This window comes from Notolepis coatsorum, assembly GCF_963971535.1.
Source record: "Notolepis coatsorum genome assembly, chromosome: 1".
NCBI lineage: Eukaryota > Metazoa > Chordata > Actinopteri > Aulopiformes > Paralepididae > Notolepis > Notolepis coatsorum.
The window spans coordinates 109,084,978-109,157,066 of record NC_140165.1 but is presented as its reverse complement, the minus strand read 5'-3'; the positions used below and the strand labels follow the sequence as shown (position 1 = coordinate 109,157,066).

General features: G+C 43.2%; 2 protein-coding genes across 2 annotated transcripts; both read left to right on the top strand.

Moving 5' to 3' along the window:
• Positions 1-5,363: 5,363 nt before the first annotated feature.
• Positions 5,364-8,030, top strand: LOC311243859 (parvalbumin alpha-like). Its single transcript, XM_084333232.1, has 4 exons — positions 5,364-5,431; positions 5,761-5,893; positions 6,733-6,842; positions 7,776-8,030. The coding sequence occupies exons 1-4, from the start codon at positions 5,371-5,373 to the stop codon at positions 7,799-7,801; spliced, it is 330 nt and encodes a 109-aa protein (XP_084189358.1). The 5' UTR covers positions 5,364-5,370; the 3' UTR covers positions 7,802-8,030.
• Positions 8,031-45,833: 37,803 nt separating this feature from the next.
• LOC311227518 (piggyBac transposable element-derived protein 4-like) lies at positions 45,834-55,576 on the top strand. Its single transcript, XM_084313214.1, has 4 exons — positions 45,834-46,036; positions 47,983-48,050; positions 53,336-53,426; positions 53,635-55,576. Exons 1-4 carry the CDS (start codon positions 45,858-45,860, stop codon positions 55,322-55,324), a joined length of 2,028 nt encoding a protein of 675 aa, XP_084169340.1. The 5' UTR covers positions 45,834-45,857; the 3' UTR covers positions 55,325-55,576.
• Positions 55,577-72,089: the final 16,513 nt, after the last annotated feature.

The window sequence follows — 72,089 nt, the reverse complement described above, 5'->3', positions numbered from 1 at the left end:
CGACAGAGTACAGCAACTTGCAATGGGCCTGGTCTACAAGATACACTACACGACCAAGGTACCCATGTACATGTCAAAATACTTCCCAAAGGTCAGTGAATACCACGATCACAACACCAGAGGGAGCTCCACAAATCATGTAAAACCCAGATTCGGCTCAAACAAGGGACTAAACACGTTTCGCAATTATGCCACAACAATGTGGAACGCCCTACCCAAAGCTGTAAAGGAATGTAAATCACTACCCACCTTCAAAAACACTCTCAAAGAACACCTACGGGAGACTGCAATTCAAAACTGGCCCCTACAAATGTCCTAACCCAGTTGTACAATAAAGACCAAGCATGGCTTTGTCAGTATTCCAATGTACAGCCACACCCAACCCCACCCCACCTACCCAACCTCCTCCAATGTACAGTTTCTATGTCAAATGTATGTCAGTATTCCAATGTACAGTGTCCCCCCCCCCCTACCCAACCCCCCCCCCCCCCACCTCCAATGTACAGCCCCACCCCACCTACCCAACCTCCCCCAATGCACAGTTTCTATGTCAAATGTATATACTCTTCTTCTGGATTTTTTTAGTATCACAAACAGTACTGTATTTGTAGATCTGGTATGTCATAAATGTATAGATGTACCAGTACTGTCTATCTGTATGTCATGTGTGTCATATGATGAATTGAAAATGGGGGACCCTGATGTAAACAAGACGAAATTCTTTCTCTGGTCTGCATCCCCTTAACAATTGTGTGTATTGAGCTGTACTGTACTGTACCCATTCTGCAATCTGTTAATAAACTTTTCAATCAATCAATCAAAAACCCACTGTCAATCTGGCTGGACATTGAATCCTCGCAGTCTAAGTCCCCCCTATGGAACCTACTATTTATCAAAGACTTTAAGTCTGTTAGGAAAATATGCTCCAACCCCATCACACTATGTTCCGTCAAGGCCTGGAAGACTGTCCGTAAGGTGGAGGGCCGAGCCAAGCTGACCTCTCCTCTTACCCCGATCGTAGGCAATCCTGACTTTAAGCCAGACCAAATTGGCGGCGGCTTCAAGGCCTGGCATAAGCAGGGCATAACTGATCTTGGCCACCTGTTTGATGGCCAGACCCTAATGTCCTTTACACAGCTACAGCAGCGGTATGGCCTATTGAAAGCGGAATTTTTTAGATACCTACAAATTAGGCAGTTTATCACCAAGAACTAACAGCTCCACCTCGCAGGTGGAGAAAGCCCTCTTCTTGCAGATCCCCAAAAAACAAATATCTATCTTCTATAGTACTCTAAACCTTAATTCATCTTTATCTTCCCTTGTTACTAAACAGTCCTGGGAAAAATACCTGGACATAGAGATCACAGATGTAGACTGGCAGGATGCATGGACCTACGCAAAAAAAATCTCTGTTTGCAACCGCACCACGGCTATTCAAGTTAGAATCTTGCACCGCATTCATATTACCCCTGCCCTTAATAATAACTTTATTTGTATAGCACTTTTCATACAGAGGTTGCAGTTCAAAGTGCTTCACAACAGTAAAAAATACAGGCATGAGCGAGCATAGCAAGGTATGGTAAATCAGTGTTTCACATTAGGATCTAGTATCCTAATAGGCTCTCTATGCAGTAATACAAGTAATAAAATAGTTTAAAATGATTAAGTTTAAAAATAGTCTAAAACTAATAAAATAGAACGGACATACAACAACAGTAAAAAATACAGGTATAAGCAAGCATAAAAATTTAAAATGTAAATAGCAAGGTTACAGTAAAAAGTGTGATAAGATTGTTCAATCAGATGAAAATGGCCCAGCTAGGAGAATCAACCTTGGCTAGGCGGTGAGGTTCACGATGTACCTAACTGGAATGGTAAACAACTTTGCAAGATTTAGGTCAAAAGTTTAGGTCAAAAAGTTAAGAGTAAAATGGATCCCAATACATCCCCACTTTGCTTTAAATGCAAGATAGAGACCACGTCCACTGCTTTTGGACCTGTGTAAAGCTTCAGAGCTATTGGTTCGACATCGTAGAGGAACTATCTGACATATTTCACACCCCCATCAAGCTGGATCCCCTCTGCCTTTTGCTAGGCCTCCCAGATATTCATATTGCCAATTTCAAACATAAGAGACTGTTTAATCTGCTGACATTTGCTGCTAGGGAGAACATTCTGTTGTTTTGGATCAAGGATGAGGTCCCATCAAAGAGGTCATGGCACAATATAATAATGGAATGCATTCCCTGTGAGTATATCACGTGCATGCTGCATTCCAAGTTGGACACTTTTTATGAAATATGGGACCCTTATCTGTCACATATTGGACCTGCGCTATCCACCACTGTACTCGCTGGATTTCCCCATTACCCATAACCTCCCAATAGACCAATGCTGCCTTGTTTTGTCTGATTGTGCTGGCATTGTTGCCAAGGGAACCGTAACTGATGCGAAGGTGCTTACATATACACGTACACATGCACACGCTCACACCACACATATACGCATGCACACACATAGAACACACGTCACTCACACACATGCAACATGCAAGCGTAAATTACACAGGCATACCAAACATTCACACATAAAACACGCACATAGGTAAGGCACACGCACACATGTGTAGGTAGAACACACATATATATAGCACACATAGATAATGCACACACATAAGAGCCACATTTATTTTTAATTTTATTTTTATTATTTTACTTTCTTGTTTGTCTGTCTTGTGCTGTTATTATTGTTGTCGTAGTTGTTGTTATTGTTACTATTATTATTATTGTTAATGTTATTGTATTGTGATGTCTTGTTCTATGTTGAAAAATTGAAAATAAAAACATTTATAAAAAAAGAAAAAATATTTGTTCTACGGTATTGTTTTTTACATTGTTCCTCATTGGTTGATAGGTGGGCTAATCGTTATTTCCGCCCCTGAAGTGAAGTAATGTGTTACCATCGTTTCACTTGTAAAATGTCTATTTCTTTTACAGTATATATATTGGAACATGCGTATATAAATATACAAACCGTTCTGAATACGTTTCTTTCCCAAACCGTGCCTTTCGCAGTCAACACTAGCTAGACGTCTTTTTTTTTTTTTTCATTGGAACTGATTGATTGATTGAAAATTGTATTAACAGATTGCAGAATGGGTACAATACAGTACAGCTCAATACACACAATTGTTAAGGGGATGCAGACCAGAGAAAGACTTTTGTCTTGTTTACATCAGGGTCCCCCATTTTCAATTCATAACATAATATGACATACATGACATACAGATAGACAGTACTGCTACATCTATACATTTATGACATACCAGATTTACAAATACAGTATGTTTGTGATACAAAAAGAGTCTAAAAAAGAGAGTACCGGTATATACATTTGACGTAGAAACTGTACATTGGAGGAGGTTGGGTAGGTGGGGTGGGGTGGGACTCGTGGGAGGGGAAGAAAATGTACATTGGGTGGGGTGGGGGGTGGGGGGGTTACTGTACATTGGATTATCGACAAAACCGCTCTTGGTCCAAGAAGAGGGTCTCTCGTGTATTACTGGGTTAGGACATTTACTGTACATTGGAGGGGGTTGGGTTAGGACATTTACAGGGTCCAGTTTCGAATTGCAGTCTCCCGTAGGTGCTCTTTGAGAGTGGTTTTGAAAGTGGGTTGTGATTTACATTCCTTTACAGCTTTGGGTAGGGCGTTCCACATTGATGTGGCATAATTGCTAAACGTGTTTAGTCCCTTGTTTGAGTCGAATCTGGGTTTAACATGATTTGTGGAGCTCCCTCTGGTGTTGTGGTCGTGGTATTCACTGACCATTGGGAAGTATTTTGACATGTACATGGGTACTCACTGCAGACATGTTATGCATGCCAATTACGCACAAGTTCATTCTCATTAAAGCTATACAGTTTACAGAGGTTTTATTATTATTATTATTATTATTATTATTATTATTATTATTATTATTATTATTATTATTATTATTATTATTATTATTATTATTATTATTATTATTATTATTATTATTATTATTATTATTATTATTATTATTATTATTATTATTATTATTATTATTATTATTATTATTATTATTATTATTATTATTATTATTATTATTATTATTATTATTATTATTATTATTATTATTATTATTATTATTATTATTATTATTATTATTATTATTATTATTATTATTATTATTATTATTATTATTATTATTATTATTATTATTAATTAATCATAGTTGTTACTGTCAAAATGGACTGGTTGCGCATATCAATCAAAATAATAACAATTGCCTTAACCCTTGTAAGCTGTCATGCACATCATCAGCTCACGGTAAAATAATGTGATCTCTAACACAACTCAATATTGTTTCCGATGATTTAATGAAACACAAAGCAAATGTTTACCTTAGTTTTCTATCCACGATCCTGTGCGCAACTTCACAGGGTCCGAAAGCCTGGCCTAAGAGTATTTCACCCAAATCAGCAGCGTATATAATTAGCCCGATGCAATCTCAAGCACTTTTGCATCTCCCTTGTAAGCATCTTCATTTATGTAGGTATAAATAGAACAGCACTGTCTACTGGACACATTTTCCAACCAGCTTTGCATGCGGTGTCTATTACATATGCCTCATTCGGGAGCGTAATCTAGGTATAAAAGGTGGAGAGAACTGGGCTCTTACTACAGTTTAATTTGAGCGAATCCACTATTGTCTTACAGAGATAACCATCAGGTGAGTTTATCAGCAGCAAATCAAACTGGGTCAGGTCTACAACTTGACTCAATGTGGTTCCACAGCCTCACTTCCACACACCGTGCCAATTGGAGCATAAAACGAGGGAAAAGTATAGCTGTAAAGGGTAAAATGCTAAAACAGAAAATCTAAAGTGTTGGTGTTGGACTAACGGAAGAAACTAAATGGAAGGACATCCCTACCAAATCTCAACCACAACTGCAAATGATATTTGTTCTTTTACCTTGGATGTTTGGATTTTGGAGATATGGCATATGGATTACCATTTCCCATCATTTGAACCCAGCCCGTTATGGCTAAATGGAGGGATCTGTACAGAGAAGGACTCTGCAATGCAGAGATATACATTACAATACAGAATAACTTTCTGAAAGTTATATATGAAGGTCTATATAACAACTACGGCATTACCGACTGCTAATAATGCATTTTGAACTACACTGGATTTGATTATGGTGGGAGTTTAATTTCCCTGCTCAGCTCAGAAGAAAGATAATAATGTGTCTTCATCAACAGTCTATTTATTGTAGCTTCTGTCTGATTCGTTGCAGCTGAAACTGACAGTGTTCTTTCTCCCCCGCCCTCAGCTAAAAATGGCATTCACCGGTGTGTTGAAAGATGCTGACATCACTGCAGCCCTTGCAGGCTGCCAAGGTAAATCCTTTACAGAGGGCACATTACACCGGGCACAGTACAACAATCACTCAAAGACCACACATACCAGTACCTGTAGACACTATCAAGCCGATAACACATTTAATTCAGCCTCAGTTGACTCACCTCCAGTTGACTAAACATGATTCAGGATTCAATATTATTGACCTATCTCAAGCTCCGCCCCCTCTCTTCTTGATCCTCCAAGCACACCTGTCAATCATTGGAGGATCAAGAAAAGAGGGCGGGTTTGAGATAGGTCTTTTGCAGAATCACAAACCCAGACCCATTCATGTAATGTAAATGTAAAAATGTAAATGTCATTACAGCCGCTGACTCTTTCAAGCACAAGGAGTTCTTTGCTAAGGTCGGCATGTCCGCCAAGACCACTGACGAGGTGAAGAAGGTCTTTGAGATAATTGACCAGGACAAGAGTGGATTCATTGAGGAGGATGAGCTGAAGTAAGCACTCTATCTTATACCACATTACATCCGACATCACTAGATATGAGAGGAGTAAATGGTGCATTTATATAGATATAGGCGTGTCTTTAGATGTCAGCCCAGGGTCGGGCCAGGGTCTACGAAAGGTGTGGTTATTGACTACCATGGGGAGATTAATCAGACTCGGCAGAATGGTAAATAAATGGTAAATGGTACATTTATATAGCAGCTTTTATCGAAATTTTTTTCTCACATTTTACCCATTCACTCACACATTCATGTCAACTATGCAAGGTGCCGACCTGTTCATCGGGAGCAGTTAGGGGGTTAAGTGTCTTGCTCAAGGACACTTCGAAACGCTGCGGAAATCGAACTGGGATTACCAGACGACTTCTCTGCCTCCCGAGTATCCCAAAGCCTCTGTGGCTTAGAGATCACCTCTTATCTATTGGCCTACAGATACGCTAGAATGGTGTCCATGCCTCAGGGCATCTGGGTCACGGCTCTGGGTGTTCTCCATTGGGAATAGGTCTACCTCGATGCCAGGTCTCTTCCCTGGTGTTTTATGCTACAGGCTGGATTAGAATAGAATAGAATAGAATAGAATAGAATAGAATAGAATAGCCAATTGTATGTCATCATAGGTAGCCGACCATATTTTTTCAGACACAAAATAAATGTATCTTCTGATAGATATATCCATATTGCTGAACATAAAATAATCACTTCATTCATTATCACACAAGATGAGGTGTGTGAGGGTAGGACTGACAAATGTAGTTGTTTGTATAAAAATGTGTCTACAGTGACCTCTTCTGTTATATTTAGTGGCATTTCTCATGATCCTTCGCCCTCAGGCTGTTCCTCCAGAACTTCTGTGCCGGCGCGAGAGCCCTGACCGAGGATGAGACCAAAGCGTTCCTCAAGGCCGGAGACTCTGACGGTGACGGCAAGATTGGAATTGACGGTGAGATGATTGGCATGTGATATTTCTTTTTTTTATCCACTTTTTCTCCTTATTTTCTATTTTTCTCCCATCCCAATTTCGCCTCGCCAATTCTCCCTTCAATTCTCCCCTCCCCTGTCTCGAACGTTGCTAGACTATGCCTCCCACTGGTCGGCTGCAGTGAGGACCAAGCCTTGCATCACGTGTCCCCTCCGGTACACGAGGAGGCAGCTGTCGCATCTTTTCACCTGAACAGCGTGATCTCTCAGTGGCGAGGAGTAACGCGTGGGAGGCTCACGCTGCCCCCGATACTTCCTGATTCTGCTGTACAGGCGCACCAACCGACCTGTAGGAGTCGCTGTCCACAACGTCCAATCCCCACCCACCGGCTTTCCCACCCTCTAATACTGCCAATTGTATTAGTATGAACGACCAGCCAAGCCGGTAGCAACGCAGAGAGCTGGGCTCGATACCAGCATCTCCTGTGTTAGTGGCGAGCGCCTTGCCCACTGCGCCACTTAGCCGCCGGCATGTGACATTTTGATTTTTTTCTTTTCTTTTTTCCTCCCTCAGATATTTTTTTCTCCTGCTCCTGCTTTTTTTCTTCTTACTGTCGAGATATAATAAGAAATCTAAAATGTTGCCAAAAATCATCGGCCACCTACTGATCCTTTAAGGACGTTTCATTATAGTTTTATCATTACAATACAACTTTGTGCAAAATAATTTTATTCTTTTCTCTCTCTCTCTCTCTCTCTCTCTCTCTCTCTCTCTCTCTCTCTCTCTCTCTCTCTCTCTCTCTCTCTCTCTCTCTCTCTCTCTCTCTCTCTCTCTCTCTCTCTCTCTCTCTCTCTCTCTCTCTCTCTCTCTCTCTCTCTCTCTCTCTCTCTCTCTCTCTCTCTCTCTCTCTCTCTCTCTCTCTCTCTCTCTCTCTCTCTCTCTCTCTCTTCACAGAGTTCGCAGCCATGGTCAAGGCATAGATTGTAAACTGACCAACAGCACTTTACTCTATGCAAGGAACCACTTGACTCGAGACATCCCCTCTTCCTCTCTCCTTCATCTTGTCCTCCCTCTCCCTATGACTTTTATACAATTGACCTTTTGACCCTGACTGTCGACAAGTCGCTCACTCTCTCCCTGTCCATATGATAATTATGCTGATGCTGAATGTACCTGACTTAAGTGTAGCGTGGCTGACTTGTGTCTCTCTCTCTCCTGTTATCCTTTTAACTGTGTGAGTTTTGCTTACTGTAAGAGCAACAATGATGATGCACCTTTAGAGGAAATGGACGGATGTGAAAAGAATAAACGTTCTTTTTAATTATTTAACTAATTTCTGTATTCCAAAGAGTTCTGTGATCAATAAGTGCTGTCTTACATTGGTCGTCATCACTGGATGGTTTCATTAATTTCTCCATTCCCAAAGAGTTCAATAATATTTTATATAATATATAATAGACCCTGCCACACGGCAGGTGTGGCTGCTTAAACCATCCATCCCCACACCATATATATATATATTATATCTATTCCTGAGTTGTAGCTGATCAGCCATTTCAAGTGTCATTTCATTAAAGGGAAATGCCACCGAAAAACAACATAAAGGAGCTAATATAACATTCAGCCACTAGATGTTGCATTAGAGCACCAGCATGTCATTTATCCAATCAGGTGCATTCCACGTGGGGAAAGGGGAAGTATGGAGGGGATACATGAGACTAAACTCCTAGGAGTAACATTAGACAGTAAATTGTCATGGTCACACCATATAAACAATATAGTAGTGAAAATGGGAAGAGGGATTTCTGTTGTTAAAAGATGTGCTCATTTGTTACCACTAAATTCTATCAAACAGGTCATTCAAGCTCTGGTTTTGTCAAATCTTGACTATTGTCCTGCAGTATGGTCGAATGTAACGACAAATAAACTGAAAAAAAATGCAAATGGTACAAAACAAAGCAGCGCGTATAGCGCTTCGCTGTGAGTACAGAACTAATGTTGCAGAGATCCACAGTTGTTTAACTTGGTTACTTGTCAAACATAAGTTACTCTGCTCACTCCTTGTATTCACTAGGAATATTCTTGTTACAAAGATCCCCTCATTTTATATAACAATTTATCTATAAATCTTGACAGACACAACCATTCCACCATGCTTCTGCACGAGGTTTTACACTTCCAAAAGGGAGGTTGAATGCAATGAAGCAAACTGTCATGTTCCGTGGTATGCAGGAATGGAACTCTTCCCAGACATGTTAAGCAGGAGAATAGTAAATGTTGTTTCAAAATCTTGGTAAAACAAAATTTTCAAAAGCCCCATCTGAGAGAAGAGAAAAGGCGATTCTTCTTTGACCTCCACCATCGTTGGTGCAGGCATTTTGTTCAAGTAACGCCGCAGGATGACGTAGGTCCTCTTCATCAAATGTTCTGCTCTCGCTGTCCCACCCATCCCTTCCTCTGTGTACAGACATACAAACCAAGTAACAACAATTAGATTTGATGTTGCCACATCTGGGAAATTGAGTGGCACATTTTTAATTGTATGCTCTCTCATCATTAATCATTTCGAATATTAAGGTGGCCTTTTTGCTTAATGTGGGATGTTTATTCAGGTGTCAATTCACCAAAAGTAAAGCAGATTGCATGCCTGAGTAGATGTTCCGCAGATCCCTTTTCAAAGCCGCCAAGGTTTCCTCTGTCTCCCCGTCCGGTAAGTCTGCTGGGCCCCACCTCACACACCTAGGGATAGGAAGGAATCATAGGTTAACTCAATACTATTGGGGGAAATTATTAGGGCTGACCCCTATTAGTCGATTAATCGGTCGAAACATAAAAAAACATAAAAAAAAAAAAAAATTATAATATATATATTTTTTTATCATTCTTTCCAAAAGAAAAGAGGCCTCTAACGCTAATGGCACGCATACCAGAGGCTAACTGCCTACGAAAACAGGCACAGAGGCACTGAAAGAGGATTTCACCCATCTAATGAACACACTAGACTAGACAAATATCAAGATGTATCCATCAGTGGACCAATTGCATGCTTTTGCAGAGGACAAGAAGCCTTCAGTCGACTCCTTCAGACATTAAGCACCCCCCACAGCCCAAATGGAATGATACAAAAAATATATATATTATTGTGCCACATGCCGTGTTGCTCTCATTTTGTCTTGTGTTGTAAATGCAGCACACCCTTCCTTCAGTGGTGTGCTCTGCCCCCCCCCCCCATTTTTGCCATAATTGAGCAGCCCTAGCTTGAACTTTGAAAGTGCATACTTTTCATCAACTTATCACATGTTTTGTATGATTTATCTTTGTAACAACACACACACGATTTCAGCTAAGGTGATTCAATCGGAAGCCTAACGATCTGCTCGCAAACCAGTTGCAGGCCAATCAGGAATACCAAACATGTTCTTCATCTTGTAGTGTGTGTGTGTGTGGGAACCGTAGAACAGAACCCAAGAGTTGAACAGTTGGCAGTCGTAGAAAGCCAGTTGTAACTGAGGGGTACAATTCCCTGACTGTATTGATAAGTATGGTATCATTAAACCACTACCGCTTTATGTACTTTAATTACTGGCCATACAGTACATGATATATAAATATAATGAACACTTCCCACAATGAACCGGTTCTACACAAAGTTGTCTTTAAGTATTTATTGCAGCAAAAGGTACATAATACTTCTCTATTATACTTTGAATGCACTTGTAAGGCAAAGGAATGTGCGTAGGCAAATCAACAATGAATGTCCATTCTCTGGTTACGCAGGAGGTAATTATACAACCTGAATCTTAGGGAATTATATCTATGGTACACTAGTAATATATATAGCGGGAGATACTGGAAGGGTCCCCCTGGTTGTAAGCCAGCAGGGGTAGAGGATCTGTCGGTAGTAGAGAGTCTGGTCAACGATGACTAAGGAGACTCCAAGTACAGGAGACGGTGCAATAGCCTCTTGATCCACAGACGAATACAGCTGTTCTCCGTAGACTGTAGCTCCACAGTGAAGAAAGCTAGCCGGCCTCAGGCTCTCTGAGGCGCGGACTCGACTTGGCTCCTCACGGGGTAAATCCAACACGTGCAGGCGTCGGCGATTCTCCGCTCCATAAATCACAGGACCAAAACAAATATAATCCAGCCGCAAAGGGCTATGTAGTCGTCGGGTAGATTAATCCAGTGTACATGTCCACACGGTTCTCGTCTAGGTCTCCTCGGGTGAAAACGCCATGAAAGCAGCCCAGCCTGGATAAGAACTCTAGCTGGTACGAGGAAGCGTTGGTGATGCTGGTCACTGTAGAACTTTAGCCGCACGATACACTATACACAAATAGACTATTACTGACTTAATAGAAATATGTCGCACTCGACGGTATAGCGCCAAACTCTGACAATTCAGTTATTAATTTGCACGCGGTCTCAATGCTCTATTCTGGGGCCAAACAGGCCATACTTCACCGCACGGAGTATCGTGGGTGAGGCTTCAACTTATTGGGTAACTCTTAGACTAAGCTAAGTGCTTCTGTATTCACCTGCGCCATATTTATATGCACAGTGAACAAACTAGTGCCAACGACATTTCTGTCTCGTATCCCTGGGCAAGGCCGGGCATGCACAGACATGTCTTGACGGTGACTTTGAACCTGACTCCGGAGGCATGGCTCTGGCGCCTGTGGACCGCTGTCCAATAGGAGAATGAAATATTATGGTCTGGGCTAAAGGGATATTCCGTGTATATGTACAAGGAATATACAAGGGATATCAAACGATATACAAATACTATGCAATATATATCAATCAATAAATATATATATTCGGTTTAATCTGATCCTTTGTAACAGCCGCCTCCTAATTAGTCCCACCTAATTAGCTAAGCAGAGACAGATTAACCGCACTGTCCACTACTCAATGTCTGTTGTGAGGGGTCGGTCAGTTCACAAAGTCATGGGGTCATGGTCATCATCGATAGTATCGGGGAGCCTTGGCAGTTCTATTAGCCTCGCCACGGGTCGGGTGTAGATCCGTCCTTGGACGAGCACTTCGGCTCCTCGGACCTTTCCGTCGGCACCGGTGATCACTTTGCTTACGCGGCCAGCCGGCCACATAGCTCGGGGTAGTGACTGGTCGATAATCATGACGACTGTTCCTTCTGTCAAATTGTCTCTCTCTTTCACCCATTTCTGGCGGGTCTGTAGAGACGGTAGATAGTGGAGTAGGAAGCTGTTCCAAAACTTGTCAGCCAATACTTGACTGTACCTCCACATTCTTCGGCCGTTCGCTTCTTCAGGCCTGTACATTGTCTGTGGTAGCGCGGGGTCCAGCCGCTCCATCAAGAGTGTGTTGGGGGTGACTGGGTCGACATCTGCTACATCACTTGAGACGTAACCGAGGGGCTTTGAGTTCAATACTCCCTCGATCTCCGTGAGGACTGTCATTAGGACTTCTTCCGCCACGGTCTGGGCCCCAAGCACGGCGTACAGGGCTGTCTTTATTGAACGTACTTCTCGTTCCCAAGTTCCACCGAAGTGAGGTGCGTTCGGGGGATTAAACTGGAAGTCAATCTGGGATGGAGCGAGGTGGGTCTTAAGTTCTGGGCCCATAGCTTGGAAGCTCTCTCTCAGCTCTCTTTCTCCGCCTTTGAAGTTTGTCCCGTGATCAGACAATAATATAGACGGTTTGCCTTTCCGCGATGTGAATCTTCGGAAGGCCATAAGGAATGAGTCTGTGCTCATGGTTGGAAGGAGTTCTATATGCATCGCTCGGGTGGTCATGCATTTGAATACAATACCCCACCGCTTCTCGGTTCCTCTTCCTTTCTTTATATACAGCGGGCCGAAACAGTCCATACCGGTGGAGTGAAAAGGCTTGTCGCCGAGTCGGAGGCGACAGGGAGGTAGGTCAGCCATCCGGGGTATACTGGGCTGCGCTCGCCACTTACGACAGTCTAGACAGGTTCGCTGGAAGCGCCGCACTGCTTCTCTCCCTTGCAGTATCCAATAACGACGTCTGATCTCCGCGAAGACTCTCTCTGCCCCGGCGTGATGCACATCCTCGTCGTATTTCTTTATGATCAGCTCTGTGACCTTGTGTCGGCTGTTTAAGACTATCGGGTACTTGACGTCATCTGGTAAGTCTGGAGCTCTCCGCAGACGACCACCCACTCTGATGAGACCATGGGCGTCTCTCTCGGGGGCTAGGTGGAGCAGTCTGCTGTCTGATGGGACGGGCTTTGCTCCCTGTAGACAGTCTAGCTCATCGGGGAACGGGTCTCTCTGGGCTCATTGTAGTAGAAGAAGTTCTGCTTCTTCGTAGTCAGCTGCTGTAATGTCAGTAGTGAGCTGAACCTCTGGGTGGTGCCACAGGAATGTCTTTAGCTGCGCACTCTCTAGGGTGAGGCAATCGTCTATGTCGGGGTCTGTGGAGACGAGTGTGTTCAATCCACAGAACATAGATTTCTTGTTTTCGGCCTCCTCTTTACTCGCTTCCCGTGGGGTGGGTGTAGGCCACTCTTCTTCCGGGAGCTTGAGGAACTCTGGCCCGTCACTGTATAGGTTGTGACGGGTGAGGTCATCCAGGGACATTCCCCGGGTGATGACGTCAGCTGGGTTGTGTTTTGTGTCCACATACCTCCAGCTTGCTACTTCTGTTAAATCTTGAATCTCTGTGACTCTGACTCCCACGAAGACCTTGTATCTGCACGAATCAGACCGGATCCAAGTACTGTCGTGGAGTCTGACCACAAGATTGTTCTTTGCACCGGAATGGTGAGTTCACGTTGGATTAACGTGGCGAGTTGCGCTCCTGCTAGGGCTGCGCAGAGCTCTAGACGCGGGATAGATTGTTGCTTTCGTGGGGCTATTCTTGAGCGAGCCAGGATGAAAGCAGTATGTATTTCTCCTCCCTCCTCTCGGGCACGCAAGTAGGCCACCGAACCGTAGGCTACTTCGGAGGCGTCGCTGAAGACGTGCAGGTCCATCTGGCACGTCTCCGGCCTCACTGTGGGTGGGAAGTAGCTGCGGCGTATGTTGACACCTGGGAGTGAGCTGAGTTCCGTCTCCCACTCTCTCCATGTGGATGCAAGGTGTTCGGGTATGGGGTCGTCCCAACCCTGGTCCTTGTCCCATAACGCTCTTACAATCATCTTTGCCCTGGTGGTGTAAGGTAGAATACATCCCAACGGGTCATATTGTCTGGCGAGTGTTCTGTATACACTCCGTCTGGTGGTCGGTAGTGCAGTCGACCTTCCCTGCTCCTTGGTCAGGGGTGTGTGTTTATAATGGAGCGAGTCTGTTTTGAAGCGCCAGACTAGTCCTAATGTCATTTCTTGGGCTTCTCCTGGGATGGTCGCCATCCAGGTCTCGCTGCTTGCTGCCTTGTCCTCGGGGGAGAGGCTGCGCAATACTTGCGGGTCGCTGCTGGCCCACTGCCTGAGATCAAAGCCGCCTTTGATCAGGGAGGCGCGGAGCTTGAGTAGAAGGGCCTCGGCTTCTTCTGGCGTCGAGACGCTTTGCAGACAGTTGTCCACGTAGAAACTATTTCCTACACTTTGTCGGACCTCTTCATCAGCTGCTGGGTCCTCTGCGACGTGTTTTTGCAGTGCAAACGTAGCACAGCATGGGCTGCATGTGGTTCCGAAAGGGAGGACTTCCCATTGATAGATGGCTGGTTGCTCATCCCCGATCCTCTCTCTCCATAGGAACCGCAGCAGGGGCTTGTCCTCCTCCACTAGTCTCACCTGCAGGAACATCCCTTTGATGTCGCCGCTGATGGCCACCTTGTCTTGGCGGAAACGTAGTAACACGCCTAGTAGAGAGGGGCCGAGTGTCGGGCCGGGCAAGAGCTCTTTATTCAGATTTTGTGATCCGATCTGGTAGCTGCAGTTGAACACAATACGATCCTTGCCGTTGTGGTGGACTTTGTGGTGCGGCACGTACCATGATTCGGGCTCTCTGAGGCGCGGACTCGACTTGGCTCCTCACAGGGTAAATCCAACACGTGCAGGCGTCGGCGATTCTCCGCTCCATAAATCACAGGACCAAAACAAATATAATCCAGCCGCAAAGGGCTATGTAGTCGTCGGGTAGATTAATCCAGTGTACATGTCCACACGGTTCTCGTCTAGGTCTCCTCGGGTGAAAACGCCATGAAAGCAGCCCAGCCTGGATAAGAACTCTAGCTGGTACGAGGAAGCGTTGGTGATGCTGGTCACTGTAGAACTTTAGCCGCACGATACACTATACACAAATAGACTATTACTGACTTAATAGAAATATGTCGCACTCGACGGTATAGCGCCAAACTCTGACAATTCAGTTATTAATTCGCACGCGGTCTCAATGCTCTATTCTGGGGCCAAACAGGCCATACTTCACCGCACGGAGTATCGTGGGTGAGGCTTCAACTTATTGGGTAACTCTTAGACTAAGCTAAGTGCTTCTGTATTCACCTGCGCCATATTTATATGCACGGTGAACAAACTAGTGCCAACGACATTTCTGTCTCGTATCCCTGGGCAAGGCCGGGCATGCACAGACATGTCTTGACGGTGACTTTGAACCTGACTCCGGAGGCATGGCTCTGGCGCCTGTGGACCGCTGTCCAATAGGAGAATGAAATATTATGGTCTGGGCTAAAGGGATATTCCGTGTATATGTACAAGGAATATACAAGGGATATCAAACGATATACAAATACTATGCAATATATATCAATCAATAAATATATATATTCGGTTTAATCTGATCCTTTGTAACACCAGTCATGGTGTTAAAATGCAGGGGAGACCTTGATGGTCATGGAGCACCCAGGGCGGCTGTCGTATATTCCTATATGAATATCCATTAATTACAGCACAGTAGTGAGGTTGCTAACTAGAGGAAGGGAAAGATCACAGTGTGATAGAAAACATGGTCCTCATCTGAGCTCCCAAATTTAGCCAGTAGAGAATAAGTGTGTACAGCCAGACAACCAGCAGCTATGGTCCAATATTCATTTAATTGCAGCGTGGGCCGAGTGGAATAATGCATTGGTTACATACAGGACACTTCAAACATAATACATGATTGTACAAAAGGATTTGATGCAGGTAAATCACAATAGCCCTCGTTGGCTTTTTACATCAAAAGACAGTATTGTACATAAATTTTAGTCATGTTATGTTAATGAAATAAGACCATAGTACTCTTTGTCACCACATGATAAAACCTGGGTCTAAGATAGGCATCTTACTCTAGTTATCACATTATTCCATATACAGTTTCTACTCACATAGGGACAAAGTAGACCATGGTCGTGGTGGTGGTGGAGACCAGACTCAGACCCCCTGGGTAACGGTGTGTGGCGGTGTCCTGAGCTGGCCTGCCTCTCTATTCTTACTGTTCCAATACTTATAGATTTCATGACCTCACTTTTCTTAACCTAGTTCCACCAATCACCAGTATCTAAACACAGGCAGTCCTCATTTGGTGTCTTCTTGGCCGTATGTGTGCCTGTAACAACCGGGTAGCCCCTCCTTTCCGAGGGACTGTGGCCTCCTTTGAATGAATCACTCATGTTAACATTCCTTCTATTTGGTTCTTCTGTAAGTTACTCTTCTAATAGGTTACTATCCTCTTGTTTTATTATTCCAACATTGTTTTTCATTTCTAAACTAATATAATGCAATTATGTTTCCTGTGACCTCTAATCTTGGTTAGCGCAGCTGTCTTTACTGCTGTAGTCACCGTTTTTCTGTGGTGTGTGACTGAGTAAACAATGTCGTCATTAGAGAGGTGTCGCCTGGTGGTGTTCAACTGATGAGGTCTGGTGACTTCTGCCTTAATAGTGCTTGTGTTGAAAACATTAACCCAGTATAGTCAGTGCTTCTTAGGATAATACTATTCAATTCACAAGAGCCATCCCAAAATCCCATCTACCAAACTGACACTTTGTATTATTCTATGAAAGGAACCAGCTTTGGCATTCCTAAAATCTATTATTGTCACATGTCTAGAAGGTGTTTGGTTCTTGGGGGGTTGGAATGGCTCTTGTACAACTGTGTAAACAACCCTATAGGCTTGGCCTGCAGGTTTTCTCCAAAATGTGCTCTGAGAGTCTATGTAATGCCTCACTACAGATATTTTCAGTTTTCAGGGTTAGTCTAACAATTTGATTATGAAATTATGAAGTCAAGGTTACCACAGCTCCTCCCTTTGACATTTTACTAATGTCATATTACAATTATCTTGACTTAATTTCTATACATACTAGCCATACAATTTAACATAATAACAAAAATCATAAAAATTTGAATTTTTCTCAATTTTTCTTCTCAATTTTTTCCATTCTTCTTTGGTCCATCTCATCAATTTTTGCCTTCTTGTCTTCTTCTTTTCTTTCCCACATTTCCCCTGACTATGGCCCCTCCCGGGAGTCCTGGTGACCCATTCATCCAGATCCCTATTTAACCTATTCTGCCTTAAATGAAACAGTGTTTACCACTGTTTCATCAGGTCTCGTTCTTCTGGGCACGTTGAATATGCTAAAAACAATTAAAACAATTTAATCTAAACATTATACATTTAAAGTCTAATCAATCACAATTTTTTTTTTAAATTACAGTATCCGTTTACATGATCTGGGGAGACAAGATCCATTAGTATCACAATTTTCCCTTTTTACATTCATTCTCTGAAATAATCCCTTCTTCCTGCTAATTTTTTCTTTAAGATAGTACAATCACGTCTGCATATTTAATTAATTGCTTCCCACCTATCCTCCCCCCTTTTATGACACATAACGGTCATAAACTTGTCACTTCTTGTTCCCTCAGCTCAGTTTTGGCAGAGGAAAGCAGAATTTCAACGAAAATTTTCTCTTACCCATTCTCCTCACCCTGGCCATATCCTTACTTATGTGAATGCATCTATATCTGACCCTGCGTTGTGTAATTTATCCGCCCTTTGCCTGCGCATTTTACCAAATCAATGTGCACAAGACAAAGCCCATCAGTACCTATCCAGTCTCGTCCCCGTCCCCGCAGCCCAACCACAACTCCCCAGAGAACCTTGTTTACACACTGTCAGCTCAGTCTTCAGACCGGCCCCGCCCCCCCCAGGCCAGGTCATCCCAGGTCCAGTCATTGATTTATCTCATGACAACCCGTCGTCAGATGATTATAGCATGGAAGTTCCTCCAAACCACATCTGTTCAGTTTTTACAACCTGGCCCCACCCGCATGGGGTTTGTACAGGCAGGGGTCTCTGTGTACAAGAATTCCCTCACCTTCATTGGACTGCAGAGTAACAGGGAAAAATGAAATCCTACGTCACTGCTTCTAATGAAATGTATTCATGTGTCCCCCATCGTCGATCTGCCTTCCCCCTCCCTTTTTCTGAGCTGTGGAAGACACAAGCACAGAGCAAACTTTTTACACAATATGTCAACATACTCAATAAGGGAAGCCATTAATTCCATATGCAAATCGTGGTGGCACTACTTAACTTGTCATCGATCGGATCCAATGCATCTCTTCTTCCAACAGTCCTCTCCCCAGATCATTAACAAAAAAAACATTTGGGAAGAAAAAGAGAAAAAAAAAATCAAACAATTAACCAAATATTCAAATATAACACATCCTCCGACCACATGCCTTGCAATTTCTACATGTGAGACTCTCAACCACATGCCTTGCAATCATTACATGTGAGACTATCATTCATTCTCAAAATAGCAAAACAATGAAATCAACACGCTCCAAACGTCTCATCAAAAGCTATCAGAATGAAAATAAACACCATGTTTTCCAAACCCATCTATCTACCTCCATCATCAATTCTCACACACACCCTCAATTGGAACAGCATCCTGTCCCTGAGACTCGACACCTCTTAAGTCAGCACAATCACCCCTACTGGTTCCTATTCAAACACCTTTCAGTCCACACAACTACAGATCAAAACACTTAGAAAATAAATTTAAAAATTTACATTCACGCTCACTCATACATACAAAAATCAAACCTAAAATAATATGACATAAAATAAACACTTTCATCCAATTCCTCATTGTCACAACCCATTCAATCCTGAACATCAGAGTTCTTAGAAAAGAAATAAAATCCAAAGCCAATCAAACCTCACAACTCAACATCATCCACACATCCTGAGCACAGGCTGTTACCTTAACCAAAACAAACTCTCATTTAAATGATATGAACTGAAATTAAAAAAATGCCATCGCTCACTCCTTCACTCCTGCATCAAAATCCCTTCTATACAAAATAATCTCTCAACCACACAAAATAACCAACATCCTCTCTCATTCTCAGCCACACAGATCATCTCCATCCTTCATATTATAAACATATACTTTCACGCTGCTCCCACACTTGCATACCACCTGGCACACAATCATCTACCGTTCACACTGATCATTTGAAACTAAACAAATTACTTCCAAAACTCTCTCTCATACAACTCATTAATCAATCACAGACCGACAATGGCTTAGTTTGTTCCTCCCTCTTCTGCTCTCCCATCAGGCTACACTCATTATCAGGCTAATACCATCTCTTCTTTATCTCTGCACTCAAAAAGGTCTAGCAGAACCTCTTTTTCAACCTGTAGACACCCCAGCCTGCTAGAACTGGTGATATCTCCAGGTTATTCCTTCAATCAAACAGGCCGCCCTAATCAAATGTAAATAACCTCATCTGATTTGGCTCCTATTCAACAGTCTCCTACCCTCTTCTTAAATTAGCCGCTCTCTGTCTCAACCTCTCCCCCGTCGTAAAAATAACTGTCATCACTTTACAACTGTCTTCTGCATCTTCACCTCTGACCTCTACTCCCCCTGCTTCTAACTGCCTAGCTCCATTCCGTCTCCCTGTTTGCAGCTGTACAACTGTACACTCCTATCTTCACCTCTGTGACCTCTCTCCTGTTGCGTCCAGTCTCACTCCCTGCTTGGCCCCCCTCGGGCCGTTTACTGCTTAGTAAAGATAGCCCGGGTCACTCTTTATGAGTTCCCGTGACCTTCCCTAAATTGCTTTACCACCCATCGACCCTCCTGAAATTCAACAAAAGGTTAGTCATTACACACACAAATCATTTATAATAACTGCTAAAACACAATCTTACATCAAAACAGCTACTAAACAAACCCCCTGTCACTATTATCCCACTGTGACCCAAGGATTCTGCAATCAATATAGATATAACATTCTAACAGCATTTCAACATAGCAATGCAACAAAATACATATATCAACAAGCCCACATCTAAAGATTTGCAGCAACATTATTCCAACAGTGTACCAAAATCTGACATCTTAACATCAATGTATATCCTATACAAGCATTTTCATTTTATCAAGCTATATTTTAAACTCCAGCAAACACAACATCATTATTCTAAGCTCACAATTGTACATGTCACACAGATTAAAACAATTACTTTTTTAACACAACATCATTTAAGTAATAAAATTACAACCTAACTACCCCCCTTGGTAAGGGCATACCCTCGTGTAAAACAACCTTGCTTCCCCCACAGACTTAATGTATATATTTTGTTCCCACTTTTAAATGATACATTTACCCAGAGTAGTTAAATTGTGTGTCTAACTTGGTCACAGGCAAACGAAATCATTCCCTTAATATAGACTCACTGCAATGTTTTGCAGTATAAACCCCAAATTGATTTCCTCCCCAATGACTATCTCCCATAATCTACAACATCACACATGTACACACTTGTTTTGTGCAGTGCACACAGTATTTCCCTTCTCAATAAATAGCCACTGATAAGTCACCTATCTCTACCCCTGCGTACACATAAATACAATGCACAATATACAAATATAACCATAATACATAATATAGAATATCCTCTCACCCGTTATTCCTGTCCCCTGAGCGAATTACGAATGCATTGATCCACGTTGTATCGCGCATGCGCAGTGGCCAACGTTGCTCCCCGGACGATGTATTCCGGCAAAGCATAACTGCACACTGCCACGACATTCACAACATGCCACGTTCTCTACCCCTCCCCAAACATCATTCTCAAAACTCGAAACGTAACATATGTCGCTCGCAAACGCCACACAACAACAGCACGCAAGCTAACTAGCTTAGCCAGCCTCCATGCGAGGTTCAAGGCCCTCACGGGAGCCGTGCCTTTCAAGATCCATTTATCCACGCAATTCGCTCAGTACCAATCAAAGCATAAACAACTCACACAAGCCTAAAATAACCAACTCTAAAAGAACAAACTAACGTAAAAGAATTTAAAAACATCCTCATATATCAACGCCGTTACACAGATCAACATTAATCATTCCTCCTACCCGTCTCTCCGCCTGGTCGCACGCGCCGTGAACGCTACACACTCCCCATCCAACCCCACGACGTCATCATCATGCGACTTCTTTCATTCACCATGACTAACCATGACGTCATCATCCTGCGACTTCTGTCATTCACGTTACTCTTGTACACAATTTCTACCGCATCATATACAACCACTAAAACGACACCAATCACCTCAACGAACGCCACGACTCGCTTCCCAACAACAACCGCTCACACAGCGTTTCGTAAATTTTTCCACATCGTCGCTCTAACATCTCTAGAATACCGCATCTCCTCCACCGAGCTAAACTAGTTAGCTCCAACCTCCAATACGATTCGCTCCAGACTAGTATTGATCCGATCCACGTCACAACGTAACAACCTTCGTCAAGCTTGCTACTGATCACATACAATTTACACAAATACACAAATACAAACAAACCGAGACATCGATTACACGGCGCAACGCTATCAACCCTGGATTCTTGTGTAAGCCGACATCTCATCTAAAAATTGATCCCTGAACATCCACTAGTGTCCTTTTCCTAAATACCCCATATTTTCCTTCTAATCTCCCGCGTCATACACAGTACCTCCGAGCGGCAAGCCCAGTCATATACTTAATAATACCAATTTTCGACCCACTAACAGGGTATAGAATTCCCACTATCACACCCTCACTATACTCCATTTCTCTAATTCTACACTACATCCTTTTCTGGCTTCCCCGCCTTAACCACCTAGCCTCCTCACAGTCTCCTTCCCGCATATCTGTGACTTTCCATTTTCTACCACCCGACTCCATCTCCCTTAAATATTTTACCTAAACTAAACCCTTGCTTCGTACACTGTCCCTTACTTAGGCCGCTCCCGCACGTCGCCTCCTAACTAGAGATTCCTCATCCAAAATGCGCCCCTAACCATCAGCCCTAGCCTGTCTACTTTCCCTCACTCAGGCCGCTCCTGCACGTCGCCTCCTAACTAAGGATTCCTCATCACTCTTTTCCAAAATGCGCCCCTAACCATCAGCCCTAGCTTGTCCCTAAAATATGACTAATAACTCTTCGTCGGCTGCCGCTCTTATATAATCAAAAAAGAAAAATCGCAAGTTTCATCCTCCTGCTCACAACGACATTGCACAAACACGCTGCTCGCATTCACTGTAATACAACTCAAAATAAGCAGGTTCCGTTTTGGACATCCTAATCTAACATCACCACCAGTCCTGTAAGCAAACAATACACATATCCACCCTGGGTCCTACTGTGGCTATACACGACCATCAATATTCCTATTCACCCCATGTCTCTCTCATCCTCCAGACAGCCTCTCACTCTGTACTGCAAATTTCCAACTTCCCGGTTCTTTTTCTGCATGCTCATTATGTGAACAAATCAGAACGGGTCTTAAAAACAGCACCAACTGTCGTATATTCCTATATGAATATCCATTAATTACAGCACAGTAGTGAGGTTGCTAACTAGAGGAAGGGAAAGATCACAGTGTGATAGAAAACATGGTCCTCATCTGAGCTCCCAAATTTAGCCAGTAGAGAATAAGTGTGTACAGCCAGACAACCAGCAGCTATGGTCCAATATTCATTTAATTGCAGCGTGGGCCGAGTGGAATAATGCATTGGTTACATACAGGACACTTCAAACATAATACATGATTGTACAAAAGGATTTGATGCAGGTAAATCACAATAGCCCTCGTTGGCTTTTTACATCAAAAGACAGTATTGTACATACATTTTAGTCATGTTATGTTAATGAAATAAGACCATAGTACTCTTTGTCACCACATGATAAAACCTGGGTCTAAGATAGGCATCTTACTCTAGTTATCACATTATTCCATATACAGTTTCTACTCACATAGGGACAAAGTAGACCATGGTCGTGGTGGTGGTGGAGACCAGACTCAGACCGCCTGGGTAACGGTGTGTGGCGGTGTCCTGAGCTGGCCTGCCTCTCTATTCTTACTGTTCCAATACTTATAGATTTCATGACCTCACTTTTCTTAACCTAGTTCCACCAATCACCAGTATCTAAACACAGGCAGTCCTCATTTGGTGTCTTCTTGGCCGTATGTGTGCCTGTAACAACCGGGTAGCCCCCTCCTTTCCGAGGGACTGTGGCCTCCTTTGAATGAATCACTCATGTTAACATTCCTTCTATTTGGTTCTTCTGTAAGTTACTCTTCTAATAGGTTACTATCCTCTTGTTTTATTATTCCAACATTGTTTTTCATTTCTAAACTAATATAATGCAATTATGTTTCCTGTGACCTCTAATCTTGGTTAGCGCAGCTGTCTTTACTGCTGTAGTCACCGTTTTTCTGTGGTGTGTGACTGAGTAAACAATGTCGTCATTAGAGAGGTGTCGCCTGGTGGTGTTCAACTGATGAGGTCTGGTGACTTCTGCCTTAATAGTGCTTGTGTTGAAAACATTAACCCAGTATAGTCAGTGCTTCTTAGGTTAATACTATTCAATTCACAAGAGCCATCCCAAAATCCCATCTACCAAACTGACACTTTGTATTATTCTATGAAAGGAACCAGCTTTGGCATTCCTAAAATCTATTATTGTCACATGTCTAGAAGGTGTTTGGTTCTTGGGGGGTTGGAATGGCTCTTGTACAACTGTGTAAACAACCCTATAGGCTTGGCCTGCAGGTTTTCTCCAAAATGTGCTCTGAGAGTCTATGTAATGCCTCACTACAGATATTTTCAGTTTTCAGGGTTAGTCTAACAATTTGATTATGAAATTATGAAGTCAAGGTTACCACACGGCTTTGCAACTCGCACGTGTCGCTGAGATTCAAGAGAAAAGCCGAAATTCTCAAATTTCTCAGTGGTACTGGCATCTACTATCAAAACTCATCCGTAGAATGAACTATCTTCCTGTGTTGTTTGGCTCCAACACAACAGCAGGTGGCACTGACCCAGAAGATGGCAGTTCTGGAGGGCCCAGCAGTAGGCGTAGAAACATTCTTCCAGCGCTCTGGGGAACGGGGCCTCTGGAGACAGGGAGTAGTCCACAGATAGGATTGGGGCGCTCAGAGCCTTGGACCAGTTCTTCAGATAGTTCTATGATGTGAGAGAGTAGATTAAAAGACGAGAGATGAGTGAATTGCAACAGATTCAAAGAAGAGAGAGTGTACCTAGTCCTAGAATACTATGAGGCGACAAAACGAAAAGGGCGGTTCTCAACAAAAGATCCTGGAGAGCAAAATACAGCAACAGCGACGGGGAAGGCAGGAATATGCAGGTGTAATTCAAAACGACCCAACATCGATAGTAAGGGGGTCTGAGCATATAAAGCCTTCAGGGGCGCTAATTACAAGCTGTGACAGCTGCGGGATGAGATTGATACTTGCTCCAAAGCGTGTGGCGGAGAAAGCACCAATCAAACACGGCACCTTAAAGGAACGGAGCGCGTGGCGGGGAATGCATTAATCACATAGTACCTTAAAGGAACGGAGCGTGTGGCAGGGAGCGGACCAAAACCTCACAGTACCCCCCCCTCCACGGGAGCCACCCGGCGACCAGCCCGACCCGGCTCGCCCGGATGGGCACGATGGAAGTCGGTGATCAGGCCGGGATCCACGATGAGCTGGCGGGAGACCCAGCTCCGTCCTTCCGGACCGTACCCCTCCCAGTCCACCAGGTACTGGAACCCCCGACCCCGCCGTCGAACGCCCATCAACCGGCGGACCTGGCACTGGGGGTGACCGTCCACCATCTCGGGAGGAGGTGGTTCCGGAGCAGGAGGCATCAGGGGACTGAGAGAGACAGGCTTAACCCGGGACACATGGAAAATGGGGTGAATGTGCATGGACGCAGGAAGCTTAAGACTCACCGCCGCCGGACTGAGTACCTTCAGAACCTCAAAAGGACCGACGAACCGGGGTTTAAGCTTCTTGGCCGAGGACCGAAGTGGAAGGTCCCTTGCGGAAAGCCACACCCTCTGCCCAGGGTGGTACGTCGGCGCAGGAACCCGGTGTCGGTCAGCCCCACGACTGCCGCGCTCCGATGACCGGAGCAGCGCGGTCCTGGTGATCTCCCAGACCCGACGGCACCGGTCGAGGTGGTCCTGTACGGAGGGAACTGTCACTTCCGACTCCTGTGCAGGGAAAAGAGGGGGTTGGTAGCCCAGGGATACCTCAAAAGGTGAGAGGCCGGTGGCGGAACTGACCATGGAGTTGATGGAGTACTCGACCCAGGGAAGGAAACGGCTCCAAGAAGCTGGTCTCTCGGCAGCCACACACCGAAGAGCAGACTCCACACTCTGGTTCATCCTCTCCGTTTGTCCGTTAGTCTGGGGATGATAACCAGAGGAAAGACTGACCGTTGCCCCCAATCCCTTGCAAAAAGCCCGCCATACCTGGGAAGTGAACTGGGGCCCCCGGTCCGAGACGACGTCCCGGGGAAAACCATGGAGGCGAAACACGGCCGCCGAGGGAAGCTTGGGAAGGGCCACGAGGTGAACCCCCTTGCTGAACCGATCCACCACGGTCAGTAGGCACGTGTTCCCCTGGGAAGAAGGAAGACCCGTGACGAAGTCCAGCGCCACATGTGACCAAGGACGGCTTGGAATGGGAAGCGGCTGCAATAGCCCGGACGGTGCCTGGTGGGAGGCCTTGCTGCGGGCGCAGACTGCGCAGGCCAGTACGAACTCCTTGACGTCGTTCCTCATGGTGGGCCACCAGAATCGACGAGCCAGGAAGGAGAACGTGCGATGAACGCCCGGGTGGCAGGCGAACCGGCTGGTATGGCCCCACTGGAGGACCCGGGACCGGACCGAGTCGGGGACGAAGAGACGATGAACCGGTACATTGCCTGGAGCGCGATGGAAGCGTAGGGCACGCCTTACCACCCCCTCGATACCCAAGGTGACTACTCCTACCACCCTGGCCTCAGGGAGGATAGGAGTCGGGTCCTCAGTGGTTGGAGCCCCCTTGGCGTGTAACCGGGACAGGGAGTCGGCCTTCGTGTTGCGGGAACCAGGGCGAAACGTCAGCGAGAAGTCGAACCGACTGAGGAAGCTGGCCCATCTTGCCTGCCGGCCATTGAGGCGCTTGGAAGCACGGATGTACGTCAGGTTCTTGTGGTCCGTCCAAATGGTAAATGGCTCCTCGGCCCCCTCTAGCCAATGACGCCACTCCTCCAAGGCAGCCACAACCGCCAGCAGCTCCCGATTGCCGATGTCATAGTTCCTCTCGGCAGGGAGGAAACGACGCGAGTAGAAGGCGCACGGATGTACCTTCTGGTCTGTTGCCGACTGCTGGGATAAGATAGCTCCCAGTCCAGTATCCGAGGCGTTCACCTCTACGATGAACTGTCTCTTGGGGTCTGGATGGAGCAAGATCGGGGCGGAAGTGAACCTCTTCTTGAGGGAGCGGAACGCAGCACACGCCGCTGGGGACCAGTCGAACGGCAGGGCGGGAGAGGTCAGCCTGGTAAGCGGTTCCGCCACTTGACTGTAGTTCCGGATGAACCTTCGGTAGAAGTTGGCGAACCCGAGGAAGCTCTGTAACTCCTTCCGAGAGGTGGGTTCCGACCACTCCTCCACGGCCCGGATCTTGCGAGGATCAGCTCGGGTCAAGCCTCTCTCCACGATGAAGCCCAGGTAATCGACGGAGTCGGAGTGGAATCGGCACTTCTCCGCCTTGACGAAGAGCCGATTGTGGAGGAGGCGCTCCAGCACACGGCGGACATGCTGGATGTGTTCCTCGAGGGTCTTGGAGAAGATGAGGATGTCGTCTAGGTATACTACCACAAACTCCTCCAGCATGTCACGAAGGACGTCGTTCATGAGCGCCTGGAATACCGCCGGAGCGTTGGTGAGGCCGAACGGCATAACCAGGTACTCGTAGTGGCCCCTGGGAGTCTTGAAGGCGGTCTTCCACTCATCGCCCTCTCGGATACGGACTAGATGGTAGGCACTCCGGAGGTCCAGCTTGGTAAAGACGGTAGCCTGGGTGAGAGGCTCGAAGGTGGAGTTCATGAGAGGAAGAGGGTACTTGTTCTTAATGGTGATCTCGTTGAGCTGGCGATAGTCGATGCAAGGTCGAAGGTCTCCGTCCTTCTTCCCAACAAAGAAGAAGCCGGCCGCCACAGGAGAGGAGGAATGCCGAATGAGTCCTGCTTCCAAGGACTCAGAGATGTATTGATCCATCGCTGCCTTCTCAGGGACGGTCAGACTGTAGAGGCGGCTGCCGGGAAGGGGAGCCCCTGAGCGGAGGTCGATGGCACAGTCGTAAGGCCGGTGAGGCGGAAGGGCCTGAGCCCTGGACTTACTGAAAACCTCCATGAGGTCGTGGTACTCGGGGGGTATGGTCGAGAGGTCCGGAGGCGGCTCACAAACGGATCTCCGGGGCGAGGGACAGGACGCCGCCTGAAGACACTGGGCATGACAGGAGGAGCTCCACCCCCTGATGGTACCGGAGGACCAGGCGATGTGGGGCTCGTGCAGCGCGAGCCAGGGCCGGCCCAGGACTACTGGGACAAGAGGGGATCTGGTGATAAAAAACTGGAGTCTCTCAACGTGGTTACCAGCAATGGTGAGCAGGACAGGGCAGGTGCGTTGAGTGATGTCAGCCAGGCGGTGTTGGTCCAATGCGAATACCTCCAATGGCCTCACTAGGTCCTCAAGTGGAATGTTGGCCCGGGTAGCAAACTCGAAGTCTAGGAAACTCTCGTCAGCCCCCGAGTCAATGAGTGCCTCCACCGTGGCCCGTTGGTCCGCCCAGGCCAGGGTGACGCTCATCAGACGGCTAGGTGGTGTACGGCTCTGGGAACGAGAAAAACGGCTCACCAGGATCTCCCGGGGTCCCGGCGAGCCTGGTCTCTTGGCCGGGTGGGGCAGTTGGCAATACAGTGTCCATCCCGACCGCAGTAGAGGCAAAGGCCGGACCTGAACCTCGCCTCCCGTTCAGCTTGGCTAAGATGAGAACATCCTAGCTGCATGGGTTCCTCCCCGGGCACCGAACGGGAGGGAAAAGAGCCACCAGTCGTGTTGGGAGCAGGGCGGCCCGCAGTACCGTCACGAGTACGGGGGGTCTGGAGTACCTCTGGAGGTCCCTGTCGGGTTCTCTCACGTCTTCTCTCCTGGAGGCGTCCGTCGATGCGAATGGCGAGGCTGAACAGGTCCTCGAGGGACTCAGGTTCCTCACGGGTCGCGAGCTGGTCCCTGACAGCGTCGTTGAGCCCCCTCATGAAGGTGAGACGAAGTGCTTGATCGTTCCAACCGCTCTCCGTTCCCGCCAGTCTGAACTCCAGCACGTAGTCGGTGACCCCGCCACTGCCCTGCCGGAAGGTACCCAACCGGGCTCCAGGGTCCTGGCCACGGGCTGGGTGGTGGAAAACCCTGCGGAGCTCAGCCACGAAGTCTGGGTAGGAAAAACAGAAATCTGCCCCCATTGCCCAGGAGGCAGTGACCCACTGGGCTGCCCGGCCTGAGAGCAAGTTAGTCATGTAAGCCACTTGGGCTCCCCTTGAAGTGAATCGGCTGGGTTGATGACGAAAAACCAACTCACATTGCATGATGAATGTGGCACAATCCTCGAAGTTACCATCGAACAACCGTGGTTCGGAGAGACGGGGCTCCCGAGGTGCGGGATCGGGAGGCGCGGGGCCTGCCAGGGCTGCGGGTGATGCTCCGGCCGAGGCTCCTGAAGTAAGTGGGGTTACAAGCAAGGTGTTAACGGTTTCACTCAGCGCTTGTAATTGGAGGAGAATATTAGACTGCTGGCTAGCCAGAGAGCCAAGGGACCCCTGAATAGGCAGGACCTGCTCTCGGAGCTCCTGTACAGCAGCCGCAGCCGCACCTAGCTGTAGGCTGTGGTCGTTGGTTAACTCTATCTGAACTGCCAACGCTGTTCTGACCCTCTCTGTGTCGGCTGAGGTCGTCATGGTTGGGTCGTAATGTTATGGTTTGTAACCGACCTCAAACGCAACGGCACAGAGAGGAAGTTCAGAGTTAGCCAAAGCAAGGGCGTATTTATTTACAGAGTCACAAGATGGAATGAAGTACAGCAATCGAACAAACGGGGAATCTGGCATGTGAAGATTGTTGCGGCTCTGCAGATACTCCCAGTAGGTAGTGGTGAGGAATTGGCTAGTGACGTTGAAGCGGCTCTGCAGATCCTCCCAGCTTTCACTCCCGGTGGAAACGGAGAGAGAGAGAAATCAGAGTTAGCCCGACGCACACACAGAGGCAGAGAGGTGACTGATCCAGTATAAATCCAAGTGACTTGATCTTCGGTGTACCACACACAAGTTAGCAGAGTCCAGAGAAAAAACAATACGGTATCTTCAGTGTTAATCTAACACAAAAACTTGGTGAGTCCAGTACAAACAAAAACGGGATCTCTTCGGTGTTCACCAAACACACAAAAAACTGATAATCCAAAAGACAGTTTCCAAAAACTCACCAGAGAGCAACGCGAGAAGCGGGCAGATTACGAGGCGTAGCTCCGAACGGGGAACCAGGTTCTCCACAGCAGTTCTCCACAAAAGATCCTGGAGAGCAAAAGACAGCAACAGCGACGGGGAAGGCAGGAATATGCAGGTGTAATTCAAAATGACCCAACATCGATAGTAAGGGGGTCTGAGCATATAAAGCCTTCAGGGGCGCTAATTACAAGCTGTGACAGCTGCGGGATGAGATTGATACTTGCTCAAAAAGCGTGTGGCGGAGAAAGCACCAATCAAACACGGCACCTTAAAGGAACGGAGCGCGTGGCGGGGAATGCATTAATCACATAGTACCTTAAAGGAACGGAGCGTGTGGCAGGGAGCGGACCAAAACCTCACAGTTAAACTGTTAACACTGCACCTCGTGGGATCTGGAGGTCTGAGCCACAAAGCCCCCTCCGTGGAAGTGAATGAGCAGCCAGGGGGACGGAGGCAGCTTCTGTGGCCTGTGGATCCGGGACAGAGAGATGGGTGGAGGCTCCGTACGAGAGAAGGCCAGGAGCTCCTCACTGTCCTAACAAGGATGAACATGAACAATTTTGAATAATAATAAATAAATAGCAATAATACAAATAAATAAAAACAACAATATTAGCAGCAATTAGCAGGAGTCCAAGCATTGCACATATAGGGGTTTTGGTATGAAGCATTATGGCATTTTGGCATTGAGCATTATGGCATTGGATATTATGGCATTGGCCATTATAGCATTTTGAAATATGGTATTAAGCACTGGCATTGGACACATTGGACATTATGCATTAAGGCATTAAGCACTATGACATTGGACATTATGCATTAAGATATTAAACACTATGGCATTGGACATTATGCATTAAGGCATTAAGCACTATGGCATTGGACATTATGCATTAAGGCATTAGCACTATGGCATTGGACATTATGCATTAAGGCATTAGCACTATGGCATTGGACATTATGCATTAAGGCATTAAGCACTATGGCATTTGACATTATGCATTAAGGCATTAAGCACTATGGCATTGGACATTATGCATTAACTTCATTAAGCACTATGACATTGGACATTATGGATTAAGGCATTAAGCACTATGGCATTGGACATTATGCATTAAGGCATTAGCACTATGGCATTGGACATTATGCATTAACCTGTTCCACCCTAGGTGAAAATCTGCATAAAATGTATACCTAGGTAAATGGAATATTGCTCCACTTCTACAAGGGCTATTTGCATATTCTTGGTATCTAGGTACATCTATGGACCTCAATGAATGTATTCTCAGTGTCAGAAATATTGTGTCTATTACTAGGCTTGCTTAAATTGTGATGAAACAAAGGAAAATATGAATTATGATTTTTCTTTTCATCTTTGACAGTGAATAACACCATGATAATAATGACCAGACTTACAAAACTGCCACTGACCTCGTTCAGTACCCTCTTGAGATCATGTGTACAAAAGATCTAAGGAAATTAATAAAGGGAATATGATAAAACCGAAGGTTCTGTATATACAGTACTGAATTCTCCCATCCGGACAAATGCTATTTGAAATATTATTATAGAATATAGAATATATGCTTATACATTACCTTATTATAGCCAATTCGCACATTTATATATATATACATATAGTATCTTTCAAATGCCCGAGTTCAATTTGGATTTAGTATCACCAGGCATGCATAATAACAGATAATAATATCTACTGTACTCGACTGTACTTTTTAATTTTTCTCACAGTGCAACCATTTTGAAACTAATTTCAGATCTAGACTGTACATTGGAGGTTGATTGGGTGGGGGGGTTGGGTAGGAGTGGGGGGGAGGTTGGGTAGGAGGGGTGGGTGGGGGACACTGTACAACTGTACAAACAAAACTGTACATTGGAATATTGACAAGACCATACTTGGTAATTTACTGTACATTGGAGGGGGTTGTGTTCGGACATTTACAGGGGCCAGTTTCGAATTGCAGTCTCCCTTAGGTGTTTTTTGAGAGTGTTTTTGAAAGTGGGTAGTGATTCACATTCCTTTACAGCTTTGGGTAGGGCGTTCCACATTGATGTGGCATAATTGCGAAACGTGTTTAGTCCCTTGTTTGAGCCGAATCTGGGTTTAACATGATTTGTGGAGCTCCCTCTGGTGTTGTGATCGTGGTATTCACTGACCTTTGGGAAATATTTTGACATGTACATGGGTACCTTGGTCGTGTAGTGTATCTTGTAGACCAGGCCCATTGCAAGTTGCTGTACTCTGTCGTCTACTCTAAGCCATCCTAGGTTGTCAAAGTGGGCAGGGGTGAGGTGGGTTCTAGGAGTAAGGTCAAGCAGTAGTCTGACCAGTTTGTTTTGAGATGTTTGTGTAGCAGGGTGGATTATCCCTACTTTATGAGTAGATGTACACTGTCACCAGGTAGGGGGAACGCAGCATGCAGATCTGAGTCCAACTGAATCCCCGACTTTAGTGCAGGAGTAGAGTGGAGCTTTAGCAGAGGGAGTGGATGGGGCCTAGGATTTACTAACCTAGGGGTAGTGCGCTGGTCCTTCTTGCCCTCCAGGGCGACTCGCAGTAATTCCCCACACACCCACATGTAGCACTTGTGTTAATAACAGTAACAGCTGTTTGCCACGGGCACAGTTCTAGGTTCGAATGAGACGAGGAGTAATATGCACAATTAAAAGAATAGTAGACCAGAGGCAGAGTTATAACAATAACCAGTGTTTTAATTAAAAGTGTGCTAGATAAACAGTAATAATACATACATACGTAAAGTACAAGTTATGCTTTGAAGTATCCCTTTTAGGTTAGGTCAGTAACCTCTCCTTGCGGGAGGGTTAGGTCGATATCAAGGCCTAGGTTGATTGGATCAACACATTGGGGTTCGTTCAGACGTCTCTGAGGTTATCATCGGTAACTCTATATTAGTTTATCAGGGAATGCAAATACCGTATTAGGTGAATTGGCCCTTTAAACCCTTTTTCTTTACAGGAAAACTATCAGTGATTCAGCTATAATCGATGTCATCTAGAATGTTCTATTATGACATCAACACAAACGTTCTAGACGGTTCTATGTTCTAGAAGGTTGTATTATGACATAATACAGTGGTTAAGCATTTACTCTCTAATTCTTATAGGAGAATAGCCGTATCCATATATCAAGTTAAATCAAATCAAATACAAAATACAATATCAAAATAACACAAGATGAACGGGATCGACTCCCTTGGAAGTCCTTGTAGTCTCGTTCAGTTCAATCCTACCGGACTGTTAGTTGAGCAATAGTTGAGCATCAGGCTGGCATTAGTCTGGAGGTATATCAAATGTTCCGGGGTTGGCTCGCCATCGGGTATCGATCCAGCTGAGCACACTTGGTGATGGGTGGTCTGGACTGCTCCGGGATGCTGGTTGAGACTTGCGGCTTTCAGTCGGTTGGTTAGTCCAGTCCGTCTGGTCGAGGTTGCTGGTTCGGAGGTCGAGGCGGAAAGAGAGCTGGCTGTTGGAGAGCTAGCTGTAGGAAACCAAGAGGTTCCGGAACGTTCTATATGACATCATAGGATGACATCACAAAGGTTCCAGAACCTTCTATCATGACATCTACGCTGGTTCTAGACTGTTTTACGTTCTATATACAGGAAGTGGGACCTCATGGTAAAACAGGAAGTGGTAGCTCACAGATAAACAGGAACTATTTATGTTCCTATGATAGTTATGAATCTGAACCCTGGGTTACACACACTTCTCCTAATACTACCCGCACCCTCCCACACCTGGTGGCAGTAGTGATAGATGATATACTTTCTCCCCAAAGCAGTACCTTTCCTTGCTGATGAGCAGAGACCTGTCCCAATGATGCCTAGGCTCCCTTGTGGGTTGAAATGCTGGGCTATCACACAACAATCATGTGTACTTAACCCAGGCTGGCTTGCTAGGCCTTAGCACCTTTGAGGTGCTTTGGTACCATAAGGTGCAAGTAGTGATAGATGATATACTTTCTCCCCAAAGCAGTACCTTTCCTTGCTGATGAGCAGAGACCTGTCCCAATGATGCCTAGGCTCCCCTGTTAGGGAAGTTTAGGCTGCAGAGGACTATGATGGTCCAGTTCTACACTGCCATCATCCAGTCCATCCTCACCCTCTCCATCATCACCTGGTTCCCTGCAGCCACGGTCAGGGACAAGGCCAAGCTGCAGCGGGTGATACGATCAGCGGAGAGTGTGATCGGCTGCCCCCTTCCCTCCCTCGAGTCCCTACATTCCTCCAGGGCCTTGAGGAGGGCGAGGAAGATCATTACATGGCAGACCCCGCCCACCCGGGTCACGACCTCTTCACCATGCTTTTCACCCTAGCAACCACCTAGAAACACCCTAGCAACCATCCATAACACCCTAGCAACCACCTAGAAACACCCTAGCAACCACATATAACACCCTAGCAACCACCTAGAAACACCCTAGCAACCACATATAACACCCTAGCAACCACCTAGAAACACCCTAGCAACCACATATAACACCCTAGCAACCACCTAGAAACACGCTAGCAACCAGCTATAACACCCTAGCAACCACCTAGAAACACCCTAGCAACCACTTATAACACCCTAGCAACCACCTAGAAACACCCTAGCAACCACATATAACACCCTAGCAACCACCTAGAAACACCCTAGCAACCACTTATAACAGCCTAGCAACCACCTAGAAACACCCTAGCAACCACATATAACACCCTAGCAACCACCTAGAAACACCCTAGCAACCACCCATAACACCCTAGCAACCACCTAGAAACACCCTAGCAACCACATATAACATCCTAGCAACCACCTAGAAACACCCTAGCAACCACATATAACACCCTAGCAACCACCTAGAAACACCCTAGCAATCACATATAACACCCTAGCAACCACCTAGAAACACCCTAGCAACCACTTATAACAGCCTAGCAACCACCTAGAAACACCCTAGCAACCACATATAACACCCTAGCAACCACCTAGAAACACCCTAGCAACCACCCATAACACCCTAGCAACCACCTAGAAACACCCTAGCAACCACATATAACATCCTAGCAACCACCTAGAAACACCCTAGCAACCACATATAACACCCTAGCAACCACCTAGAAACACCCTAGCAATCACATATAACACCCTAGCAACCACCTAGAAACACCCTAGCAACCAGCTATAACACCCTAGCAACCACCTATAACAACCTAGCAACCACCTATAACACCTTAACAACCACCTAGAAACACCCTAGCAACCACCTATACCACCCTAGCAACCACCTAGAAATACCCTAGCAACCACCTAGAAACACCCTAGCAACCACCTATAACACCCTAGCAACCACCTAGAAACACCCTAGCAACCCTGTGGGGGGCCTGTGCAGGGACCTGTGGAGGGGCCTGTGGAGGGGTCTGTGCGGGGGCCTGTGGGGGGGCCTGTGGGGGGGCATGTGGGGGGGTCTGTGCGGGGGCCTGTGGGGGGGTCGTCGGGCGGGGTCAGGCCACAGGACCTCGTTGACATCGCAGGCTATGTTTTCCCTCGCCAGGCAGCGGGGGAAGAAAGCTCTGGCATGCCGGCTGTTTGGCACCTTCAGCAAACTGTGCATTCTAAACTGGCCTATATAGGTGTTGTCACATCATTGGCAGGTGTCTTCAATTTTGACTCAAATCATTGTGTTTAAGCAATGAGGTTGTGCATTCTAAACTGGCCAATATGGATGGTGTCACATTATTTTCAGGTGTCTTCAATTTTGAGTCACCGTGTTTAAGCAATGACACCAGTGCTTTCATTGTGTTCAACTTTTGATGATTGAGTCCAGGGCCGGACTGGGGAAATAATTCATACCGGGAGATATAGCGCGAAATATAGCCCCAATCAGGCCACTTTTTAAGCGGGTTGGTCTGGGGGTCCCCCACCCGGAAATTCTTTGTTACAAAGACTTAATTTCCTGCATTCTGGTGAATTTTAGTGCATGTGAATCACAAACTAATGAGTCAACAATTGCTTAGTACAATGTACTGTTATGAACCTCAAATAAAACTGTTGTGGCACTAGCAATGGTACTCTCTCCACCTTCAAAAATAAAAAAGCAAGAGCACAACATATTTTTTTATTTACTATTATAATACAGTTAACCACTCTCTCCACCTATTCAAACAAGGCAAGAGCACAATACCGTATTCACTTTACTGATGCACTACCCATCAACAGTTAAAATAGCCCTTTACACAAACATTAAATAACAGACCTTTCATTACAATACTATAATAACAGTAACCACTGCCAGAATAGTGACACATGTATCACGTGTGGTGAGCACACGCATGCATGCACAACGAAGACAGAAGATTGCGTCGTCTCAATCATTTTAACTATAAAATTAGCTCAAAGTATGAGCTCACTGACTGAAATTTCCAACAAAAAGCATCAATTGTCAAATAATATTGATCACATTAACTAGACTAGATGTTTTGGAGGAAATTAGAAAGGGAACAACAACTTAACCCTTGTGTCTGATCAGATTCTTATTTTTTTGATAACTTTGCAGTGATTATATTTGTAGCCAATGTGGCAAAGGTGTGTAATCTTTGAATTATCTTTGAATTATTTTGACTCTCTCTTTCATAAATTGTTTATTCAACTTCAGCCCCAATCATAACCACCACATATTGTTTTTTGTAATGTCAGATTTAACAACTCCTTTTGGGAGTGTGCCATCTGCCATTCCATCCGCCGCCTCCGCTGTCAATCAGTTGTATCGCCTGGTCCCGCCTCCACCAATCACAAGCGGCAGCACGGCTCCATTGTGTGTGTGTGTGTCCGCGTGAGGGAGAGAGAGTCAGATAGTTCTCCTACTCTGTCGCAGACAGTGAAATCCTGGTTGTTCCCCACCCACCTGGTTATCTAAAAACTATCGCGCAGCGCCGCCGCCACAACTAGAAACAATGACCTGAAAAAAAAAAAAAAAAGGTATAATAAAAAAGATATATAATATTTTTTTTTTATATAATTTTTTTTTTTTTTTATCTGTGCAGGCCAGGCCACCGGGAAAACTCCCGGTGCTCCCGATGGCCAGTCCGGGCCTGATTGAGTCTACCATTTTGCATCATGTGAGCAAAATGTGTTCAGTGAATGAGAATGTGTTGTGCAACGTGTGTTTTAGCAAGTGTGGAAGTGTTTAGAGTAAGTGCAAATGTGTTTAGAGTTCTGCAACGTGTGTTTTGGCAAATGCCAATGTGTTCAGAGTTTTGTGAAATCTGAGATTGAGGTGAAATGTGTCCTGGGGGCCTGATTTATTAAATGTGTTTAGGCAACTGGTCATTGTGCTCAGAGATCTAGAAATTGTGCTTTAGCAATCGAGAAAAACTGTAAGGGGATGCAGACCAGAGAAAGACTTTCGTCTTGTTTTGTATAAATTACAATATTTTATTGTGAAATAAGAATAATATAATGTGATATGTTGATATGCTATTGTGAGATTACAACATCTGATGTGATATTACAGAGAAAGACTTTCGTCTTGTTTTTTTTATAAAATTACAATATCTTATTGTGAAATAATAAATAAATTATGTGAAATATTCATATGCTACTGTGAGATTAAAAAATGTGATGTGATATTACAGAGGATTTTGATTGCAATATTTTATTGTGAAATAATAAATAAATTATGTGAAATATTCATATACTACTGTGAGATTACAACATCTGATGTGATATTACAGAGGATTTTGATTGCGGTATTTTATTGTGAAATAAGAATAATATAATGTGATATGTTGATATGCTATTGTGAGATTACAACATCTGATGTGATATTACAGAGAAAGACTTTCGTCTTGTTTTGTATAAAATTACAATATTTTATTGTGAAATAAGAATCATATAATGTGATATGTTGATATGCTATTGTGAGATTACAACATCTGATGTGATATTACAGAGAAAGACTTTCGTCTTGTTTTGTATAAAATTACAATATTTTATTGTGAAATAAGAATAATATAATGTGATAATGTTGATATGCTATTGTGAGATTACAACATCTGATGTGATATTACAGAGAAAGACTTTCGTCTTGTTTTTTATAAAATTACAATATTTTATTGTGAAATAATAAATAAATTATGTGAAATATTCATATGCTACTGTGAGATTAAAACATTTGATGTGATATTACAGAGGATTTTGATTGCAATATTTTATTGTGAAATAATAAATAAATTATGTGAAATATTCATATACTACTGTGAGATTACAACATCTGATGTGATATTACAGAAAATTTTGATTGCGGTATTTTATTGTGAAATAAGAATAATATAATGTGATATGTTGATATGCTATTGTGAGATTACAATATCTGATGTGATATTACAGAGAAAGACTTTCGTCTTGTTTTGTATAAAATTACAATATTTTATTGTGAAATAAGAATAATATAATGTGATAATGTTGATATGCTATTGTGAGATTACAACATCTGATGTGATATTACAGAGAAAGACTTTCGTCTTGTTTTTTATAAAATTACAATATTTTATTGTGAAATAATAAATAAATTATGTGAAATATTCATAAGCTACTGTGAGATTAAAAAATTTGATGTGATATTACAGAGGATTTTGATTGCAATATTTTATTGTGAAATAATAAATAAATTATGTGAAATATTCATATACTACTGTGAGATTACAACATCTGATGTGATATTACAGAGGATTTTGATTGCGGTATTTTATTGTGAAATAAGAATAATATAATGTGATATGTTGATATGCTATTGTGAGATTACAACATCTGATGTGATATTACAGAGAAAGACTTTCGTCTTGTTTTGTATAAAATTACAATATTTTATTGTGAAATAAGAATCATATAATGTGATATGTTGATATGCTATTGTGAGATTACAACATCTGATGTGATATTACAGAGAAAGACTTTCGTCTTGTTTTGTATAAAATTACAATATTTTATTGTGAAATAAGAATAATATAATGTGATAATGTTGATATGCTATTGTGAGATTACAACATCTGATGTGATATTACAGAGAAAGACTTTCGTCTTGTTTTTTATAAAATTACAATATTTTATTGTGAAATAATAAATAAATTATGTGAAATATTCATATACTACTGTGAGATTACAAAATGTGATGTGATATTACAGAGGATTTTGATTGCGGTATTTTATTGTGAAATAAGAATAATATAATGTGATATGTTGATATGCTATTGTGAGATTACAACATCTGATGTGATATTACACAGAAAGACTTTCGTCTTGTTTTGTATAAAATTACAATATTTTATTGTGAAATAAGAATAATATAATGTGATATGTTGATATGCTATTGTGAGATTACAACATCTAATGTGATATTACAGAGAAAGACTTTCGTCTTGTTTTTTATAAAATTACAATATTTTATTGTGAAATAAGAATAATATAATGTGATATGTTGATATGCTATTGTGAGATTACAACATCTGATGTGATATTACAGAGAAAGACTTTCGTCTTGTTTTTTTTATAAAATTACAATATTTTATTGTGAAATAATAAATAAATTATGTGAAATATTCATATGCTACTGTGAGATTACAAAATGTGATGTGATATTACAGAGGATTTTGATTGCGGTATTTTATTGTGAAATAAGAATAATATAATGTGATATGTTGATATGCTATTGTGAGATTACAACATCTGATGTGATATTACAGAGGATTTTGATTGCGGTATTTTATTGTGAAATAAGAATAATATAATGTGAAATCAAAAGATACTGTCTTTTTTACATGTATTTGTTGGGATATTACAGGAGGCCTTAATTACAATATGTTACTGTAAGATAATACTGTTAAATGTTGTGAAATGCTGGTTAATTTTTACAGTGCAGGGCACTCAGGAGTTGTAGAGAACGAAATTGTGGATGGCATAGCCAAAGAATCATTATGTAGAATGGCCCCGGATCTGTCAACAGTTAGGGGGGGCCGAGCTGAGGGGGAAAATTAGGGAGGGGGTTTTGAGGGAGTGGCAGTGTAGGTGGGACTCAGAGACCAAGGGGAGGCACTTTTATTCTATCCAGCCCTCTGTCAGGAGGATGGGGGCCCCTTTTGGGGGGGGGGGGGGCGAGAAGAGACTCTGTTATAATCTGTAGATTACGGTTGGGGCACTGTCAGACGTTGGGTACAGTATAGGGGAAACATCCTTCTGGGTTTATGTGAATGTGGGGGGGTGGAGTCAGTGCAGCATGTCCTGATGGACTGTATTAAGTACAGAGTGTAATATTCATGCTTTGAATATCTCATTTTACGACAGGCGCGCCAGGCGCACCCTCCTATTATGAATACCTGCACAAGGGGTCCTGACAGTCAGTTGGCTGCCAGCCGTGGATGGAGTTACACTCATGATTACTTAATGCTTACCTTGAATAAACATCTTAATGCAATCTCCTCGTCCTGAAGATTATTCTGTTTAAATCGAATATGACATTGTGTCAGAAGCAGGATGAACATGGATATCAACGGAGTCCCGTCGCCACGGATGAATTGGGATTCTCTGGACTTGCCGGGAGAATGGAAGAAGTTCAGGCAGCATGCAGAGTTGATGTTTTCGGGCCCACTCAAGAAGAAAGGAGAGGACGAGAAATGTAGCTACCTGCTACTGTGGAGCGGAGAAAAAGGGAGAGACATTCACAACACATGGACTCTCAGTGCAGATGAAGCAAAGGTATTGAATAGCTACTATGACAATTTCGAAGCATACGTACTTCCAAGGAGGAATACGATTTTCGCTAGGTACAAATTCCATGAAAAAACCCAGCAACCTAGCGAGTCATTTGAACAATTTGTCACTGCATTGAAACTACTCGTGAAGGACTGTGCATATGTGAACAATGATGAGATGGTTAGAGACCGCATAGTGTTTGGCATACACTCAGCAAAAGTAAGAGAGAAACTATTAAACGTTGGATCAGACTTGTCGTTAGACAAAGCGGTAGATATAGCTAAAGCCCACAAGCTAGCACAATCACAGATAAAGAGCTTTACTGGCGCCACGAGCAGCGCGCAGGAGCAGCTCGTGCACGAGGTGCACAGACATGAACAGAAGTATAGCGCACAGAGGTACCGCCCCAGAACAGAGTGGACAGAGAGAGCGAACAGAGCGAGCGACACAGACACACGTAAGAACTGTGGATACTGTGGGAGTAGAGCTCACAAGGAAGGAGATAACTGTGTAGCTAGGGGGAAACAATGCACGAAGTGTGGAAAATGGAACCACTTTGCCAAAGTCTGCAGGGCCGGTAGTTTCCAGAAAAAGTCAGTACACGAGATTAGCATGCGCTCTGAGTCAGGAGAAGAGTCAGACGAACTGTATGTAGACACCGTGACAGACAGACGGTTTGATGCAACAGAACAAGCGTTCGCAGACATACAAGTAGGAAAACAGGGCATAGAGCTTAAATTTAAGCTAGACACAGGTGCACAAGTAAATGTAATTCCTTTGAGAGAGTATCACAGTTTACAAGATAAACGCAAAGTACAGCCTACTTCACGCAGACTGACAGGATATGGTGGAGAGAAACTAGTGGTAAAGGGCACATGCACGTTAAAGTGTAAATACAAAGAGTGTGACATGTTGTTAGACTTTTATATAGTAGACACTCAGGCACCCCCAGTTCTAGGTTTGCAGGCATGCCTGAATATGGACCTCATTAAACTAGTGTTGTCAGTAAATGCCTACACAGATAACAGACCATCATGGAAGAATACCACGACGTGTTTAAAGGGATCGGACTATTCCCAGGAGAGTGTCACATCCATATAGACCAGGGGTGCCCAACCTTTTTTGAACCAAGATCTACTTTTTTATTTACCACCTAGCCCGAGAGCTACCAGCCAAAATTGTATATTGTAAGCCGTCATTTGAGGCTTTATAAAAGCAGCATAATGAACACAAATCTGTCAGTGCCGAGTCCGACCTCATCTTAAATAACAAACAGCATTGCTTGTTGTAGTTAACAAGGAGAGGAAGAGTTGATTTAGCAAAAAAAAAAAAAAAAAAAAAGATTATAATCAAATTTTATTAATCAAGATCTACTTTAAATCAGCCCGCGATCTACCTGTCGATCGCGATCGACTGGTTGGGCACCACTGATATAGACCCAGACGCCACGCCAGTAGTCTGCCCACTGAGAAGGACACCGATCGCCCTGCGTGGCCGACTAAAAAAGGAGCTACAGAGTATGGAAGACACACAGATCATCGCTAAAGTCATCGAACCAACGGAGTGAGTCAGTGCACTGGTCATTGTTGAGAAACCACGCACAGGCAAGCTCAGACTATGTTTGGACCCTAAGGAGCTAAACAAGGCTATCAAGCGCCCGCACTACCCTCTGCCGACACTAGAGGACATCACACCCAGACTAACAGGCGCACGCTATTTCAGCGTACTGGATGCAAGGTCGGGATACTGGTCCATCAAGCTCTCCACAGAATCATCGAAGCTGACGACGTTCAACACACCGTTTGGACGATACAGATTCCTACGATTACCATTTGGGCTCGCTTCTGCCCAGGACGAGTTCCAACGGAAAATCAACGAGACATACGAGGGACTGAACGGAGTAGCAGCTATAGTAGACGACATCCTTGTATATGGCGCGACCAGAGAGGAACACGATAAGAATCTACATGCAATGTTGATGAGATCACGGGAGAGAGGCGTTCGGCTCAACGCAGACAAGTGCACCATCGGAGCCACCGAAGTGAGCTACTTCGGGCACGTCCTTTCAGCTGACGGCATGAAGCCTGACCCAGGCAAGATAGCTGCCATCAAGGAGATGGAGGCGCCAAAGAGCCGTGCAGAACTGGAGACCGTGCTAGGTATGGTCAACTATCTGGCGAAATTCGCCCCGAGCCTCTCCGAGATCAACGCACCCATGAGACAGCTGCTTAAACAATCGAATGAGTTCCTGTGGGACGCGCAGCACGACGCTGCATTCCAAAAGATGAAAGACATACTTACCAGTGAACCGGGGCCAGTCCTCATTTACTTTGACCCAGATAAGGAGCTCAGCTTGCAAGTGGACGCATCAAAGTATGGTCTGGGTGCTGTGCTGATGCAGGAAGGAAGGCCCATTGGCTACGCATCCAGATCACTCACGGACAGCGAGGTCAACTACGCACAAATCGAAAAGGAGATGTACGCAGTCCTTTATGGATTCAAACGCTTCCACCAATATGCCTACGGTCGCCATGTTATGGTACAATCTGACCACAAGCCCCTGGAGTCGATCATGAAGAAGCCGATCGCCGCAGCCCCACCGCGGTTACAGAGGATGATACTACAACTACACAAGTACAACTTCACGATCGTGCACCGCCCTGGGAAAGACATCCCAGTTGCCGACACGCTGTCCAGGAAATCACTCACTTCTCACGACGACGGTCTCAGTGAAGGGATGGACCTTCAGGTACACATGGTATACAACAGCTTACCTGTGCACGACGACAGGCTACAAGAGATCAGAGAAACAACAGACAATGACACACAGCTAAAGCTGCTCAGCCAGGCTATCCTGGAGGGATGGCCTGAGGAAAGAAAACAATGCCCCCAGAACATCACTGAATACTGGAATCACCGAGATGAACTATCCAAAACGAATGGAATCATTTTCAAAGGGGAGAAAATAGTCATCCCTACCAGCCTCAGAGGAGAGATGCTGATCAAGATCCATGCAGGCCACATGGGAATGGAAAAATGCAAACTGAGAGCACGAGACATCATGTTCTGGCCTGGAATGGGTAGACATATAGAGCAAGTCGTGGAGAAGTGCTCAATATGCCAAGAGCGCCGCCCATCAAACACCAAGAAGCCTATGATGCCTCATCGTATCCCAGACCGCCCCTGGCAGGTTGTAGGGACAGATCTCTTTAACTGGAACAACCAGGACTATGTTGTGACCGTCGACTATTACAGCAGATTCTTCTAACTAAACAGACTTCACAGCACCACATCGGCAGCTGTTGTCCACAAGCTAAAGGCAGCCTGTGCCAGGTATGGCGTCCCAGAGACCATAGTCTCAGACAACGGACCACAATACAAGTCTAAAGAGGTCGAGACATTCGCCAAGTCGTGGGAGTTTACACACGTCACGTCAAGCCCACATTATCCGCAGAGCAACGGACTAGCGGAGAGAACTGTGAAGACGGCAAAATCACTCATGGACAAGGCTAAGGCAGACGGAAGAGACCCGTACCTAAGCCTCCTGGAGTATCGTAACACCCCAGTCGACAACTTCAAATCGCCGGCACAGCTGTTGATGAGCCGCAGGCTACGCTCAACCCTCCCGAGCACCAACCAACAGCTGCGGCCAGGGGTAGTAAGCCCCAAAGATGGACATGACAAGCGAGTGCAGAGACAACAGCACCAGAAGAAATACTATGACAGGTCAGCTAGACCACTGCCCCCACTACATTGTGGTGAATCTGTCAGGCTCCAAGAACATGGACGCTGGAGGCCAGCAGTAGTCATACAACCAGCCGACACTGCACGGTCATACCACGTTCGCACCCAAGATGGACGCGAATACCGCCGCAACCGCAGGCACCTGAGGGACACAAAAGAGGAATTGATTGATTGATTGATTGATTGATTGATTGAAAAGTTTATTAACAGATTGCAGAATGGGTACAGTACAGTACAGCTCAATACATACAATTGTTAAGAGGATGCAGACCTGAGAAAGACTTTCGTCTTGTTTCCATCAGGGTCCCCCATTTTCAATACATCATACTGTCCTGGAAGTGTGCGACGGTATGCCAAGTCCAGAGAGCGTCGATCAACCGCCAGAGACCAACGACCCTGAACTGTCAGAGGACTCAGAAGAGAACTCAGCTTTATACTACACCAGATCCGGCCGAGCAGTGAAGCCTCGGGACGTTTTAGACCTATAAATGTAAAGGGTGCAGGCGGATCGCTGCCCTATTATAACACCGTTTACCCCATGAAAAAAAAGAAAAAAAAAAAAAAAAAAGGGGTGGTGAAATGTAACAAAATATTAATGTATGCTGAAATGATGACTTACTATATGTGTTGAATCTATGACCTACTTACCTTGCTTACTTATCGATATAGTCCCATTTTGTTAGCAAGCTAATTCTACAAATAAGAGCTGCATATGGTAAGAGTGGTGAGACACACGACCAAATAAGCCTTGAATACATACCTTATTCACAGCTGAAGTATTCAAATATTAAAGCAGACGTTCCAGAATAAGAGGGCACACAATACGAACTGTAATACCTTTGATACAAGAATCCTTATGTTTAACATATTAATCTTACCTGTTTACATTGCCAAGAATCCTTATGTTTAACATATTAATCTTACCTGTTTACATTGCCTGGTCCTGAGTGACACATGTAACGCACATGGTTATTGTTTACAAAGAAACTCTTACAGAGTATTGCACAACCTTCTTTATTTCAATTTTGTTCATAGCTTATAAAGCTTTCTTTAAAAGAAGGAGGATGTAATATTCATGCTTTGAATATCTCATTTTACGACAGGCATGCCAGGCGCACCCTCCTATTATGAATACCTGCACAAGGGGTCCTGACACTGACAGTCAGTTGGCTGCCAGCCGTGGATGGAGTTACACTCATGATTACTTAATGCTTACCTTGAATAAACATCTTAATGCAATCTCCTCGTCCTGAAGATTATTCTGTTTAAATCGAATACGACACAGATAACAACGAAATTCCTTCTTTAGAGTTCTTTCTTCTCAGGGAGTTAATTCTTTCTATTTGCCTTCATTTCTAGGCCTGAGTGAGAAGAACCACCAAGAGAGAGCTAGTGCTGTTGTGCAGTTCCTGCTTGCCGCGGGGCTGGAAATCTATAGTGCTCCCTCTGTCCTGTGGAGGGCGGCAATACGCCTAGACGCGTAGTCCGCCGGAAACTTAGAAGAAGAAGAAGAAGAAGAAGAAGAAGAAGAAGAAGAAGAAGAAGAAGAAGAAGAAGAAGAAGAAGAAGAAGAAGAAGAAGAAGAAGAAGAAGAAGAAGAAGAAGAAGAAGAAGAAGAAGAAGAAGAAGAAGAAGAAGAAGAAGAAGAAGAAGAAGTGGAGGGAAACGGAGAAAGCAAGGAAGGAGGAAGAGAATATCACAGATCTCACAAGTCACAACTGCTGTAAAGATGGAAAATAAGACGAGAGATATTATAACAAACATCTCAAGAACTACTAAGGAGAAGGGCATCACAGATGTCTCAAGAAAGGAAAATAACTTGATAGAAGATCAAAAAGACTTTCTTTTTGATTCAGCAGCAGAAATCACTTTTCCGGAAGGAATGGATCTATGCGCGGATCATCACACGTGAGTGTTTGTCAGCGTTATGACCGTTGAAGTGGTTGAACTAGTCCAGAGACAACTGTGTTGTTATGACCGTTGAAGTGGTTGAACTAGTCCAGAGACAACTGTATTGTTATGACCGTTGAAGTGGTTGAACTAGTCCAGAGACAACTGTGTTGCATTGAAGTGGTATCCTGCCCTGTTTAGATGAGACGCATACAGGCCCTCGGGGATCCAGAATGCGCCTATTTTGGACTCAATGCGACCCGAAATTATAACTAAGATGCCGTCGTGATCAGATTTACCGAATGGATAAGGCGCCTGTGATTTGCATCCTTCCTTAAATTGCGAGTAGCATGTGATCTATACTCTCGCCTCTGGTGGGATTGATTGATTGATTGATTGAAAACTTTATTAACAGATTGCAGAATGGGTACAATACAGTACAGCTCAATACACACAATTGTTAAGGGGATGCAGACCAGAGAAAGACTTTCGTCTTGTTTACATCAGGGTCCCCCATTTTCAATTCATTTTCAATCATATTTACTGAGGATGGTCAGATGAGATGAGGTTACAGGGGGGGGAGTCTGTCTCGGTCTCTTACGTTCAGTGATTAGTGTAATTATGTAACCAGATGTTACACTATACATCGAACAGGATAGTTGATGATAATAAACATGAACTTCATTGGCTGAAATATTCAAAAAAGTCTGCTATAGGCCATTCTCCCTTTGGAAGGGACCAGATGAGGTCAGATGAGTTTGGAGGGCTATGCTTGCACCTCATCATGGTACCAAAGCACCTCAAAGGCGCTAAAAACAAAATTACAAACATCACAAAACAAACTGGTCAGACTACTGCTTGACCTGACTCCTAGAACCCACCTCACCCCTGCCCACTTTGACAACCTAGGATGGCTTAGAATAGACGACAGAGTACAGCAACTTGCAATGGGCCTGGTCTACAAGATACACTACACGACTAAGGTACCCATGTACATGTCAAAAATACTTCCCAAAGGTCAGTGAATACCACGACCACAACACCACAAATCATGTTAAACCCAGATTCGGCTCAAACAAGGGACTAAACACGTTTTGCAATTGTGCCACATCAATGTGGAACGCCCTACCCAAAGCTGTAAAGGAATGTGAATCACTACCCACTTTTAAAACCACTCAAGGAGCACCTACGGGAGACTGCAATTCGAAACTGGCCCCTGTAAATATCCTAACCCAACCCCCTCCAATGTACAATAAATGTCCTAACCCAGTAATACACGAGAGACCCTCTTTTGTCGATAATCCAATGTACAGTTACCCCCCCCCCCCGCCTACCCATCCCCCCGCCCACCCAACCACCTCCAATGTACAGTTCGCCCCCCCCACCTACCCAACCCCCCCCCACCCACCTCCTCCAATGTACAGTGTCTTCGTCAAATGTATATACTCTCTTTTTAATTTTTTTTTTACTCTTTTTGTATCACAAACAGTACTGTATTTGTAAATCTGGTATGTCATAAATGTATAGATGTAGCAGTACTGTCTATATGTATGTCATGTTATGATGAATTGAAAATGGGGGACCCTGATGTAAGCAAGATGAAAGTCTTTCTCTGGTCTGCATCCCCTTAACGATTGTGTGTATTGAGCTGTACTGTATTGTACCCATTCTGCAATCTGTTAATACAATTTTCAATCAATAGTATTTACTGAGGATGGTCAGATAATGTTGATATTTAAACATAAAAAATGATCATGTAACATTAAAAAAATGGTTGTAGGAACTGTTTTGGAGAGGGAGGTAGGGATGAGTTTTAGGTTGTGTGTTGTGATAACAATGTTGAAACTTTAGTTTTACAACTGAAATAAAGATTGTGTGCTATGGTGAATTGAAATGGGTGTTGTAATAGAATGACAACAAGAATGAAAGTTTGTCATGATTTCTGTTTTTCCTTTCGTTTCTAGTGATGATACTGGTGGTGACACTGATGATGATGACGATGATGATGACAGCGATGATGACCCAGCCCTCAGTATGTATTCTACCTAAAGTCTGGCGCTCTGGAATCTAATTAACACTGAATGCTCAATACAGTTTTGTCAATGTAACATTTATGATGAGAAATTCCTTTATTGATCCTCTTGGGGAAAATATATATTTGTAACATTCACAAATGTGCCTATTGCATTTCTGTGTTGTTATTTAGTTGCAGTGCCATGTTTGGTCACTAAGTGGCGCTCCATTGTTTGTACCTGATGTAGCTACAGGTTTAATTTGATTTAACCTGAGCCAAGTCGAGTGTCAACTTGTTATAGTAGTTTCTATTCTCGAAGTCAACTTCCTGTCTGTTGTTGCTACGCAACTACGGCGTGGGGGAAACATGTACATTGTGAACGCTTCATTTAGTGCAGAAACGGATCGGAAAAGCGGCAAATTAAACGGGTAATTTTCTTCATTGCATCACAATGCCAAAGAGCTGCTGTGTTACGTTTTGTACTACTAATAACAAAAACAGAAATCCAAATCGCAAGTTTTATATAATACCAGCCGTCAGCCGAGGCATCACGGAGGAAAAAGTGGCTGGCGGGATAACGTTAGCTACGTTAAACCAGACAAATAGTAGCTACATGCTAAGCTAACGTTAATTATATCATATCGAACCGATAGGAGCTTATCTTATCTAATCTTACGTGCATGGTACACATGCACGTAACAAACACATGGTACACATGGTACCACTACCTGAGCAAACATCCACGTAAGATTAGATAAGATAAGATAAGCTCCTATCGGTTCGATATGATGTAATTAACGTTAGTCTTAGCATATAGCTACTATTTGTCAGGTTTAATGTAGCTAACGTTAGCCGCCAGCCACTTTTTCCTCCGTGATGCCTCGGCTGGTATTATATAAAACTTGCGATTTGGATTTCTGTTTTTGTTATTAGTACAAAACGTAACACAGCAGCTTCAATTTGGGTATTCGAGAGATGGCCATGTCTTTGGGTTGTTCTCCTAATGGTCTGCAGGTGTCTTGTATGGACATGATGTCAAGTCAATCAGGGCGAGCTTTGACTCATATCTCGCCTTAGAATCATCAGAAAGGCTTTCGAAATAGTGAAATGCCATGTTGGCCTCAATATTTTCAAAACAAATTATATGAAAAGGTTATGAAATGAACAAGAATGTGATAAATAGGGCTGTCTTAAATACTTCGAAGCTTCGAAGCTTCGTTCGATGGCACAAGCTTCGAACATAAAAGTAAAAAAAAAAAAATTGCCTCAAATCTTGCGCCTCCATTCCAATGAAACGAAAGTAAGCGGCGCCTCGACTCCACCTCTCTACAACAAGCACGTGGAGATTATCTGTGTTGAAAACAACATGTGCAGCAGACATGTCGACAAAGAAGCGAAGCAATGCCGTTTGTTATTTAAGACTATGTCGGACAGATGTTGAGAGGCTTGACTCTCATTTTAGTCTCCCACACCAGCTTCTCATGCTGATTTTAAATTTCCTCACTGAGAGGGTCCAGCAGGTCTTTGTAAATGGGCAGATGTCCAACATGTCGATTTCCAACACTGGCTCCCCCCAAGGTTGCGTTTTGTCTCCCCTTTTATTTATTATGTACACGGACAGCTGCAGATCGCTTCATGACCAAAGGCATCTGGTTAAGTTTTCAGATGACACTGTCCTGGTATCCCTACTGCAGCGCTCCGAAACTGATCATGGACCTGTACTTCACGACTTTGTGAATTGGTGTGATGAGAATTACTTGGACCTCAATGTCTCTAAGACTAAGGACATGATAATTGACTTCAGACACAACCCCGATCATCAAGCCAGTGTAGCTAGTGTAATTCACGATGAGGACGTCCAGACTGTTGAATCGTACAAATACCTGGGAACTGTGTTTGATTGTAAACTGAAGTTCAACCTAAATACAGAGTCTATTGTTAAAAAAAGTCAGCAGAGGATCTACCTGCTAAGAAAGCTGAACTCTTTTAATGTTAGTGCGAAGATCCTGAGCACTTTTTATAGTTCTTTTATTGAAAGCCTCCTAACCTTTTCTTTTATCTGCTGGTTCAGTGGCCTGTCTATTAAAGATAGGAACAGCCTACAGTATATTTTGAAAGTGTGCTCCAAAATAATTGGAGTAAAACAGAGAGACCTATGTTCTCTCTGGACGGACCAGGTGGTCAAGAAGGGGACGAGCATCACAAATCAACCCCTCCATGCTCTGTCTCAGCGGTTTTCACTGTTGCCTTCTGGCCGCCGTTATGACGTCCCACCAAGTAGGACCAACCGCTACGCCAAATCTTTTGTCCCCTCGGCTATCAGACTTTTAAACACAGACAGTAGTCATTTTAAGTAGCCTTTTGCACTTGGTTGTCTGTTTTTACTTTTACTTTTATTGCTGGATTGTATCACATGGAGTGTTTCTCTTTTTATTTTCCGTGCTGTCGTTGAGATGTTTTGTTGTTTGTTTGTCTTTGTTGCTTGTGGTGAAGCTGCAAATATGAATTGCCCCACGGGGATCAATAAAGTTGTCTGAATCTGAATCTGAATCTGAGATGTGTTCATTGTGCTGCTTTTTTTAAATGTCCCGACCCATATAAAAATATGTCTTAATAAAACGTGCTTAATTAAGTCGAATTCTGCCATTGTCTCTATCAACTACATATAAATATTTATATAATTGTTTGCTTGATAGACGAAGGTTGCAACATAATTATGTAATGTCATGTCGTTGGCTGTGAGAGCAGCCCCACTGCACCCAGGCAGCGCAGCCGAGTGAAACCTTGTTGGCTGCGTCACAGTCACGAAAGGGGCTACTTAATTAATTAATCCAATCCACTTTATTTATAGAGCACATTTAAAAACAACAAAGTTTACCATGTACAAGTCCCACAACATAAGATAAAAAAGTTAATTTTTTTTATTTATTTTTAAAGCTTCGAATTAAAATCGAAGCTCGGCCCCAAAGCTTCGATTGCCAAAAAATGCTTCGAAGGTCAGCCCTAGTGATAAAACATGTAATAAAAACGGAGCTCAACGCATACATTTGATCGTCGAAATCCGTTTGTTTCCCCAATACCAAGATGGCGGCGGTCTCGTGACGTCAGCGTGTCTTCGAGAATCAAACTACTATACATAAATACTATCAAACTCCTCTGCTGTCATCTGGTCTTTCCAAAGACCAGTTATGGGACACACGCGCACACACACACACAAGGGAGAATGGCTTATATAGTAGATTTAGTGATTTTTGAATATTTCAGCTAATTAAGTTAAATGTTTATCATCAGTGATGCCACAGATTACTTGTAAAAGTAATCTGATTACTGATTACTCCTTTAAAAAGTAATCTAAGTTACTTTACTGATTACTTGATTATCAGAGTAACTTAGTTACTTTGAAAGTAACTAGGTTACGAAGTCGTCGTCGTTCCCCCAACAGTTTTTTTTTAAACGCTTTATTGAAAGTGCATAAATTGTTTTTAACTTGTTTCTCTGCACATAACGTAAATTGTTAAACTAGTGCTTCAGCTTCTGTACCATCAAGTATGGTAAAGCAACAGTCTATGATGCTCACAGCATTAGAGCAGCCAGCCAGTGGTTTTACAAAACCAGTGTATCACATCTAACAAATGCAGGCTGAACTATTATTTCAATTATATCAACTGTAACTATTAAATTGTTTTTAATAAATGTCTCTCTATAAACATACAATCAGTCTCTCTTTAACATGTAAATTAACTGTAAATCTGGCAAATAAGAGCTTTTGCTCTGCCACCATCAACCCTCCTGTACCTAGTCGAAGCGTCGGCTAGTGTTGTGATTCCAGATGCTTTCAATGCAATTGGATGTGCTGTTTTTAGCGGTAGACAGTATTTTGTTTCCTCCGCCGTGAAGTAGTGACTGAGGCTACGTTTAGACGAGCGTTTTGGGGTGGAATTCTGAACAGAAACCGCAAAAGTCATCTTGCGGTTTCACTTTTAATTTTGCCAAGCGTTTTGGGGTGGAATTCTCCGACTACGGAGCCCTGCTGTCACACGATTGGCGCATATGTCACATGACGTGCTGTGAAGACCCGCCCTACTCTGCCTCTGATTCGCAGACTGTGGATGGGGAATGTGATTGGACCAAAGCAGAGTCACTCAGACAGAGGGACCAGTCACGCCGCGGGACACATTCTTGTATTTAACCCTTTCACTGCCACACCACGTCACTCCCAAAAGAAAAACAGCTCAAAATGTATTTTTGACTGTCGAAAACGAAATAAAATACTGCATTCCGCCTGCATTATGAATTTATGATGAGATAGTAACGAAATAGTAATGCACAGCCACTTGGACAAGTAACTGCAATCAGATTACTGGCTTTTAAAGATTAACGCGTTAGATTACTATTTTCGGGGGAAAGTAATCGGATTACAATAACGCGTTACTTAGTAACGCGTTACTGGCATCACTGTTTATCATCAACATTAGTTAGTTAGTTTTTATAGTGCAACGTCCCCGAGCCCCTTCCTCACTATTGGAGCTCAGCTGTTTTCTCTGTCTGTGACCAGGGTTAGCTAGCTTAGCTAGCGTTAGCGGCTAACGTTAGTTTACCCAACTTGTGCATCAGGAATGATGAGGAGGATGCAAAGCTTGTTAGACGCATTGGAGTTTTCACTGCACATAGAAACGGCGCAGGGGGGAAAGCTGGGAATTATTTCGGGTCGCGACCAAGTATAGGCCCACTGTGGAGCCCTGCTGTAACATCTTCACACACGGGCGTTTCACGAGCTGTTGTTGGGCGTATACGTAGCTACCTTGGGCTACTTCTGATTGGTGAGCAATGAGAGCACAGCACTTCTGATTGGTAAGCATGACTGGCACTCAAGAAAAATCAGACTCACTGTATAACGTCGCACACAGGCTATCGCACGGGTGCTACTGCAGCAAATTCATTCATCGCACAGACAGATTTTTTCGTCGCACGTGCCACACTGTACTACAGCAGCCCTCTGTGTACTTTTAGGTGAATTGTCAGAAAATATGGCTAGGGCTTACCAGGTCAAGAGTGTACATTATGATAGTGTTAGGGATTGTCTGTGGGGGAGGGGTCGGAGTAAGCAGAGCAGGAAAGCAGCAGCAGATGAGTGAAGGTACAACTTGTGAGTATTATAGCAGTGTTTTCTTTGTAAATATTGTCCTGGTGTTGTAAAATAATAGTATTATTATTGTTTCTGAGAGTTTGAGTTTTTTCATGTGTATTTTCCATAGTTTGTGTTTATAGATTTCATTGGTTACTTATAATCATTTTGTAAATAGGAGAAATGTGGAGGAGATCTACCAGGGAGAGGAAAGTCCCAGGGAGATTAGCACAGGAGAAGACGGGAGGCGTATCGCCGTCTCAACCACCGTAAGTAATACTTGCACTGGATATTTATTCCCAGCTTTTATTACATGTTTTTCAACATCTATTCTATTTTATCTTATTGGCTTTGTCTCAAATCGCTTTATTATTGCTTTATTTATAACTTTTCCTGTGTTGTATTTATTACTTTTACTATTCTTATACAGTTGAACACTTTTAATCTAATCTTATGATATATCTTTTATATTTTTAGAGATTCTTCTGATGAAGGGCCATCCACCAATACCTGCAGTGGTACAAGGCGGGGACAGAGTCGTATCCGTGGCCGAGGCAGTAGAGGTGCCGATGCTGCTGGTGATGCCGCTCGTAGCCGGTCACCGCGTGGCCGAGAGGCCTGGAAGACGGAGGCAGACCCCGACACCGCCGGGCCTCGCCCAATCAGATTTACTCCCAAGCGTAGCCCTGGTCCCCAACCCCCTCTCACCACCGGCACCCAAACGCCATATGATATTTTTTCTCTTTTCTTTGACGCAGAGGTACTCAGGCTCTTGTGTGCAAACACAAACAAAAATGTAAAGAAAAATTTGGACCAGGGGCAAAAGTTGGATTGGACTGACATCACCCCACAGGAGCTTAGAAAATACCTGGGCATGTTGCTGTTTATGTCCGTGTGCAACCTCCCCAAATTAACCGACTTTTGGAGGGCAAAAAACATTTTTCAAGTGCCCCTTCCGGCTTCAGTCATGTCCGGAAGGAGGTTTCTAGCAATCAACTCCAACTTGCACATGAGCGATCCAAAGGAGGACGCGGCCAATGACCAGAAAAAGGGGACAGAGGACTACGACCCCCTGCAACAGGTCCTATCTCTCCTGGATTTGATCAGAACCCGCTGCAAGAGCGTTTACCACCCACAGCAGCACCTCTCGGTGGATGAGAGGATGGTCGCCACAAGGGCTAGACTCACGATGAAGCAGTATATGAAAGCCAAGCCGTCAAAGTGGGGGCTAAAATATTTTGTGTTGGCTGATGTGAATGGGTACACTGTTGACTACAGGCTGTACACGGGGAAGACCCAGGGGGCTTCAGGGAAGGGGCTTTCCTTTGACATGGTGGCGGAGCTGATGAACAAGGACTATCTCGGGTCTGGCTACATTGTCTACTGTGACAATTTCTACACCAGCCCTCTCCTGTTCCGTCATCTGAGCCAGCAGGGGTTTGGGGCTTGTGGGACATACAGGCAGGGCACAGACGGCGTCCCAACGACTCGGGAGAATGCCCTGGACAGGAGCTCAAAGAGAGGCTCCATCAGGTGGATCAGGGACGGCGACCTGCTCTTTGTAAAATGGATGGACACCAAGGAGGTCTCCATCTCCACAACTGTCCATCCCGTATACACGGGGGAGACCGTCCTGCGGTGGCAGGAGACCAGCGGTGGGCGCAGTCGGAAGGTCCCTGTGCCCAGACCCACAGCCGTGGGCGAGTATAACAAGTACCTGGGCGGAGTGGACACCTCGGACCAGCTGCTGGGAACAAACTCGGTGCACAGAAAAACAAGGAGTTGGTCCATGATGGTTTTTCAGCACTTTTTGGACATCGCCGTCACCAACAGCTTCATTGTGCACAAGGAGCTCAGCGCCAGGTGGCAGAAGAAGCCGATGACACGCCAGGCATTCCAGGAGGAGCTGTGTGCCGGGCTGCTCGGTGTGCCGCTGGCTGGGCCGCCTAGGCCCCCCGGGCCCCCCACTCGAGACCACTTGCCCGTCCCCACCAACCAAAGAGTGGGCACTGGGAAGAGTCAGAAGGCAAGTGAGGGGAGGAGACGATGCGTTCTCTGCAAACAAAAATCACAATGGATGTGTGAGGAGTGCAAGGTGGTGCTCTGTATTCAGCTGGACAGGAACTGCTTCAGGGACCACCACAGCTGCAAGAAGGAAAACGTCTAGACATGGACAAATAATGACCTGTAACATGGACGAATATCATTTTAATACACATGTTTGGAATATGTTAACAGTGGTAAGATTTTAAAAAGCCTTAAGTAAAATAATTCTGGAGTACAGTTAAAACATTTTTATAATTTTTTATCTTGTAGCATATTTTTTTTATATGTTTATATGTTATATGTTTAGTTTTTAAGAATTTTAAAGGCAAAAAATATGCATGTGCTTCAGCCTATTCCTTTTTTCGGTCATTGAGTTGGGATTTTATGTGTGAGCTTACTTTTGAATATGTACATTTGTGATTTTTTTTCTTTTTGTACAGTAAGTCCACACAAGTGTGTTTTTGATTTGTTGTAAACGAAGACTAAAAATAAACTTCATTGATTCATTCATTGGTATATTATTTCAGTACATATGTTAGGAATATGTTAACAGTGGTATATTATTTAAATAAATATGTTACAAATATCTTAATTGGTATATTTTAGTACATATTTTGTAATCTCTTAACAGCTGAATTTTAGTACAATTTACAATTTAGCCAAAGCGTCTTACAGATTGTGAACAAGGCACCAGGATGGGTACATCTCTGGCAGCTAAAAACTACTATTTTCCGTTTGAAACAGTGATCAATATTAGATTGTTTGTTTTATCTGTTCACATAGATGCGATTGTGTTCTCAAGTGAAATAAATGTAACTGCTAAATTGTGTGACATTGAACATACTTGATTAATACTTTAGAGGGCACAATGATAATTAAGTATAGCCTATACTTAGGGAGCTAATGAGGGAACTATATCAAACGATCAGTTATACTCAAAGTCTCCATTTCCGACTCAAATCTAAATGTTCTACCTGCTTACCTTACATTCTTAAAGTGAACTATCAGTTAAATATTTGTTCTACGGTTTTGTTTTTTACATAGTTCCTCATTGGTTGATAGGTGGGCTACTTAATCGTTATTTCCACCCCTAAAGTAATGTGTTACCATCGTTTCACTTGTAAAATGTCTATTTCTTTTGCACTATATATATTGGAACATGCGTATATAAATATACAAACCGTTCTGAATACGTTTCTTTCTCAAATCGTGCCTTTGGCAGTCAAACACTAGCTAGACGTTTTCTTTTTACATTGCAATGCAAGGCAACTCACTGCAGACATGTTACGCATGCCAATTACACACAAGTTCATTCTCATTAAAGCTATACAGTTTACAGAGGTTTTATTATTATTATTAATAATAATAAATCATAGTTGTTACTGTCAAAATGGACTGGTTGTGCATATCAATCAAAATAATAACAATTGCCTTGACCCTTGTAAGCTGTCATGCACATCATCAGCTCACGGTAAAATTATGTGATCTCTAACACAACTCAATATTGTTTCCGATACTTTAATGAAATACAAAGCAAATGTTTACCTTCGTTTTCTATCCACGATCCTGTGCGCAACTTCACAGAGTCTGAAACTGCCCATGGCCAGAGAGTATTTCACCCAAATCAGCAGCGTATATAATTAGCCCGATGCAATCTCAAGCACTTTTGCATCTCCCTTGTAAGCATCTTCATTTATGTAGGTATAAGTAGAACAGCACTGTCTACTGGACACATTTCCCAACCAGCTTTGCATGCGGTGTCTATGCCTCATTCGGGAGCGTAATCTAGGTATAAAAGGTGGAGAGAACTGGGCTCTTACTACAGTTTCATTTGAGCGAATCCACTATTGTATTACAGAGAACCATCAGGTGAGTTTATCAGCAGCAAATCAAACTGGGTCAGGTCTACAACTTGACTCAATGTGGTTCCACAGCCTCACTTCCACACACCGTGCCAATTGGAGCATAAGACGAGGGAAAAGTATAGCTGTAAAGGGTAAAATGCTAAAACAGAAAATCTAAAGTGTTGGTGTTGGACTAACGGAAGAAACTAAATGGAAGGACATCCCTACCAAATCTCAACCACAACTGCAAATGATATTTGTTCTTTTACCTTGGATGTTTGGATTTTGGAGATATGGCATATGGATTACCATTTCCCATCATTTGAACCCAGCCCGTTATGGCTAAATGGAGGGATCTGTACAGAGAGGGACTCTGCAATGCAGAGATATACATTACAATACAGAATAACTTTCTGAAAGTTATATAATAGGTCTAGCACAACTACGGCATTACCGACTGCTAATAATGCATTTTGAGCTACACTGGATTTGATTATGGTGGGAGTTTAATTTCCCTGCTCAGCTCAGAAGAAAGATAATAATGTGTCTTCATCAACAGTCTATTGTAGCTTCTGTCTGATTCGTTGCAGCTGAAACTGACAGTGTTCTTTCTCCCCCGCCCTCAGCTAAAAATGGCATTCACCGGTGTGTTGAAAGATGCTGACATCACTGCAGCCCTTGCAGGCTGCCAAGGTAAATCCTTTACAGAAGGCACATTACACCGGGCACAGTACGACAATCACTCAAAGACCACACATACCAGACAGTACCTGTACATAGACACTATCAAGCCGATAACACATTTAATTCAGCCTCAGTTGACTAAACATGATTCAGGATTCAATATGATTGACTTATCTCAAGCTCCGCCCCCTCTCTTCTTGATCCTCCAAGCACACCTGTCACTCATTGGAGGATCAAGAAAAGAGGTATTTTGCAGAATCACAAACCAAGACCCATTCATGTAATGTAAATGTAAAAATGTAAATGTCATTACAGCCGCTGACTCTTTCAAGCACAAGGAGTTCTTTGCTAAGGTCGGCATGTCCGCCAAGACCACTGACGAGGTGAAGAAGGTCTTTGAGATAATTGACCAGGACAAGAGTGGATTCATTGAGGAGGATGAGCTGAAGTAAGCACTCTATCTTATACCACATTACATCCGACATCTATATGAGAGGAGTAAATGGTGCATTTATATAGATATAGGCGTGTTTATCATGAATTGAAAATGGGGGACCCTGATGTAAACGAGATGAAAGTCTTTCTCTGGTCTGCATCCCCTTAACAATTGTGTGTATTGAGCCGTACTGTGTTGTACCCATTCTGCAATCTGTTAGTAAAATTTTCAATCAATTAATCGAGTCTATAATCAAGAACATGTATCAGGACATGAAATGCCAAGTGTTACATGACGGATGTGCACGAGAACACAAAGTGCTCACCGGCGTGAAAGAGGGCTGCCTACTTTCCCCCTTCGTCTTCCTCCTATGCATCGACTGGATCATGAGACAAACCACAACCAATAAGAAGACTGGCATCCAGTGGAGTCTAACAGAGCACCTCGAAGACCTCGACCTCACGGATGACATCACACAACCATCAACAGATGCAAGACAAAACCCAGCTGCTAGAAACAACTGCAGCTGGACACTGAGCAGGAACTCAAGACGAGGGGATTGACGTGGGAATAGCTGGAGAGGATGGCTCAAGACAGACAGGGGTGGAAACTTTTCATCAATGGCCTATGTTCCGAAAGGAATAAAAGGCCTAAGTAAGTAAATAATCAAGTCTTTAGAAAGTTTAGATGTCAGGCCAGGGTCGAGTCAATGCAACGACCAGCCGCACCTGAATCTACAAAAGGTGTGGTTATTGACGACCATGGGAGATGAATCAGACTCGGCAGAATGGTAAATAAATGGTAAATGGTACATTTTATTTTAATTTTTTTATTATTGCAAAACAAAAATTATTAAAAGTCAGTACTCAACACACAATGCATGCACAAATGGTACATTTATATAGCAGCTTTTATCCAAAGTGCTTTGCAAATTTTTTCTCACATTTTACCCATTCACTCACACATTCACGGCAACTATGCAAGGTGCTGACCTGCTCATCAGGGAGAAGTCTTGCTCAAGGACACTTCGAAACGCTGCGGGAATCGAACCGGGAACCTCCGAATTACCAGACGACTGCTCTACCTTCCGAGCCAGAGTATCCCGAAACCTCTGTGGCTTAGAGATCACCTCTTATCTATTGGCCTACAGATACGCTAGAATGGTGTCCATGCCTCAGGGCATCTGGGACACGGCTCTGGGTGTTCTCCATTGGGAATAGGTCTACCTCGATGCCAGGTCTCTTCCCTGGTATGCTACAGGCTGGATTAGAATATAATAGAATAGAATAGAATAGAACCATAGGTAGCCAACCATACTTTTTCAGACACAAAATAAATGTACCTTCTGATAGATATATCCATATTGCTGAACATAAAATAATCACTTCATTCATTATCACACAAGATGAGGTGTGTGAGGGTAGCACTGACAAATGTAGTTGTTTGTATTAAAATCTGTCTACAGTGATCTCTTCTGTTATATTTAGTGGCATTTCTCATGATCCTTCGCCCTCAGGCTGTTCCTCCAGAACTTCTGTGCCGGCGCGAGAGCCCTGACCGAGGATGAGACCAAAGCGTTCCTCAAGGCCGGAGACTCTGACGGTGACGGCAAGATTGGAATTGACGGTGAGATGATTGTCATGTGACATTTTGATTTTTTTTCTTTTATTTTTTCCTCCCTCAGATCTTTTTTTTCTCCTGCCCGGCTCCAGATTTGATTTACTTAGTATTAAATATCATATATCAAAATAGTATTTTGATTATGGTCTCTTTTTAGTCTTTTACCGTCTTAAAGGAGCTATAGGTGGGCGTTGGTTTTTGGCAGAACTTCTTTAAATTCGACAACACCCTTCCCAATCAGAATGCATCAGGATGCATCCAAAGCCACACCAAGCTAGGTAGCTAGCAGGCAGCTATATGTTAGCAGCAGGCCTTTGTGTACGCTCACAACTGTTATGCGCATAACACGCTGCATGCCACTAGACTAAGGGTTTGATAGACAGCTCGCTCGTTCCAATCATTTTACTTGGTAATTCGTTTGATTGGATGTTTTAGCTCCTGCCCCTTACCGGAATGACAGAACTTTTTACTATCGATTACTGTCGAGATATAATAAGAAATCTAAAATGTTGCCAAAAATCATCGGCCGCCTACTGATCCTTTAGGAAGTTTCATTATAGTTTTATCATTACAATACAACTTTGTGCAAAATAATTGTATTCTTTCTCTCTCTCTCTCTCTCTCTCTCTCTCTCTCTCTCTCTCTCTCTCTCTCTCTCTCTCTCTCTCTCTCTCTCTCCTCACAGAGTTCGTAGCCATGGTCAAGGCATAGATTGTAAACTGACCAACAGCGCTTTACTCTGAAGGAACCACTTGACTCGAGACATCCCTTCTTCCTCTCTCCTTCATCTTGTCCTCCCTCTCTCTATGACTTTTATACAAGTTACCTTTTGACCCTGACTGTCGACAAGTCGCTCCCTCTCTCCCTGTCCATATGATAATTATGCTGATGCTGAATGTACCTGACTTAAGTGTAGCGTGGCTGACTTGTGTGTCTCTCTCTCCTGTTATCCTTTTAACTGTGTGAGTTTTGCTTACTGTAAGAGCAACAATGATGATGCACCTTTAGGGGTAATGGACGGATGAGAAAAGAATAAACATTCTTTAAAATTATTTAACAAATTTCTGTATTCCAAAGAGTTCTGTGATCAATAAGTGCTGTCTTAGATTGGTCGTAGTCACTGGATGGTTTCATTAATTTCTCCATTCCCAAAGAGTTCAATAATATTTTATATAATATATAATAGACCCTGCCACACGGCAGGTGTGGCTGCTTAAACCATCCATCCCCACACCATATATATATATATATTATATCTATTCCTGAGTTGTAACTGATCAGCCATTTCAAGTGTCATTTCATTAAAGGGAAATGCCACCGAAAAACAACATTAAAGGAGCTAATATAACATTCAGCCACTAGATGTTGCATTAGCACCAGCATGTCATTTATCCAATCAGATGCATTCCACGTGGGGAAAGGGGAAGTATGGAGGGGATACATGCCTGCAACATGTAAACGACAACATTCATTTTGAACTAGCAGAACATTTGAAATTCAAATGATAAATTCATTCATCAATTATTTTTTGGAGGGAAAAGCAATACTATACATAATTTTTTTTATCTATAGCACCTTTACACCTGTTTACCAGATTGAGACGTAACTCGTTCAGATCCTTTCTAGGGAACCCGGAGCCCTGAGTCCTTCTTCCAACCTCACTGTTGGAACGACTGCACTGATTACTGTAATAATGACCCTGCACTGACATAAAGAAAACACAAGGTGGCGCTCCCAGTTTAACAATAAGAACACGTCAAAAAGGTATGAGGCATGGAGGAGAGCTGGACAAGTAGGATCTATTACATTGCAATTCGCAATCCTATTTGGTCAGCATATAGCTTATGTAAGCCTCATGTATTTAATCTTTGATTCTGGGGAATTTAGATTTGTGTGTTTCCCAATGATGAAAGCAAGCAAACACATAACAGCTGAGATGCTGTCAATGATAAGGTGACAAGCAGAGGGTTTGCTGGGGGGGGGGGGGGGGGGGGGGGGGGATAAATAGTGAAAATAATGACTTATTCCCTTGGTCCTTGTTACAAAAACAATTGACCTTCTCCGCCAAATATACTTGTGGTGACTGACTGGATTCATCAGAGTGTATCATGCTGTGTCAGATGTTTTGAAATGCTCCAGTGCTAGGTAACAAACAAAAAAATAAATAAAAAAGACATGTACCGTTACACCCCTAATGACAATACATTTTAATCTAATCTATTCTGTTCACACAAATGTTTGTATTTTCCTCCTGTTTTACAGTACACAAGGTGCATGTGAAAATGCCTCTCTCACTGAGCTTCCCTGTTTGAAGAAAGGTGCTGATCTGGGGTCAGTGAGCAGCAGGAACACTGTCTACTCTAGAGATTGTTACTACCACTTTTAGATGGCGGGCCGAATGCGTTTAAAGTGAACTTTATTGATATGCGTCGATAGTGGACACAATTCTTTGTGTGTGATTAGATATCTAGTTATTAAGTCAAAATACATTTGTTGGGAGCTGTTTTGTAGTCATCGTTTTTCGTAATCTTACATTTAAATGAAATGTTTGCTCATGCATATCTTTGGACACATCTAGCTGCTGATAAACCAATAGGAATTTGCACACAGGGATTAAGGTCCCCCAACATGTAAACAACAGAGGGTGGATTTGGAACGCTAGCTATGTCTGGATTATGCATTGAAAGACAGTAAATACTATTCTAATAAAACTTTCAAGACTATGCTCCAACTTGTTTAGTGTTTTCATAAATTGTTACTAAGATTGTTGAGCCCTGACATATTTCTTCTTGTATTTCGCAAACTATTCAGCCATGCCGACGTTACAGTTGAGCTTGCTAGCCATTCGATGGCTAACGTTAACGTGATATTAACGTTAGATCTATCCGACCACAATTGTATTCCAAATGTATTCCATGCCTCACCGGGTCCAATTCAAAACAAACCAAGGTGGCGAGCTCTCACATCTTGTCTGAATGTCTGTCAGGCGTCCTCTCCTCTGCTTTCTTTCCCAGCCCCACCTTGCAGAGTCCAACGTTATAACTATTATTAGCATTTGGTTAGGGTTGCATACAAATACAATGTTCAGAGACAAGTGGGGTGAACTGTTCATTGCAGTGGGTTCATTTAGATGGCCCAGAAAGTGAAATGTAAAGAAGTCAAAGTCAACTTTATTGTCAGTTTTCCATTTGTGCAAGACATACAGACAATGTAAATTGCGTCCCCCCCCCCCCTTCCCACGGTGTAATATATAAAAAAGATAGACAATATAAAACATGAAAGTAACAATATACAAGTTGCAAAAAATGGAGTAGGGACCGCACTCGGGGGAAAATCGTTGTTTTTATTTTTATATGCACAAGTTGTATATAACGCACAAAACGCTTTCAGCCATCCGGCTTTCATCAGTGTGCAATATACAACACACAATATACAGGACTGCGAGATATGTACAATATAAACAGTAGCTAAAATGAAATGAATGAATTAAATAAAAAAGAGCTAACAGAGGCTGTCCGCAAGAGGAAGGAACATTTAACAAAGATCACAAAAGGTTTGTACCAAATTAAATTGACTTTAAACATATGATACATGATTACTGTATTTAATTTTACTGGACTGGCCCTGTAATTTGCCCTGGTTTTGGTTCTGTAATCAATATGGGTGTAAGAGATGTGTATTAATCCTGTAACATGGGCACAGCATCTATGAGTCAAGCTCAGATCTAGCCTGGAGTAGAGAACAGAATGTTGATTTTGTGATGTGTAACCAGCGGTGTAAAAAGTACCCAGAAATTATACTTAAGTGAAAGTATGGGTACAGTCTCAAAATCTGACTCAAGTAAAAGTCAAAGTATCTGGCTAAAACACACTTGAGTAAAAGTCTAAAAGTCCTACTTTTAAATGTACTTAAGTACTAAAAAGTAAAAGTAATTTTTTTTAAGGGATAGACCAGGGGTCTCAAACTCATTCCATCGTGGGCCAAGTTTTCCATTTAACTATACATTGCACCAGGTGAGTTAGTTGAAGAGGTGAGCCAATTAGTGAAATCATCAGCTGGTGTTTAGGCAAGGCTGGAATGAAACCAAGCATACACTCTGCCCACAATGGAATGTGTTCTGCGATAGACAATGCTGAAATGAAAGAACAGAGGACACTTTTTTTGCATTAAAATTATTTAATGCACTTCTCCATTGAAGGTAAACTAACATGGACGGCATTCACATCACAGCATGAATAATATCACAATATTAAAAACAGAATGGTGTATCCTGAATAATATCACAATATTAACCACCACAGCATACTGGATTATCCTGAATAATATCACAATATTAAAGGCAGAATACTGGAGTACCCTGAATAATATCACAATATTAAAGACAGAATACTGGAGTACCCTGAATAATATTACAATATTAAAGACAGAATACTGGAGTACCCTGAATAATATCACAATATTAACCACAGCATAATGTGGATCTGACTGTCTATTCTTCTGATAGCAGGTGTTTAATCAAAGATCCCTGCTTTCTATTGTTGCACAAGGACCAATCAGGGCCAATATGGGCGGGTTCATTTTCCATTGATGGGGATTTGATTGGCTGTTTACCTGCGGTTGCAGGATTAATAACGTTAACGTTAGTTCGGCCAGATAAACAATTAAAATATACTAATTAAAATGGTTGGACCTGTGAGATTTGTACTTTGTACTTTGTAGGTCTGCATTTTAAATGTAAGGAGTAAAAAGTATTTTTTTTTCTCTGAAATGTAATGGAGTAAAAGTACAAAGTATACAAACCTAATAATACTCGAGTAAAGTACAAATCCCCCAAAACAGTACTTAAGTATTGTAACGAAGTACAATTACTCAAGTACTTTACACCCCTGTGAGTGTAACTAACTAGTACAGTGCAGGGGTGTCCAGGGCCCAGCCCTAGTAGAGAGCGGTGTGAGAGTGGTCCCCGGACAGCTTCTGTGAGAGGATGGCCATCCTTATTCCCCATGTTCAAAGGTTGAGCTCTGCAGATTAGCCTGGCCCCATTTCTATCCAGAACAATATATAAGGGGACTGCACATTGTTTATTTACTGTGCTGTTTACCATGGCCTCTCTCTCATTCAATCATGATATTAATTTTTTATTTGTATAAGTGCAGTTGCCACTCTGATAATGGTTCTGGATATAGGGCCAGAGTCACCTCAAGAGCTCAATCTTAGGTCAGGCTATAGGTTAGATTAGGCCTAGAAGATATCTGTATAGTGTGGTCCAGGGTTGAGCATCTGGGGAAACAGAAAAACAATCAATATATTTTGGAGCATTGCTACTACAATAGATAACGTGACACAAAACAAGAATGTGAAACAATTATTAGCATTGTGTTAGGGTTGTTTGATTTCCACTAACGTTAATGTTAGATTGCTATCTGATAAAACCAGGAGTTACTGTAGCTAGCTGCTAACGTAACGTTAGTCTCTGTAAACTGGCTAGTATTAATTGCCCACACTGTCATCTCTGAAGCCAAAATTTACTGCATATAAACAGCTGATGACACCTAACATCCTATCATCACATTTTTAATAATGCTGTAAAGTTAAGTAAACATGCAATTCAATATTAATTTATATGAATTAAGACCTTACAGAGTGCAGAACAAAGTCCACTATTGTCAGCACGCCGGAGGGCCTCATTATACTTTTACCAAACGGTTCGTGCGTTTTGCGAATCTGATTGGCCACTGAAGTTTCTGGCACGTTTCTGGTCATGTGACATGTGCGCCCAATCGTGTGACGGCAAGTTCTTTCGCCGGTTAAGCTTAGGCACTCTTTCGAAGTTGGTTAAGGTTAAAGTGGATCGTAGGCGTTAGGTAGTTTGCTGCTGGTCGAGGCGGAAATGGTTGCGTCACGCCATTGGGCGCACATGTCGCATGACCAGAAACGTCAGTGGCCAATCGGATCGCAAACATGGGTTGGGATAAGAATAGACGCGTCCTGGTCATTGCAAACTGCGACTCCTATTGGTCTGTCGGGGCGCCTGTTCAGCAGGGAGGCGATCTGGGGGCAGATGGCGTGAACCTCTGCACACGTTACGTTCCCCCAGTGAAACTCAGATTCCGCTGTCAGGTGAAAAAGAAGCGGCTGGCGACTCCACATGTATTGGGAGAAGGCATGTGATAGTCTACACCCTCCCCAGACCGACGGTGGGGTAATGCACGCCACGACCAGGAAGGGAATTGGCATAACGACCAAATTGGGATGGGAGAAAAATGCAGAAAACCCCCAAAAAATTATGAAATGTCTGACATTCACCTTGTACATGAACAGTTTGGAAAACAGTGTCTGTAGATAGTTATTGCTGGAATGTGATTACAATCAACTTGACATGGACCCATTTTCACCCCCCCCCCCCCCCCTCTAGATTCTTCTCTCCGTCAAAGTTCATCTTGATCAGTGTCATCTTGATCCGCCTGATGTATGCCATTACATACATATCTGCAATCGTTTTATGTCCATGATGGATAGGGAAACCAATACCTTTCCCGACATGGGTAAGGCAGGGCACCCTTTTAAAACCTGGTACAGATGTATAATCTTTATTTGTATAGTACTTTTCATACAAGAATTGCAACGCAGCAGTGATTGGCATAATTATAGACTGGCGTAAAATGAGAAACTCAGAAAGATTAATGGATTAGAATCTATAAAATAGATTGGGTATGGGCAGGTTAATAATGGAAACGATGGATTCTGCCTTGAGACTTGATGTATTGTCTTTGTTTACCTTTTTAGAACATGCAACCGTGGAGAAATGTCCAGGTACTGTATGTGATTTTTGTTTAAAATGTGTGACTGTGACGTTGGTGGCATTACCATGGCTTACCTTTTTTGTCATTGGCAAAGTATTTAATTAATTCTTGCACCAAATGGATCATTTTGAATCTGTTGCTGGTGTTTATTGCCAACCCGAATGTTAATTTATAGTCCTTATTTGACTAGAATTAACCACTTTTCATTGTTCTACCTCCAGTTGCTGTGACTTATGACCAGGCGACGGCACATCCATCTTTAATCTTCCTGAACAAGAGCAGAACCATCCATGTGAACCACAAGAGAAACCAGAGCTTCTGCCCGAGTGCTCGGCGCTTTACAGGCATTCCCTGCGTCCTCGGCTCCGACGCCCTCTGCCCCACGAAACGGTCCTACTGGAAGGTTGAGATTGATGCGTGGAATGCGAACACCGGTCATTCCTGGTTTGTCGGCCACAAGGTTGAAGAAGTTGCCCTGAGAATGGCTTCTGGGTCCTGGAGTGCCTGAATGGCCAGTTCACAGTTTGTGGAACACCGTTGCCGGTGGATAACGCTTCCATTGTGACACTTGGCATATGTTACAACGGCAGAGGCGGTTACCTATGTTTTTACAGGAATGAGTCCTGCATCTGCAAACTCATTGTAGACTCACATAAAGGGAGACTCTTCCCAGCCTTCTGCCCGGACAAGGGGGTCGGCACGCTGAGGGCCAGGATTGGCATGTCGATCTAGACTACTCATGGGGACTAGTCTTGTCTACTGCATGCACTTTTAAAAATGTTTTATGTTTTTTTTATGTATGAATTTGTATTTTAAATAAAGACTTTTATAACTTCATTGCTGCCTGCATCTTGTTGAGCCTAATGACGGATGGCCTGCCTCTTTGGCGCAGACGGCATGTGCCAGTGTCTTTATCGTAATGGAATGATAATGCAGTGGTGTAAACCAGTATTTTGTTTGCAGAAGCACTTTATAAAGTCAGATGTGGCCTGGATTGGGAGCCAATGTAGGGGGGACAGGGGGTGGTGTGTGTGGTCACATTTTCTGCCTTTGGTCAGGGTTGTAGACAGACAACACTACAGATGTACCTTCTGACCTAGAGATGACACTACAGATGGGAGTTAAAATGATGATTGTATGGTGTGTTTGCGATATGTACAGAGGTCTACATTTATCAGAAATCATTTGAACCTCTTAAAATGTAACGGGATTGTCATACTAACTTGATGGAGGGAAAATGAGAATTGTTAAACATTTGTATACACTAAAATGTGTGTTTGGATTATTTCTCTAGCTGCTTTTTGGCAATACATTTTATACTGTTGGAAAGCCGTTATTTCCTTTTATAAATGGTGCCCCATTTGTAAGGAACATTCATTTGTGGGTTGTGCCCATGAGACATTTGCCAATGAAAAGCTGCTTCTGCAGTTGCTATTGACTCATGTTTGGTCTTTGGTGGATTGAAGTCTTATCAGTAACAAGGAAGAAACGAGACATTGGCAATTCATTTCCTCAGTAGCGTGTGGAAGAACCACATTTAATGATTCCATCTGTTATTACATCCATCAATGAGCTTGTTTTTGCCCCTGTTGTCAGACCGTGAGCAACAGGTCCAATAAATGAGTAACATGCTTTATATGCCTGTCGTGGTAAAAACCTTAACTAACCTTAGCTGCTAACGCTAATCTAAGATAGCTCACAGGCACATTCATCCGTTTCATGGACTTCCAATAGTGAGGAGAGGGGGGGGGGGGGGCGTCTCTTATCTCTGTTCAATTATCAATGAAGTAGCCAAAAGTTACACTATCACTAACTGGATAGTTGATAATAAATATTTCACTTTATTAGCAAAAATATTGTAAAATCATTAAAGGAAAACTCCAACATTTTGGCAAATTAGCTTATTTGCCATCTACCCTGGAGTTAGACAAGAAGATACATACCTTTTTCTAGATCTGTGCATGCAGTAGGAGTAGGAAGACGTTGGGAACTAGGCTAATGGAGGAACCTACTTCCAGTGACTGACACTAAGCTATAGGCTAACGGTGCGTGTCTTCCTACTCCTACTGCATGCACAGAGAAGAAAAAGATATGTATCTTAACACTCCAACATTTTGGGAACCGTGGAGTTAGACAAGAAGATGCATACCTTTTTCTTCTCTGTGCATGCAGTAGGAGTAGGAAGACGTTGGGAACTAGGCTAATGGAGGAACCTACTTCCAGTGACTGACGCTAAGCTATAGGCTAACGGTGCGTGTCTTCCTACTCCTACTGCATGCACAGAGAAGAAAAAAGTATGTATCTTCTTGTCTAACTTAGATGGCAAATAAGCTAATTTCCCAAAATGTTGGAGTTTTCCTTTAAGTCTGCTATAAGCTATTCTCCCTCTTGTGTGTGTGTGCATACATACTATTGACATGGAATAGGCTAATTAGCTTTAACAATCCTGATTCCTGAGTCTATTTTATTCAAAAGGAATATATTGATTTAAATATGTATATAGCCTAAACAATTGGTATGATCTCTATAACCAGCATGATGTACAATGCTTATACTGTAGCTATTTTTTGCAGTGTGCATATCTTTTGTAGGTTGGTTTTTATATGTATTTCCCCAAACTTCAACACAATATGACAGGAGGTAGGGTACAATGAGTGTGCAATACAGAGTGTACAGTGATTTCTGATTTAAGATGTATTTCATTTTACCCAGAATTCCCAAGCTTTTCGCAATTTTTGAGCATAGATATTTTATGTGTGGTTTCCAGCAGCAATTTGGGTCCCAACACTGACCCCTGTGGGACACCACAGGTAATATTTAAGCACCTTGACTTGTTCTGGCTTATTTGAACAAATTGCTGTCTATTACTAATATAGCTTTTAAGTAGGGATGTCCGATATTATCTGCCGATATTGGCATTCAAATATGATATCGGAAATTATCGGTATCGGTTTTCAAAAAAAAAAAAAACGTATTTTTCTTTTTTTTTCTTTTTTCTATTTATTTAACCTTTATTTACCCAGGCAAGCAAGTAAGAACACATTCTGATTTTTTTTTTAATTTTATTGACCGACACTGCGTTCTGGAACACAGAGGCGCCGCGCCGAGGTGTTCTAAACGCAGTGAAGGTCAATTATTTTGCGACAATGACCGAGTATAGCTATACATTATCCCGCTTATTACAGGGCTAACTTACTAACAATATACGTAATCCATTTTACACCATCGACGAGACGAGATCAAATGCAGACGCGGTTGTTCTGTTGCTCCTCTGGCGTCGGCAGGTGTGTGGGCTTGATTGCACCTGATGCAGTGCAGCTGTGCATATGGTAAAGCTTAGCCCCTTTCGTGACTGTGATCAAAATGCTTGATTGTGATTGGTCAATAGCGCTCCGTTGCCCCTAACATCGGTCATTATTGCGCGTTTGCCCCTAGCAGCGGTGAATTATCGAGAAATAATTGACCGCTGCTAGGGGCAACGGAGCGCTATTGACCAATCACAATCAAGCATTTGGGCCAATTTTAAAACGCCATGTAATAAGTAATGTTAATTACCTGAAATTATTCCATTTTTTGGGGGGGAAACCCTGCATATATCGGTATCGGAAATTGGACAATATCGGTATATCGGTATCGGTAAAAAAGCCAATATCGAGCATCCCTACTTTTAAGCCATTCAAATGCGACCCCTCTGACATCATACCTGTCCATCTTTTTAAGTAGAATCTCATGATCTATTGTATCAAATCTTTTTTAAGGTCAATGAATATACGAAGTGCGTATTTCTTTCTCTCTATACATGTGGTTATTTGTTCTACTAGCTCCATTAATGCCATGGAAGTAGATTCAGCTGTTCTGAAACCATACTGACTATCCATTAATAGTTGACGTTTTTCAATGAATTTGGCCAGTCTTTCATCATATAGTTTCTCAAGTATTTTTGAGAACTGTGATAATAATGATACCGGTCTGTAGTTGGTGAAGAGGTGTTTATCTCCAGCTTTGGGATAACTTTAGCAATTTCAATTTTTTCTGGAAATGTTCCCGTTTTGAATGGAAAATTAAATATGTGAGTTAATGGATCCACAATTCCCTCAATTATATTCTTTACCAGGGTCATATCAATGTTGTCTCCATCTGTTGAAGTTTTGTTCATGCATTTGTTTACCATCTCAGTAATTTATTTTTTTCTTATAGTTCCCAAAGATATTGTGTCAGGGATTCTCTCTCCACAGTCCTCCTCAATTCCTGATCGATTCAAATTGACTGCACTTAACATGCAAATACTTGTCGGGTTAAATTTGGAAGACAAATGGATAACTGATCTATAATAAATGCACCTGACACAAAATGCAAATGAGAGAGAGAGAGAGAGAGAGAGAGAGAGAGAGAGAGAGAGAAATACAAGAATGTGCAAACACAGCAGCAAGATTTGTGAGCTGCTGTGACAAGAAAAGGACATCCAACGCAATACAACCACCATAAATACTGTACAAGAAATTCCTTCTGTAATGTACTGATTTCTTTTGATTTCTCTGTTTGATTGTTTTGTTTTGTTTGGTGTTGGCAATGTAAACGTATGTTTCCCATGTCAATAAAGCCCATTTTAATTGAATTGAATTGAATTGAATTGAGAGAGAGCGAGAGAGAGAGAGAGAGAGAGAGAGAGAGAGAGAGAGAGATCATCGATCTCCTCTCTCTACCGCTCTCTCCAACGCAGTGAGCTCTCCGTAGTATGATCATGATCATTATGATCGACTGGAATAAAAAAAATAGGTTTACAATTTACATACTGTAGCTGTCACTTTGTTCATTAATGTTACCTAAATGTCATAATTGAATTGTGTAGGTGGGTGTCTGGCCTAGGGCACCAAAATGGTCAGAACAAATGCAAAAATGATAAAAGATTGGTTCCAACGCAGAGGCAAGAGACCTAAACGGCCCTATGAGAGACCTCCACTTGATTCAGGAAATACATTAATGTAACAATTTTACCATTTTTACTTTATAAGTGTTACCTGTTGGTCTGTGTGTCCCTCTGATATAAAAATAGTTGTTTATTCCCTACACAAATCACTGAGGTGTAACCGCTGACATCACAGGTGTCACACCTGACAGGTGTTTCTGTGATTGTGTGTTCAAAAAGCCAACTGTTGGTGTGTTGTCTGCATGCTGATTGGTGAGTCTACTGCCTCTCCAGAGCAGGTAGTGAGTGGCTCGTCAGCCCAATTGGACTCACCTGGGCAGTGAGAGCTGCCTGTATGTATATGTCCCTCGTTAACCTTCTCTCTCTCTGCTTCTTCATCTCCATGAACAGGTTATTCCTACTTGCACCACACCACACTTTTTTTTCACTCATCCACACATTGCATTCATCACTGATTCTTATACATATTTATTGTTTGTTAAATAAATTACATTGTGAAATAGCTTTTCACGTGTCGACTCCCTATTTGTCACAATTGACCCGTTTGTGACAAATTGGGGCCTTGTTTAGTT

Bases quoted from the DNA above. Each gene is read 5' to 3' on its own strand.
- LOC311243859 (XM_084333232.1), top strand. From the start codon at position 5,371: ATGGCATTCACCGGTGTGTTGAAAGATGCTGACATCACTGCAGCCCTT. The intron at 5,432-5,760 runs GTAAATCCTTTA...ATGTCATTACAG, and splicing joins AGCCCTTGCAGGCTGCCAAG to CCGCTGACTCTTTCAAGCAC. The intron at 5,894-6,732 runs GTAAGCACTCTA...CTTCGCCCTCAG, and splicing joins ATTGAGGAGGATGAGCTGAA to GCTGTTCCTCCAGAACTTCT.
- LOC311227518 (XM_084313214.1), top strand. From the start codon at position 45,858: ATGGAAAATAAGACGAGAGATATTATAACAAACATCTCAAGAACTACT. The intron at 48,051-53,335 runs GTATGTATTCTA...TTTTGTAAATAG, and splicing joins CGATGATGACCCAGCCCTCA to GAGAAATGTGGAGGAGATCT. The intron at 53,427-53,634 runs GTAAGTAATACT...TTATATTTTTAG, and splicing joins GTATCGCCGTCTCAACCACC to AGATTCTTCTGATGAAGGGC.